The sequence below is a fragment of the Ascidiella aspersa genome, chromosome 1 (assembly GCF_963924565.1).
Source record: "Ascidiella aspersa chromosome 1, kaAscAspe10.2, whole genome shotgun sequence".
NCBI lineage: Eukaryota > Metazoa > Chordata > Ascidiacea > Phlebobranchia > Ascidiidae > Ascidiella > Ascidiella aspersa.
In genome coordinates this window covers 21695126-21767214 of record NC_139447.1, presented here as the reverse complement: position 1 = coordinate 21767214, position 72089 = coordinate 21695126, and the positions used below count along the sequence as shown (strand labels likewise).

Genomic DNA, 72089 nt, shown 5'->3' with positions numbered 1-72089 from the left:
AAGGTTTGTTCAACAGGAACAATGTCAAATCTTCTGATAAGCAGCGAGAGATCATCATTCCCATAAAGCTGGCGCTGAGGGGTATCAAGAGGAATCTCATTAGCATCAAAGATTCGAAAAGCAGAGAGTACCTCAGGCTCAGGGAAACGTTCTTCGAGATTGCAGAGCAGTGCCTCACAGTATGTTTCTGTGGTGAATCGCAGCAGTTTAAAATCATCTTTAAGAAGTGTATTTTGAGATCTTGGTAAAATTTTTGAAATCTTCTCCCAGTCAAGTTTTAGGCTGTTTATAACCTGATCTAAATTGGCAATGCTCCTAATCTCTGTTTTGCCTATTGAAAGTGCCGATTGCATGTGAGAAAAGTGAAAACTACCTTTTTGAAACAACAATGATAACTTGTTGAGATGGACCAAAGCAGCATTCAGCAAGTAAAGGGAGAAAAGAAAGCGTTTGGAGCAAATTAAATGCCAACTGCTGTGCACTCTTTCTTCTCGGTAGCAAAATATTGGAGCGTAGCGTGTACAGTAGTTCTGCTTTCGTTGCGATTACAGCCTGACCATGAGATAGCCAGCGAGTACGGCAGGCTTTAACTAAGTTTCGCGCAAAGTACGTCTGGACTAAGCCACGTTCGCAATCATGGATGTGTTGTAGCTCCTTTACCGTGTCCGTACATGCCAAGGCTAAGCGATGCGCATGGCAGTGCACTGTGTGGGTAATCGGATTTTGTGCAGTCAATTTCTGTGAGAGGGAATTTCGGCGGCCTATCATTGCAGCAGCTCCATCGCATGCAATAGCGACATGTTTACCCAGGTTGGCAGCAGATGCCCCGCGAGCGTCTATCCAACGGATATCCAAAAATGCAAGTTGCCTGGTGTCCCTTTTTATTGACGTACTGAACAAATGTAATATATTGCTGCAAGGTAGCAATATCGGTTGTCTCGTCGACCATGGTAGCCCAGCAGAAGCTTTGCTTGACATCAGCAACGATGCGATCAGTCAGATGGTCGGAGATGAGCAAAATAAACTCCGTCACTGCTGTTGAACTGGTATGTCGCAGGTCACGAATCCGGTCATTGTGACCAATGCGGTCAACCAGTGTTTGCAAGGAAGAACTTTTCGATTCGCTACTTCCTCTTTCAGTAACCAGTAAGTTAGGTGTACTCTCTCAGCCGCTGTTTTGGTTTTATTTAATACACGATCTTGATACTTTGTGTGAAATAGCGAGACACGTTGGTTCTGTTCCAGTTTAACTGCTTGCTGGTCTTGCTCCGAGCTCGACGAGAGGGGCGCTGAGGTCTGGCGGGTACGCTGGTGTAAACCGTGTAAACATCAGCAAACTTGCCTCGGCCAATGATAGTTATTGGATCCTTAGAGCAAAGCAAACATATTATGCCTCCGTCAGCATGGAGGGTGAACACGTTCATTCGTAGAGCATCATCAAAACCTTTCAGTTTAATCCACGATTGAAATATCTTGTCGGATGGTGCAGCTGGAACAGTCGTCGACGATGCAAGAGGAAGAGTCGACTGCTCTTGAACATTTTCAGCAGAATTGCGGTCATTTAGTAAGACACAATCAGAACTTGTGGTGCTGTTGGCAGATGCGGTTTCGGGGGTTAGAGCAGCAGTACGTGTTTTCGGTTTACCAGAAAAGAACTGCTTTATACTTCGAGTGGTTTATCAGAGGATAAGCGTTTACGCTGCCATTTTCACCTGAAATAACTCACAAAAACTTAAAATTTTTAAGTTAAAAAATAGAAAGAGTATTTAGGTAACAGCCTATTCTAAAGTTTATCATCGCAAAAACAATCTTTCTATCTCAAAAATGCTCAAGATAGCGACTGTCACGTCTTCCTTTTATTTTACCAGGAAAGAGATCGCTGATCAATTAACGACTGAATAGTTCTACTTCTGAGATCGCTGACCAAAATCTTCAGAGAACTGGCAAAATGGGCGATGTAATCAACAATAGCACTTGCAAATAACGCATTAAAACTTGATAGCAACTGTCAGCACTTCAACGTATTTCTTAATTTTCCTCTCTTTTACACTCAAAATATGCCGCCTTATATAATGCCAAAAATATTCTCCCACCTACGAGAAGCTTCGGTTGTGTTACGTCACAAACAAATGTTAAAACTAAACGTCAGGTTGAGTAAATACGTTTATGACATCATAAGCTTCATAATATTCAGTTTAAGTCAGAGAAGAGTCCAGAAGGAATAGAATTAACTCGAATCTAGGTTTCGCAAGAAAAGCAATTATTACGTTATTTCTGATTCAAAAGGTTATCTCTAAAGATGCGGTACAAACCTAGGCATTTAAACTACATACAATCAACGCAACATAAAATGTTATGTTTCCACACGTAAAAACTCATCATTATGCGCGATAAATCAGAAATAAACATTGCTGACGAGTATCGAAGGTGCACTTCTTTTGTGAATAACTCTTTGATTCTTCTTTTTTCCGGACGTGAACTATTGATCGTAGGCTATATTCGTATTATCGACAGACATAGCGAGAAACAAGCATTACTTTTCTACTGTAGTTGCAAGTCCACATTTTGGGAAACCGCTGGAGAAATTTGGGGGGCCGTTTCGGTCCCCCAAAACACCTTAAAAAAACACTGCATAGAGCAAACATCCATGGCAAGTACTTAACGAGTCGGTTATTTTCCGAAACTTTTCTGCTTCATCTTCAGCACTTCGATTGCATTTAGGTGGCCAGCCTTCCCTTGTGAATCGCACAACACGCGATAAGACAGAATCCTTTTGGGTTTCCTTCTGGCAGGGGTGGGCAAGTATTTTTAGCCGCGGGCCGGATGAGAATCCTAAAATGCTGTAGCGGGCCGGATCAAAAATATGATATAAAATACATGCAATACGCACTTTTGACGCGCAAAAAATATATAAATATTAGGCTAAGTTTATTAAACTTTCGTTGGAGAGAGTGCCACAGTGCAAAGGTCGCTATTTGTCTGTAAAATTGTCAAAAATCGTGTGAAACAAACGAGAAAAACAAAAAAGATCCGTGCCGTCTTGACTTAGCCTATGTATTTTAAGGAAAATAAGCCGCGGGCCGGATTAAACTGCTTGGCGGGCCGCCGGCCGTATGTTGATTAAACTGCTCCGGCCCGCGGGCCGTATGTTGCCCAGGTCTGTTCTGGAGGGTGGCGCTATCGGCGGGCTTCACTTGTAAGCTTAATGTAGTGATGGAGCAAACTGTCCACGTTACCTACACACTCCTCTCCGTCGAACTCCTCATCTTTACCTCCAGGTAAACGACGGAGGGCGTAAGCATTGCCGTGTTCTGACGTCTTTCTATACTCAATGTCATAATCAAATTGACTGAGAAAAAGTGCCCATCTTGCGAGTCGATATGCCGCAAGTGCCGGAGTAGGCTTGCTGGGCCCGAATAGTGTCAGTAACGGTTTGTGGTCGGTGACAAGAATAAATTTCCTCCCGAACAAGTACTGGTAAAACTTCTTTAGTGCAAAAATAATAGAAAGTGCTACCTTTTGTATTTGACTGTAGTTGCGCTGACTGATTGAAATGAAGCGTTAGAAATTGGCCTTTTAGTACCGTCAGGGTAACGGTGAAATAAAACAGCGCCAATTCCCACACTTGATGCATCACATGCAATTCCGATCGGAAGCGAGGAATCGAAGTGAGTTAAAAATATTATCTTCCGAAAGCCATGCTTTTAACTGATCGAAAGATTTTTGTTGAACCGCTCCCCATTTCCAAGAAATGTTAGACCGGGTAAGGGGATATAAAGGTTCTGCCACATCGGCAAAGTTGGTCGGCAGAAACTTTCCATAAAATTGAACGGACCCCAAGAATGAACGTAGAGTTGTTGCATCCTTCGGAGGTAACATATTCAATAGAGCATCAAGTTTGGAACCGTTTACAATTCCACTTTTAAACAATGTATGCCCCAAGTATTCCACTTTGGGTTGCGCGAACACACATTTCTACAATCGGCAGCGAAGTCCTTTGTCATGCAACCGTTGGAAAACTTGAAGATATTGAAGATGATCCTCTGCACACGAATCACTGACTAAAAGATCATCCAGGTAGACAGAAACTCCTGAAAGGTCTTTTGTAAGGTTATCCATTATTTCCTGAAAATACCCTGGAGCGAAGTGTATACCAAAAGGTAAAAGAATTTGCAGAAGGACTCCACGATGTGTGCTAAGAGCCAACCTCTTTCGGCTTTCTGGTCCGAGACGCATCTGATTGTACGCATCACCCAAGTCGATTTTCGTGAATCCATATCCACCTTGTAGCTTGCGTAACAAATCTTCTGGAAGCGGCAAAGGGTGGCGGTGCGTGGCCAGTTGCGGGTTTACCGTCACCGAATAGTCACCACACACGCGCAATCGACCTTTGGATTTCCCTGGAAGCGGAGTTTTCCGTATGGGTACTACAGGCGTACCCCAGTCGTTGAACTTCGCTGGAGTCCGGATTCCTTTAGCGATGCCAACATCATATGCTTGACCCACGTCCTGCTGAAAAGCAAACGGAACGGAGCGAGATTTACAAAACACAGGCTTCGTCGCGGATTTGAATTGTACCTCTAATTCAAAGCCCTTTAGACAACCTAACTCTTCTTTAAACAGGTCCGGAAATTGACTGCAAAGTTTCCGGCAATCCGTTTATAACTGACGAAATTCATATTATAATCATCACCGACTGTGCGAACATCTTACATCTTACATCTCACAAACTTTGTGGAACTCTAGCGTACACTTGGTTTCGTCACATGCTGCTTCTGCTTGAAAAATACCGATTAGTTGCACTGAATGTTCTGTCGCCGAATTAAAACGATAAGTAGGCGTCTCCAGCGTTGGACTGCCAATTCGCTTCCATGTATCAACAGAAAGGAAGTTTCCGGTAGTTGCAGTATCAAATTCCAAGCAACAAATCTTGTTTAAAACGTAAATATTGACGTCCAGTTTCGGTGTTGACCTCCCAATGCTTGAAATAGGCTTTACCGTATGAACCACGCTTAATGGCTTCGTTGACGCCAGTTTTCGACAAGCCACTTCCAAATGACCGATACGCCTGCAAAACTTGCAAATAGAACTTCGGTGACGACATGTGGAAGCAAAGTGTCCAGACTTGCCACAGCGATAGCAACACAGGTTCGTCGTGACTTTGCTGTCCCTCGTGGCGTTCTTTGAAACTTTGGTATACAAGGAGACGGACTTGGCTTCGCTGCTTCGCGTACCTTTTGAACAAAGCCTCGGTTTCCATATACAGTTTCCTTCGCAACTTTAGCAGCATCCTCCGTTTGAATTGGGACTTCGATGGCTCGCGCAAAACTTAGTTCATCAGCCTTAATTTCGAAAATTGCCTCGTCCAACGGGTCTCTGATTGCGCTTTGGGACAAACTGGTTCTTCATAAAACCCTCAATGTCGTCACTAGATAGATTATTAACACTTTTGGACGGGCTTGCCTAAAGTGCCAAGTTAGATAACAGCTTGTAAGTTGTAGGAGTTCGGTTTGTTAAAAAAACCTGAGCCTTTCGTTCGTTCGGGACCGCATGTGCTTTGATAAACGTGCTGAACCTCGACCAATAATCATTCCATAACTCAGACGTAGAATCAAATGGATTGAAACTTGGTACTGCTGCCGATGACGTAGCTGCTTGAGGTAACTCAGCCTTTTCAACCAGAGCCATCATTACATGCATTTGTTCTTCGTAGCGCCTGGACTGTTCTTCGTGACGTCTTGATTGTTCTTCGTGACGTCTTGATTGTTCATCCTGGCGTTGTGCTTGCTGTTGTAGTTGTGCTTGCATGAGCTTCAATATTTCTTCCATTGCGCAAACAAAAGTAGTTGGAATAGTCAACTGTGTAGATACCTCGTTCAGAAGACCTTGAATCCAATATCTTCGTCGCCAAAACTCTGTTGTGTTTCTAACCTTTGTTTGCCTTGCAAGAATAGTAAACAGAGTCCAAGTAAGTAACTGGTTTAATTCGAATGGGCTAATACAAAAAGGGCACAAGCATTTATAGGCGAGTAGTCGCGTAATTTACATTGCGATACAATTAACGTACAACACAATCAATGATTGCAAAACACGTGACTAGAGCACGCGGCTCATGGGCCGCGGGCAACCTCTCGCTGTAGAACCGCATGAACACTCCATGACAAAAATAACGCAATTAGAACAAAATACGCTGAGTATAGAAACATTTTTACGTGGTTGATTGTCTTACATCTATTGCCGGTGTTAGCGCCGGAATGTGCTTGCTAGCTAAGGCCGGATTTCGTTTAACTCAATAGTTATCCAATACTAAGGAAATATTGGACCGTCTATCAAAGGATGAACTGTCACAGCCTCTAAGAACACACAGTCCTGATGAAATGCAAGAACGGATTTTAGGAATACATACATTGGAACGTTTACACTTACGAGTTTAAGTTCAAGTTCACTCTACCGATGAAACCACCCACCCGCCGCGGAATTGCTCTCGACGATGAACTCACTGTTCCACCCACTCGAATTTGGTACTCCAGTTGTTTTGGAAAGCACGCTTGATTTACAGAAATCTGTGTCGGCAAGAAATCAAATGGGACGAGGAGATACCCACTAGGGATCTACAAAAATGGAAAAAGTGGTTAGTTGGTCTGATAAACTTACGTGACGTTTCCATTCCTCGTTCTTTTCACTCGCATGCTCACGACAACATACAGAGAACCGGCTTGACGTGTTCGCCGACGCATCAAACAAAGCATACGGCGCTGTGTGTTACTTGCGTTGAGTCAGTGAGGATAACCAAGTAACGTGCAGCCTGGTGATGAATATTTTTCAGACCAATTTATCTGTGATTTTACAAGGTATACAAAACGACAAGCGCAGATTTCCACCATTTGTTTCGCGCCTCCTCGCCTTAAATGGAAAATACACGTGTACTGTACACGCAATTGAAAGCATCCAAAAAACCTAAATCCCGCTGACTTGGCGTCGTGGGGCGCAACCGCCGACATAGTCGCTCATCCTGATTTGTGGTTCTCTGCTCCAGCATTTCTAAATGAAGGGCCCGATAAATAGCTAAAATTGTTTGAGACAGGCAATGCAAGCGTCAACGTAGTCGTATTTCAAAATAAACCAACTGAAGTATTTATTATCGTAGTTGACTCCCCAACAAATCTGCTGTTGGAAATATTTTCGTCCCTGTATAAGTTAAAGTGTGCAGTGTGGTGGATGCTACGTTACAAGTCGTATCTGTTGGCAAGGGTCCAAAAAATTGCTTACCACGCGCCTTGTTCGTCATTGAAGGTCGATGAGTTAAACAATACGGAAGCGGAGTTGGTGAAGTATGAGCAACAGAGTCGTTTCGCCCTATGGATGATTGAACTTTACGCAAGGATACCAAGGTCGTCACCAATGTTCCGACTGGATCAAATCATAGCTGATTGAGTTATCCGAGTTGGGGAACGCCAAGAGAAGGTGTCAATCGCATACGAAGCACGTCATCCGTCCATACTACCTCATAATTCGTTACTGACGAATATGATTATCGTTCACTTCCACGAGAGATCGAGTCACTCAAGATTGAATCACACAATCAACTTGCTTAATCAGCATATTTGGATTGTGAAGGACACCGTCGCGGTTCGACTTGCCTCCTGCTCGTCTATAGATGAATTTACACCCTCTGGCATACACTGGAGTGGACATATTTTGAACCGCTGCTTGTCAAAAGAGGACGCAGCAGAGTAAAAGGCACAGATGCTTGTTTACATGCCTAACCACGCGCGCTGTTAACTCAGCTCCTCCTATTTTATTCTCTCTGGATTGGCTAAACTACTTTATACCACACTTTCATCGCGCAAATTGCAGAACGTTCCACCTCTTGATGAAACTCATCATATAGGCTACCATGTGGTAATTAGCTCAGATGGTCCTTTACTACCAATTTCTCTTTTGCTAAAGAACTGCTGTATCAAACTTTTACTACAGGATCTGGTCTACAAACACATAGTTACAAATTAAGATATTGAGTACTGCAGTATGTATATGTGATGAGCAATACAAATAAACCTACTATAACACTTTTTGCGACATTTGATTTTCTTGCGACTCCTTACCAGTGTACTCGTTTCAGGCATAACGCTTCCATTCATTAGTTTTGTTTTTATTCACTACATTTACGACTACATTGAGTTTTATCTGGACTGTATAGTATTCTGGTTTGGTACTAATATTTGTATTTTTAATATGTAAAGCTCTTTTTTGTGTTTTGTTTAGAGTTGTTTGGCATGACCGATGATGCCGTTTTTGGCGTAAGTGCAATATTCTGTGTTTCAAATAAAATTTGTTTAGGTATTTTATTTTACCTCCGAGTTTCTTTTTGGATCTGAAAGGGAGTACTTCCGAAATAAACCGTAGACCTATATTCCGAACACCACCATCAGCTAAAATCCTATATCAAATCGCTGAAAGCCTGTGCAATATTCAAAAGAAACAGGAAACTGAAAACACAAACAAGTAAAAACAAACGATGTACAAAAATTGAAATATTGTGCACACGATGCACACCACAACAACGGAAGTTTATTTTGTTAATACTTTCGGTATGAACGGGCTATTTTTGCACCATCAACATCAAGTCTAGCTTCGCTTATCATAGGATTTGGAAACACAATGAATAATAATTAAATAAAAGTTTCATTTTCAAATATTTCAATGATTCTGCAGTTTTTTAAAGCTTCGATGAAATACGAGTTGCAATTCAACTCTTAAATTGCTCTGAACCGAAATCGGGACTGAGCCTAATTCCGAAAAAATCCTTGAACTCCAACGCGAACGGTTCGACTCCCTGTTTTTCTACGTAACTTTGTGACGCCACCCTCCCCCCCAAAAAAATGTCAATTCCCCCCAAATTACCAACAGGTTACTAAAGTGTGCACTGTGCAGTACACGCCTAATTGCGCTGAAGCTAAATGGATGTCTATTCTATTGGATTGCTTTTGGTACCGGTAGTTAAAACAACAAGTTTAGGTAATATATAAGGCTCTTATTCTGTGACTGGTTGGCCACCCCGGATATACAGTAAATATGATAATTCTATACGTACTCTTGTTTTGTGAACAATCTATTTGGAATGTGGCTAATAACTTTGTAAATAATTTCCCCTTGTGTGCAGTTGGCGTTCCGGAAATCAAGAAAAAGTCTCACAACGTCCGCTTGTAACTCCTCGCAGCCAATACGAGGGCCAAACAGACCACGTTGGGAAACCCTTAAAGTAGCCTTTTATAACCTGGGGTAAATTAACCACAGGCGTAAATTTCCTCGTTTGAGGGGGTAAATGAACTATCAAACATTATATCCACGTCAGGTGACGGGACAGAAAAAGTGTGCCAGCTGTAGGTAATGGTGGCCCACTATTCTAGTTCAGATTAACTGCTAATTCGAAGTTGGCCTACAGTATAGTAGCCTATTGATTCTTTCCTAGTATTGGAAACGTTATTTTTCGCTAATTGATACATCTTTTACTTAATTAGCACCATCCTTATCTCTATGTTACTTTATTGTTACGCCATAAATGGTGTAATTTGTTACTTTCATTTTTTAATAAATGAGCACAATTTTATATATGGGGGTAAATCGGATATCCATCTTTGTTAAAATGTTAAAACATACAAAAAAGGGTTAAGAACCACTGCAAAGCGAGTGCAGAGTTTAATATAATGTATAAAATCGTACGCGTAAACAACAAAATTGTTATTGGAAATTTGTTAAAATATTGCTGCGATGGTTTTGGCCGGCGCCTGTGAAGCGGTTTGTGACCCGTATAGGACATGTATTATATGTATCTCTCATATACCTGCTGAACGGCTGCGTTGTGTCGCAATAGATTGTTCAAGAGGTGCTTGATCGATTTGCTAGTAACTTATTAACATAGTCTCGTATCCACCCAAGGTAAACAAAATCCGCCTACGTGTGCGCCAAAGCAAACAGCTGGATATGTTTAAAAATGAACTAAAGCAAAATAATTTCTTGAATGTCACATCGTACAAGAGAAGGTGAATGTTTAACATGATTAGTTTTCATTTTAAAGCTATATGAAAAGGGTTAATTTAGATGAAAAGTATAGGACTTACTCTATTGTTTTACAGAGGGTAATATCTGAGGCTTTGTTTAAAAAAATACAGTAGCTTTTACGCACAACTGTTCTGTTAGGTTGCCCGATTTAACTTGGAGAGAGAACTTTATATTTCGATTTAGGATAAATCAGACAGTAATGTTGTCCGATTCAACTCAAATCGGAAAGAAAAGTTGTTCGATTTTTTGTCAGAGAGCATCAATGTGACATAACCCCAGAAATGTTTATAGGACAATTGCTGATAGTGATCAGCCTTAAATTAAGACCTAACCATTTTGTGTTCGGTTTCAGCTTTGGTCATTTTCGATTCCAATGTAAACAGGAAAAGTAATATAATATATTTTTATTTATCTTTAGATTATCCCCTTGTCCAAGAAAGGGCATTTTGTTATTCTTAGGGACTAAACGATTGTTTTTTTTGAAGATATCAATGTTGATTTTTTTTTGTCCAATCGGATATCATACTTTCGAATTTATATACTAAACAGTTCAAATATTAAACATTCATGTATATAAAGAGAAGGGGGAGAGAAGGGCTTTGTATAAACAAAAAAAATGTGAACAAATATTTTAACCACATTTTATCTAATTAAATTTTACAATAATTTATAATAACTTAAATAGAAAAATCCTTTAAACAGTAATCTTACTAAACACGTACATGATTTTCTGTGCTAAAAAACATGCATGTGTATAATTGCTAGAAATGTAAATCATTAAAATAACTTGTGGTCTAATTTTAACAGCATTATTCTGTTAAAACTTAGCTTATGCGTAACTTCAATTTGTTGATTGGGATTAGGGTGATTATTTTTTGACTTAACAAATGAGAATTTTTGACCTATAAAACTAAAATTTTAACCTAAAAATATTTTTTTTACCAATTTTTTACTAGAAAATGCATTAATATAAACACCACGTTGTCGTATAAAGTACTGCAGGGTCTTGATTTAAATGTTATCCGACCTAATTTGAATTGGGCAAAGCGACCGTGAGAGTTAAGTTAAAACTTACAAAAGAGTACGAAAAAGCTTTTTTTTCAACGGTGCCCATTAGGTTAGTGCAAACCAACCAATTAGATAAATATTAGAATATTGTCTGGGTTTAAAGCAGGGGTTCCCAGCCTGTGGTACGCGTACCACTAGTGGTACGCGAAGGTTTTTCAGGTGGTACGCGAGTAGCTTCCGTTTTTTTCACAAAACCCTGCATTCACAACTTTATATTTTCTTTACATAAAATAATTTTCCCCGAAGCCCATTCTTATTGTTACGTAACTATTCCTCTGGTTTCGAAACAATGCGATCTTTTAAAATACAGGCCATGTCAATTGACGACAAGGAGCATAGTTAGGCCTACCATATGTCCTCTTTTAGGAGGATTTGTCCTCTTTTTTCAAGAAAACTGAATGGTCCTCCGAGGACGCTCAAAAGTGTCCAAATGCCCTCTTTTTTGCATTTCGAGTTAGTTCCTTATACCTTTAACAAGACTTTTAGGCGATACGATGTATTTATTTCCGAAAATTACTGTAGCCATGAACAATGCTGAATTGCTGGTTTAAAACAGGTTTTCCAACAAATTGCCCTAATGTTTTTCAACAAGATGCCCCGCAAATTGTACTTTAGCGCCAATTCAACCTATTTTTTTCCGACAACAGACTTGACAATTTTTAAGTTGTCTTAGTGATATTTAATTGAAAATGCCGAATTGCTTTTCATGGGGTTTACGAAAACATCAGCAAATTTTTGGGGGTGCAAGGCATAGGAAAATTACCAAAAAGGGGCACGGCTGAAAAAAGGTAAAGAAACACTGGTCTATTTTATAGCATACAGGTGGTTCCCAGCAAATGCTTTCATTTTTCTTTATTATTCTCTAAATTTAGACAACCATAAAGCAAAATAAGCTATAAATTATAATGCTGAAGAGGAAAACTTTGTTTACTGATGAGCTACGTAAGAACTATCCTTGTTTCAGAAAAGGACGTAATAATTTCGAAGCTGAATGCTTTACTTGTGGATATGCCACGTTTTTCTCAAACGTAACAACTCTACTTTCGTTTTACTTGCAGGCAAAAAATGCCCTCGTTTTGGATGCTGAAAATATGGCAGCCCTAGGCATAGTTGCTTTGTAAAGCGTATTGTTTATGTCAAAATAATTGCTCTTGAGATAGATATCATCTACTGTTTTATAGCTTAAGCTACAAAAAGCGTTGAATAATGCTAGTTTTATGCTAAAAATAAATAAAATGTGATTCGAGCAAATTAGTTGTTCCGCGAGTGGTACGCGTGGCAGTACAGAGCGTCCAAGTGGTACGAGATCGTAAAAAGGTTGGGAATCCTGGTTTAAAGCATTCTGTTTGTTGTGTCGCAAACGTTTGTCATAATTTAATTAAAAAAAAAATTTACCCCATTATTTAGAAACTTTTATCAACGTTGGTATAGAAAATGTCTAATCTACCACCTGATTACCACATTCAACATGAAGAACCGCCAATATTTTATTGCTGGAAATATTGGTTGACTACAGGTGAAATGGATGAAGGCTGTACTTCCTTGAAGGTTGGGGGTGATAGCTTATTGGATCTAAATCAGTATGGTTGGGTTTACATTACAGTCCCAGTTTTGGGTCTTTTTCTCTTGGTATTTCTATTCTATTGTTTCTGTCGTGGAAAATCTGCTCCACCCTCTAAGCAGCCATTGATTTCCGAAGTTTCTGACTCGGAAGAAGAATATGATCAGCGTCGACCTCCACGGAAATCATATGCGGTACCGGTTAGAAAGTCAGACGCTAAGAATTATTATACCGTTGTACCAATTGAACACGGAAATCCAAGAAAAGTCCCACTACAAAGCGGAGTTGACCCAACAAATGTTTTTAACCAACAGCAGCAGAAGCAGCTCTATCCGCGTCTTTCAGTAATGCGACAGAATGGGGTTCTAAACGGAAAAGATGTCGGAAAGAAACCAGCAAAAATTAGTTCAAGAGAAGTTAATGAAAACGAATACCAGCCAGACCCTAGCTCAGTGGTTAACATCCGTGGGGCAAGCGCACCACCTCCTCATAATTACAAGCAACATGAAGATGACACCTCGTCAGAAGAAAGCGAAGAGGAACAATAAAAAGTGCCGAAGAACGTTTTGAATGATAAAAATATTTGAACAAAACTATATAATTCCTTTACACACACAATTATTTCTGAATTACTACTTATTTTTTGCTTTATGTGACAGTAGTCGTCCAACGCAATGAAGGTTACTTAGATAATTTAGAACAGTAGTCTTTGATCTTTTTAATCTCGCGACTATACCCTAAACCTAAACAAAAAATTATATCTTGTTGTGCACAAAAGACTTTCTATAAGTTTTGCAAAGTTTTTGTTACACATTGGTTACCGGTTTTAACCGGGTTTAAAACGCCGTTCATAGAAAACTTCGCTCAAACGTAACCAAATCCATCGACGTTTTCGTTACGCAAAACGTTGTTGTTGTTTTTTACGCAAAACGTTGTGTCAGCGTGAGTTTTTTTTAAAGAACTCCGATACGCGGCATGGTCAAAATCACTTTATTCTAGTGCGAAGTCTCCAATTTATGGTGTGTTTGGCGGTCAGCTTTTTCTTCCATAGCGACCACCCACGAACCGACCTTCAGTGCTTGCTGTAATATATTTTTTGTGTAGTACTTTGGCTTATATCTGGCAACGACATCGTGCGTAAGATTATAATTAAAAGACGAAATGTAAAAAATTTAGTTTTTACAAATGATCAAAAATGTATCTTCTACACACAAGTACCAAGTACACTAGTTGCTTTCAATGGGCTGTATTTTCGAAAAGCGTTGCTCCCAACAAAGTTTAACATTGTGACATACTTTTAGGCCTACCTATAACCATATCTCATCGAAAATCCGTTATAAAAAACATTGTATGTATGTGTATCCTGTACGGTTTATATTTTTAAATAAAAAAGTAATTTTATTGGTACGCCAGTTGCAACAATCACAGAGGTCTGTTGTATGTATAAGTATCACATTTAGAAAGATTAAGTCGGTTTGCTGGACTGAGATTTAAATTGCTATCATGATTTAATAAACAATGTTTTACACTTACAGAGCCTTACTTAAGCCAGCAAACGCAAGTAGGCCTATTACTGAACAATAAGCAGGCTTTTTAATGAACACGTATTAAACGGCCTAATCAGCCTAATGCAGGCGTGTCCAACATGAGGCATGCATGCCAAATGTGGCACGCGACCTAATAAAAAATGGCACGCAAGCCCCCAAAAAATACAGCCAATTGTCAAAAAAAGAAATATTTGTTATACCGCATATTGTCTTTGTTTATTCTCAATATAAAACAATCCTAGCAATTACGACAACAAACAATTACTTCTGATATTATAACACTATAGGGCGGCTAGGCCCTACTGTTTTTATTTTTTGCATAAAAGCGCTTTTAATATTAGAAAAAAAATAGTTGCCAAACTTGGCACGGGAAGAAGTTATAAGATAAAAACTGGCGCCAGCATGTTTGAGTTGGACACCCCCGACCTAATGTCAGTATTGTTTTACTTTGAATGAGATGTTTAGCTGATTTAGTAGGCCTAAGTGTATTTCTTTCAGTAAAACTCGTTTATTAACATGTTTTTTTTAATTTACGTTTACAAAAAGTATCATTGGGAAGTTGTCATAATTTAAATTTTAAAACAATGTTCTTATTGTGAACAATGTTCTCTTTTTAAAACGATGTTCTTAACGTCTCATTCCAATTAATCACAAAAAATGCAAAAGTCGAGGTTTAGAAGGTGTGATTTTGATGAAGTTCACAAATTTAACAATTTTCTTTAGGTGGCCATTTAAGCTGCCACAAACTCAAGGCCTCGCGGCGTGTCAGGTAATTATTGGTTTATTATAACCTGGAATAGCATGAAGTTCTATCAGTAGCCTACGTACGTCAACACAATTTTTCTTTACAAATATTTACTTAAAAAAATCGTTTAGAATTGCAACATAAAGTGCTTACAAAATAGCAATTATTTTTCAAAATTGTTATCCTCATTAATAAGTCATAGTTAGTCGCCATTAAGTGAGCCATTTTTACGGTCTCTCAGGCTAATGGCCTCACCCAGCAGTAAACTGCATTCGTTTTCAGGCATTTTTGCTACAATCGATTGATTTAACGATTCTCGTACAATAGGTAGTCCCGGTCAAGTCATAAATCCAAGTCCAAATTATCGGTTTGCCAAGTCCAATTTTAGTTAGAGCAAGTCACAAAAATAAAACTTTAAACTATTAAAACTGGTAAACTCCTCCGATTATGGGCAATAAATCAAGTGAAAACAACATAAAGGCAACATTTAGCAAGCAATATGTTTTATGTGCAAAGATTAAGATAAACAACCCAATTTTATAAATAATTGCTGAATGAAAACAATTCGTATTAACCGAAGTCCAGTTGACAAGTCAAGTCTAGTCATTTGCCCAAAAGTCAAGTCATAGAGAAAAGGCACTGTTGTGTATATATACTGGTGAGGCAGACGTCAGAAAGAAGCAAACAAGCAGATATACACCTCTAAACCGGGGGCAAGTCAAGTCATTCGAAAACAGTGACTTAAGTCAAGTCATTAACTCAAGTCATTACAACACTGGAAACACCTTTAAGTTTTCGGGTACCTAGCCGATTCCCAGACCATTCTCCCGTAGGTTTCGCTATAGTCAGATAAGAACGTCAAAAAGGACAAACCATAAGCATGAGCTTGTCTTCGCAAAAAAATAGGAAGATTCCAACGAACATTCGTTAAGTTCTCAAATCTGACGGGTAAAAATTGATGTGATTTGTTTGATAAGTAGCTGTAATTTTTATTAAACTCAAATTATGTCGAGTAATTTCGGATCGCGGAATAGAACATCACTACACCACTTCATTTATTCTACAGTTGATTCGAGTTTGAGATAATGGTAGCATCCTTTAGTCTTCTTTCTTCCAAATTTTCGTTTATTTAAATCAGTTTAAATCTTAATCTTTATATACCCGTGTAAACTTGGGTAACGATAAATTAAGTTCTGGAGAAGGTAGGCTTTTTGTTTTTTGTCACAAACAAATAGAGAGGGATTATAAAAAACACTGAGCGTCAATTCCGTTAAAAATATTTTGCTCAACACCGTAAATATTACTTTTTGCTTCAATTAACCTTTACGTAGGCTAATTGTTGATGCGAATAACTTTAATGGATCAGTTTTCGCACGCCGCCGCGACCTTTAGGGAACCGCCCAAGGACCTTAATTTTTTTAGAGAAGTTATTGTTATTTGATCAAAAGATAAACTAAAGCCCTGTCTATCCAAATATAATAATTGCTTTCTTTAACACATATATTTCATGTAGAAAAAGCGTGAAGTTACGTGTCAGAGAATGGAATACGCTTTTTTAAACTGAGTATTATAAGAGGAACAAGACAAATACAGATTTCGAAAATGAGAAGGCCGAAAATTGTAAATTAAAAATGCAAATTTTAGATCTTATAAGATCTAAACAAACTGATTTACGGTTTTCTAAGTTCTGCACTTAGTTTAATCTTTATCATTGATGTGCTACCAGAATCGTTTGTTTTCACCATTCGAATTCAGGCAGATTCTGTTATTCGAAAAAAAAAAAATTCTGATTATGTATTCTGAGTAAATGAATTATATGACACCTCTATATCAATGGATTGCTGAATATCCACCTTATTTTAGTTACGTATATGGGTGAATAAAAAACTGTTGAGTCGGAGCCGGACTCGGGGCTCCACGAAATTACACATTTGGCTGTAGTCGGAATTGGGACTCAGAGTCGGACTCTGGGTTATGTTTAACCGGGTCAGAGTGGCCATGCGTTATATTGCCATTTAAAAAAAATTGGAACACACAATAAGACCTACGAGAATGGCAACAATATCTGAAGCAATAATTTATGGTATCATAGTATTAGGACCAACGGCATTATAAAGCAGAATACGCAGCCATATCCACGACAGAGTAAGATCTAAAATCGTTCAAACAAAACCTGAACCTGACGGAATGAGTGGTAAATTCATCGAAAAAAGCCTAAATGGACAAAATAACGCCTGAAACTGTAGGGAAACGGTATGGGACGTTCGGGGGCAATCGGTCGAGACATTGGTCGTTTTGGTGTTGACGTTTAGGCGTCCTAGTTTGAACAGGCACCGCTATTTCAAACCCGGATTGTTTGCCCCTGTTCGCGGTTGGTGGTGGTTTACAGGGTAGTTAGAAATTGGGTTAGGATTGAAACTATTATGGGAGTTTGTGATAAGGTTGGGGTGGGTTTTGTGGTAAGGTAAAAGGTTGTATAGGCCTTATACTGACCAGTTAGGTCTTATTTCGACGGGTTTATGACTTATTCAGATTTAAAAGTTATGACGACTATTTGGTATTAGTCCTGTTTTGGTCTTATTCCGAACTGTGTTTTAATACGAAGTTGATTTTGTTCTAAATCACTCTTATGGCTGGAGTCTAAAAATATATATTCTTTAAATACGCCATTTTTATATATCAACAGTAGGTTTCTTAAACGTATAGGCAATCAATTAGGAATCAAGTCCAATTAAAAGAAGTTAGGCTGATATAAGTGCTCAAAGCGGAAAGAGCATAGCAAAGCTATTTTATTTATTTTTTTAATAATCACAAACTACAAAGTCGACTTATAAGGCACAATAAAGCAATTCGCACTAAATATAATTTCCGTTTAGGTCAACTAAATCATTTTTTTAAAAGCAACATGTCAAATGACTTACAAGAAATATTTAAATTTTATTTGTAGTGGTTATGCGAATTTTCAATTCTTGCTCTTGATTTTTGTACGGCTTGCTGTCTTTTTCTTCGCTGGGCAACATTTGTCCTAATGGTTTGTGTGAGCGCTGGTAGAGTAATGCCATCGGATGAATTCGTTTCAAAGCTAAAAACGGTGAAAATAACAATATTACAACTAAGCGTATAATGCCTTATATTTCATATGTGGCAAATATGAAAATAAAATTACGCTGTGATATTTAGCATAAATATTATTCTTACACACTTGATAAAATATTATTACGAATTTTACCCATCCACAATGCGTATATTGTGTTATTTGGTGAATGACATACAAAATCAGTTTTTATTTGACAAGCACCAATATTTTAGGCGTTCCACCAACGCTTAAATTTGCGTTCACATCCTTAAAGTACCATATGCAAACGATTTGGAAGTTATGAAGCGTAACATATTTCATCTATACAAAACAACATAGAAGTCTGTAGCACAGAGGGTTAAAGTTGTGGATAAAAGGAGACAAACTGTACGGAGTTCAAATAATATGAAAAGTTTTTACTAAGGTCATAAATTAAGCTATGCACTAGGAAAAAAAGTCAGTAACAGGCTTGATAAATTAAAATTTGTAATAGAGCTAAATGTACTTGATTAGAATGTTTTGTGTTATTATAATTTGAAATTCGTTATTTTACGTATTTGTTATTTATCATTTTACCTGGCGACTATAGTTCTTGAATTGGCAAAAAGGCTAAAATTTTGTCAAAAATTTCCCGTTAGGAAGTCAAAATCGATTATAAAATGCACAAAAATAATTTACAAAATTACATAAAACGTAGCAATCTTTTGTAAATTGTCGTTTAACACAGGGCTTTGGAGCCGGAGCCGGAGCGTGGAGCCAGAGCCCCGAAGCCGTGCATTTTTAACGGAGCCGGAGCTCTACGTGAAATTTAAATGGAGCCGGAGCAAGAGATGGAGCCAGTTGTTTAAAAAAAAGCTCCGGCTCCGAGGTATTTCATAAGATGCTATGCTACTAGCCTTCCACTAATAGCTGAATTCACATAATTTAACAGCAACCGTTCACAAAATTAAGAATTGTTGCCTCTTTGGCGCACCTTTTTTAACTAACCATTGTGTTGTTTCTATTGTGAATATTTTAAAACGCTAGATATTGCAAATTAAGCGTTCAGCCTTAAACTTCAGTTCTTGTCGTAATGGAGCCGGAGCTGGAGCAGGAGCAGTGGTATCAATAAGCTCCGGAGCTGGAGCTGGAGCTAACCTATGATAAAAGAGAGCTCCGGAGCTGGAGCCGGGGCCGTTTAACATTTACGCCTGCTCCAAAGCCCTGGACTATAACATTTTGTTAAAATTCATTTTTTAACCGCAATCAACAACATTTTAACTGTATTATACATCATAAGATCAATACATGGTTTCTGCACAGGTTAGGCAGAATTAACCACGCATCAGGACCTAGTTTAATGCGTTAGGTTCAACTCGAACTTCGTTTTTGCTGCATATAGATGCGTATCTCTGATTTAGACAAATGTATAGAACAGTATTAGATTTGTCTTTATTAGGTGTTGACATGTAACGTCATTTCCCATTACGATAATATGCTAGGCATTTTTCCTTGTATTTCAACTAAAGCTGCGGAGTCGGTTGAAAACAACCAGGGTCCGACTCCAGCCAAAAAAATAACCAGAGTTCGACTCTACGGTCCTGAGTATAACGTCAACTAAACAGCTTTGTTTAACCCATTTACGCAACTAAAATAAGGTGTTAACTAAAGATAATACAAGCTCGTATCGAAACGTTTTAATATAGGTGATGTCGATCTACTCGACCTTTTTGGCTTTGCAATTTATAATCAAGCTACATAATAGATTCGTACATAGTATACCCAAAAATAAGGTGATTATTCGACAACCTACTCATAAGGGTATTCATCCCCCCAATATTCCCATGATTGTGTGAATATTCTACAACATACTATTCCACCTTTATGATTTTACAGTATTATCGGCAAAATCCATCTCGAATTTCGTTATCAGTTTATGAAATTCGCACGTCGGATTTGGGACTCGGGTAGTATTACGTAGTCTTACTTGAGTCCCGAGTCCAAATCCAGCAAAACAAACCGACTCCGTCGAGTCTTGAGTACTAATGCAGTAATTTAAACAATACGTTGTTCAAACTCAATGTATTTTTCCATAAGGTTAAAATTTGTCAAAATTTTAATTTTATAAGTCAACAAATAATCGTACTGCTGAGACAAATTACTTTATTTTGCACGATACCCATGCTATATATCTTCCCAAAACTACTTTTGGTAAAATGAGACGGCAGAGTATTTCCAAATATTGTTTATCACAAACTATTTCAGTTAGTGCAATTTAATACAGTGTTTGCCAACTAATGATTTGCGAAAATGTATAATGTCATTGAAATATGGCCATTTAATATTGTGTCGTAAGTAACGACTTCTTAAAATTAAAACCCTAACAAAATAAATGCATTGTTCATTGTTGCGCAACCGGCAACTGGTTTTGTTGTTTCTTTAGAGCCAGACACTCAGACAGCTCTTGTGCCAATGGCAGACCCAACTTGAAATGTTTTGGCGACGACACCTAAAGTTTGGGATGCGTAATTTTTTTTTTAACTGTATGGTCTCCCTAAAATAAAGTTGCCCCAATTTTGCAATCGATTAAATTGTATTTGTTCTTTGCGATCTAGTTTCATTAAAAAAACGAGTAGATTTATAAATATACTAGTTAGTTACCTGGCTGAATGACTCTTTGGAAACTTATCCACAACTTCCACTTTGGGTAGTTTCATAACCTGTTCCAACCTTTAAAAAGAGTTTCAACTTTAGATGTCAAAAGGTTTCAATTTTAGAAAAATATCTGCTTCATATGTTTGTGAATGTGCACAGTAGACACCAACAACGAAAGTCGATTGTTGGGTAAAATAATTTACCAAAAATACCAAAAACATAAGAGCAACGCACCCCACATTACGTTATGTCGTAGTCAATAATATAATTGGACTAGTTGCATGTTGGCATTTTTTGTGCAAGCACAACTCAAATTAGATCATTTTGATTTTAAAAAGCTTGAAGTTTGGCGCAAAAACACATTTGTAAAATAGACATTAAACAGTTAACGAAGTAGAGGAGAGACCTATAGCATCCTGAACAAGTTAACTTTTTTGTTGGTACAATAAAGTTGATCGGCCCAAATATTTTAGTAACAATATAAAGTGCCATTTGTATACGCGTTTAGCTTTAAACATTCTATATATTGTGAACCCGAATGTCATTAAGCATACCATTACATTAATATACGCTGCTCGGTTAAACCCATATAGTTATTGTTAATATACAAGAACAATACCGTAAGAACGCCTCACGTAAATTATATCTTTGGTATATAAATCACGATGGGAGGCTGTATTTTGAGGTCTTGGTATAAGGTATTTTAAACACATAGTATAAGTAATAATATAAAAACCGAGGCGCCATGGAACGTTGCAATGTTCAAACACAAACAATTCTAAAATTAACACTTGTGTTATTTACCATTTTTTTGTTTTTCTTTCGCCTTAGCTCGATCTTACCAAAGTTATTTAAAGGTAAAGCAACTATTAGGTCTACAATATACAAACTTGCAAGTATTGTATAAGAAATGCCAGTCTAACTAAAAAATTAGAGCTCGCTTTGCTCGCAAGATCGGCCGCCAGGTTTTTATAGATATACAGGTGCGTCGTGAAGTACGAAAGATTAGGAAACCATGCTTTATGTTTTGTGTATTTAAGATCCTTTTTTGGAACCCTTTGTCGAACCCTGTAAAAAGTATTACCCACCACATATTCATATCACCACTTCTTGCGATTTTTTATTGCATATAAATATGAACAATATAGTAATGATATTTACTTTGGTTCGCTGTTGTAGGATTTGGTGGAATGTCTTCCAGTAGGTTGTTTGAACAACAAAAGGTCCTTGAGATCTGCGCGTAAGTTTGAATTCTCTTCATTCCGCCTGACGCTGAGCTGAATAATATTTCGCATAATAACCATTTTATATAGCAGTACTCCAACTTTTTATCACTTGCATATACTAGCAGAGCAAAATACACAGGTCAACCAAAAATATTTTTTCTTTAATGCATAAACTAAAAAAAAAAAAAATTAACTTTATTGACTTTTGTGGGCCCTACTAATGACCAATAATCTATATTCCCACTACAGTAGAAGCCTTTACTCTGGTAGGACGTTATAAATTGATTATAATAAGACTACCCAATGATAGACCCCGATAAACCCCAAAAGTTGTGTGCGGTTAAAACGCAGTGAGGGAAGGGGCGGAGTAATCACTCCAGTACCTCAAAGACGCAACATCGCCAATTACATCCAGTGTGTGTGACCATCTTGGGGACCAGGACGAAAACGGGGCGCCTCAAAAAATTTGCACAACCTGAGTTAAAACGCTCTATTTGCTCTCAAAACAAAACACTACCAAGCTCAAGTTCGGTGGCCCAACGATTTGTAAAGAACCAAAAATCAGATAGATGACTACTGCTTTTACCTTGTTTATTTCAAATTTAACAAGGAGTACAAACATTCCCCAATAACCGAGCATACTTTTGGCTAACCGACCCATTCATCCCATACCAGTGTTTTTGATGCAGAAGGTTTACTTCGTTCATAGGTTTATCTACTGGTGCTTAAGAAGAAACTTGTACACCGGGCGCACATGTACACCGGGCGCTGAATCTTTGTCAATCTTCTTCGTATAGTCAAACTGTGAATAATCTTGTCTGTTACTTAAATTTGCCTAAACAGACTGCTAAATTGTTGGTTCCCAGACTGCAAGAGAAAAATCTTCTGCGACGTGATACAAGTGTCTCGTTCCTGTGGGTCACTCAGTAATCACGAATGGTTGATTTGTGTAGAATGTGGACCGACAAATATTTTGGACCAAAAAGGAGACTTTCCAATTTGATACACAGGGACAAGAATGTAATTAACGAACCACTGGTTGGCCACAAAAACATCACTTCCCCACTAGCCCCACGATTGCACATCAAACTCGGATTGATGAAGGATGTAGTTAAATCTCTAGAATTCAGACTGTTTTGCTTACATTTGTTTCCTGGGATTGGCGACGAGCAGAAGAGAGTTAGGATATTCGATCGACCGCAGATTTACATTGCTTAGAGACCTCAATTTTGTTACAACGATACCAATCTTGAAGTTTGGCCTTGGGACGCATTCGCTAAAGAGGTCAACTACTTTTTGGGAACAATAAGTCTCGCAACTACCAAGGGATGATAGAGGAATCCTCTTCAGCTTGCAATACTTGATGTGCAACAGGAGCAGTAAGTCCTGCACAGCAACCCCAACGTGCTCCCCCACAATCTTGGCGACGTTAGTAAGAAGAAAGTTGAACTACTGAGCTTTTTACTGTTTTTTTACAAAACTTTGACGGCTCCCATACGATAGCGGATAGAGAAGGGGGGCTTTTAATATCATTCGGAAAATGACAAATGTGCTTTAAATGACAAATGAGCAATACCCACCTTGATGTACAATTTGTGTTAATTAATATGTACCCTTTAAAAGCTCAAGTAAAATACGTCCGTCGTCCTGCGAATACCGCGACACACCTAGCATGATCTAGCGGCACATCGGTTGTAAAGCATTGTCCTTGACGTTTTGAGTAGAGGCTCAAACACGCCCGTAAAAACACTTTGTTCGGTCCGTGAAGAACTTTGAATAATTAAATAATTAATTCTCTGTTTAGTGCCATGTGTTTCAATTTTCCCAGCGCAACGACAAATTTTCAGTTTTTAAATTGAGGTGTTATCGTTATTGTGATTCCTTGCTTTTTGACCTTTAAAATTTTAGGTATCTAGTGATGGATGGTCAAAATCCTGGCCCGCAGGTCATATTTGGTCGGCAACGACCTGTTTGACCAGAGGTGTCGACTCAGACTTTAGAGTGGCGACTTTGGCTGCCAACAAAATGAAATTTCTGGGTCTATCAGTTATGCAACTTTGTGGTTCCTAATAAAAGTTGTTTCCAAAATTATCGTGAAAAACATCGTTTAAACCAGGAGTCGGCAACCTACGGCCCGCGGGCCCGGCAATGTAATTCATCCGGCCCGCCGCCTCTTAGACAAACGAGTCCATTTCAACTATTTTAAGTGCAAAAAATTTTCGCGCTTCGCGCGAATGAACTTTGCACGTCCGGTTTGTTTACGTTTCGATACTGTCTGTTGAACTGGATCCGCGCTTCTTTACCGTTGCGCCGTGGAAGACTGCCAAGTACGTCGCGGACAAACGGAAAACGTATTAAAAACTATTGCACATACATTTTTAACATTTTTTTACTTTTTGTTTTCGCCAAACAACTTGCAAGAAATTTAAAAGAAATGTCGGTATACCAAAAAAAAAACGCGCATGCTTCGCTCGCCGCTTACGCCCGAACTTAAAAAGGTTAACAAACACTAAATTAACTATTAAGGTTATCGCGTTTCTTCAAAGTAGTTTCATTACATTTTCGGTATGGATGACGACGTGTGGAGTGGCTTTTTTTTCGCGCTTTGCGCCAACACTTTAATTACTGCTTCCTTAAATGTAATTAAACACGTTTTTAAATGCCAAAAAAGATCCTAGACCTGCCTAATTGACAGTTGTTCTAACATTTTAATAACACAACTCTTAAATAACATTTTATGCGGCCCGCAGAAACCTTTCTGAGTTTGGTTTTGGTCCGCGACTAGAAAAAGGTTGCCGACCCCTGGTTTAAGCCAAATGAATGCATACTCTTTAGAGAACCCTTCGTCTTTCTTCTGGACGTTTTTTGTCTCCAGTTTCATATGTCTGGGCAGTTTTCAACCAGCCAGCGTTTAGTATCGCAGTCCAGAATAATCGGACCGTTTATCCTGTTGGGAGGTCGATAAATAGAGCATTCCGAAATAATGTGGATTGCGGTCTGTTCCTTCGCGCCACACTCGCACGCCACAGAAGAAACAAGGCCCCATTTATGCATAGATGACCCCAGATGGCAGTCTGTTCAGGCGAACCCATGCTAGCCGCTTAAGTCCAAAGTCAAGCGGCTTTGTGGAAGGATTGGGAATGTATGGATGGAGAGGGGTGGTTCTGCTTTCCCACTCCTCTTCCCACTTTTCGGCGTAGCTCTGCGGGTTGGATGCCTAATAGTAGCGGAGGTTGTTCTATTGGGGTGGGGCGCAGGCTTCCAGAGATGATGCGCATGGCGTCATTGAGGCACTTGTCAATAAGATGGGTATTGGCGCTTCTGCCCCAACAGGAGCGCAATATTCGGCGGGGGCATATACAAGGGCTAGAGATGAGTTGCGCAGGACGTTTACGCTAGCTCCCCATCCAGTGCCGGCAGCTTTCTGACAGGCGCAACGCGCGATGTCAGCTTTTTACGCGTTGTTTCTAGGTGTTGGCGGTACGTGAGTGATCTGTCCAGCTGTACGTCGAGGTATTTAGGGACGGTGTGACAGTCCAGTGTTCTTCCATTAATGTGGACACTCAGCTGGCGATGGGCCTCCGAGTTGTTGAGGTGAAAGGACGCCGACACAGTTTTCCCTTCGCTAAGCTTAAGTCTCTAAGTTTGGAGGTAGTCGGACAGAAGCGACAGGTTTCGGCCGTAGAGCACCCTGATCTAGTTATTGCGGCCAGCGGGTTAATCTATATCAGTGCCTTTCAACCCGTGGGATGGTACGCACTTGTGCGGATGAAAAAATTGTAATGCGGATGACAAACGTTGTGCGAATGAATGTGTGAATGAAAATGATGCATATTATTATTTTTTATTATGTGTAATACAGTAATCAAAAAAGCTGGTGCGTCCACTTGCGTTACAGGTACAGTAATATAGTCTCGTATAGTGGTTCATTGCAGCTTAAGCTATGTATTTTTCATCAGTCAAGGCTTAGCCACACGTTTTTAATACACAAACCTTTCAATGTTATTTCACAGATAAAACTATAAGGTTGCAAACTTACTGTGCTTGTTTCGTGCGGATGGAAATTTTCCGAATTAAAAAAGTTCGGATGGAAATTTTAAAGGTGGAAAAGCACTGATCTATATGGTTTCATTTGAAAAAAAGTGGTGCGCTTCCAGGGTTTATGTTCAGGGGGCAATCGACGTCTTACGTCATAACAAACGTGTGACGTCACAAAAACGTTATACCGTGTCATCAATTTACACACGAATGTTATATGTTCAAAGGGTTTTAGTTGCCATATTTAGCCACTCCTAAGTAACTGCGCTAAATTGCCAATGTTATGTCTTTTGTTGAGTTTTATGATTAATTGCTTCTTGCTGTTTGTTTCATCCAGGGCTGCAGAGAACTCCCGAGTCCGACAACGGCCAAAAAAATAAACCATAGTCCGACTCCCGAGTCCAGAGCCCAGAGTCCTGAGTCCGAATGTGCGATTTTGTCGAGTCCCGAGTCCGGCCCGGACTCTACGGCCTGTATTTCACCAATTTACGTAACTAAAATAACGTTGATATTCAGCAATCCACTTATAGGGGTGTCGTATAATTCATTCACTCACAATACATGGTTGGAAAATATTCCACCATATAATATTCCACCTTTACAATTTCCATTTGGCAGCCATATTAGTTTTTAATTAGGTACTGCGCATGCGCACGTCGGACTCGGGACTCGGGTAGTTTTACAAGGTCTTACTCGAGTCCATAGTCCCGAGTCCGACTCCAGCAAAAACAAACCAACTCCTCGACTCCCGAGTCCTGAGTCCGACTCCGATTCGTTGGACTCAGTATGGTACCGGGATTACGTATTTGAGCAATTGCTGCTACGACTAAAGTTTTTACGTTTGTAAATGAATTCCCATCGATATATCACGGGATTCCGGTAAGTAAAGTATGTGTGGCGTGCTTCGCCAAGGTTGTGTGTTTAGTCGTGCCATTTAAACAAAACACGACATTGTAATTTGGTTTGATGTAAAATACCCTATTATTTTTTTAAATCATCGGCTACAACATGCGGCTGCAGCAAGTTAACACAAGGCTGGTACCATACTATGCTTGTTTCTAAGATTCTGCTTATATTTGAGTTGTATGCAGCATAATCATAGAACTATAAAACATTACCGCATATGGTTAACAGAATTTACCTTATGAAGGTACTTAATAATCACTTCGCATTCCGGCAAGGTTGGAGAATGGGGAGTGTTCTCAGGTTTTTCTTGAACCTAGGAACAAAATATATTACTTTAACATAAACAACCAACACCTATGAAGTATGTAGTTTAACTTGGTGGTTTAGCTGCCAACAGAATTAATGATGAGGTTTTGTCAACAGTAACCAGCTGGTGAAGCGGTGCTTAATCTTTTACCATAGTAGAGCCTTTTTTTAACTTTGAAATAAGAGCCTACCTTAGCAATTTAAAAAATAGGTTAATTTAACAAATTGTAGTAAAATAATTACTCCAAAATACAAAAAGATAATTACTCCAAAAATAATCAGTACTAACCACAAGCTAAACTGAAGCTTTTTTCTTATAACGGACTAACAGAGCTAATAAATTGGGGGTACATAAACGAAAATTATGTCATCATTAGGGCAATTATTTTTTTTTTTTTCAAAAAAGTCAAAATTTTGTCAAAATTATTTCGAATTGAAATCGATAAAAACTACATATAAATCGCTTACAAAATTTAAAAATATATATATTCAGCTTTTAGAAATTGTTTATCAGAAAAATATTAGTTTGAATTAAATTCAATGACATTTTAAGTATATTAAATCTTCATTGCAGTAATATATACACGAGCTAGCAGAATTAGCCACGCAGGCCTTATTTATAGCATTATTTCAGCTCGAACATCGAATTTGCTTTATACAGTTGTGCATCTCTAAATTCAACCAATGTATTGAAAAATATATGCTGTATTTTTTCTTTGTGATATCAATTATCCCATTTCCTATTTCAATAGTATACTAGGTCTTTGTTATTAATTATTTTTACGTTGTATTTCAAATCTCTTTGATATTAACTATTAACACAGAATTTTTTTTAAATAGCCAGCGTCTTGTTTTTCTTAGCTTTTTGTCTCTTTTAAATGACAAAAATATTAAGAAGTATTTTCATGAGTTTTGCATAAACTGTGGGGTTAACGACACCAAGACACTTATTTTTTCGTCTATAATAATAAAAACGAAAATACAAAAAATTACATTGCTATTGTATTGATTTAAGTGTTGATAGTCTCCCTTTCTCTATGCCATAATGATTGAACAACCATGTTGTGAATTTTAGACAATCTAATCATCCCTTTACTTGAGTTTGGTAAAAAACTATAAACTATTTTGAAATATACTGTGCCAATGATGATACCATATACTGTAGGTTTAAAAAAGTATATTAAGAAAGTTCAAAAAGATAATTGCATATGGTCAATTTTCCTGCCTTGGTATACATTTTTCAGAATCACATTTCTGATCTGAACCTTTTTAAATTCAATGATTTCATTTTCAACAGCAGGTTAAGATGATAAAATAACCAAAGGTTTCAAATTTTATAAAAACTTGAAAATTAAATACATTGCATTTTTAATTTACATTAATTTGCCACCAGGTGGCGACATACATTTCGTTTTTTGCAACTTTCAACCATATTTATTGAATTTCTACAATTTTATGATCAAAGTAAAGACAAGTCCTAAATAGTTAAGTATACCATTCACTGGATTACAAATTACATTTTATTTACAACAAAGTAAACAAAATTTATTTTTTTAACTTTAAGGGTTCATAACACAAAAGTATTGTCTTAGATAAAGGTTTTTTGGGCATAATAGATAAAGGTTTTTTATCATAATAAATACATGACACCAAAATTTCAAATGGCAATAAAAGCTTAACATTTAAGAAGAAAACGCATAAATCATAATCAGAGAATGTGAGCAGTAATACCCGTTTAATTTCTAGTGTTAAAAAAATGGATTCTGGCCAGTTGGGAAAGTGCACGGCATGAAACTAATGGTGCAAAATGATTTGAAAGGAAAAAAAGAGCGAAATAACCAGTTCACAGCATGGTATCTGTAATTGCAAGTACATTCTTGTGCTAAAATGCTAATTGCTTTACATGCTATATAAGCCTCACTTGTCAGATTTCATGCATTTCATTAATTGTCCTTATACAACAAATTTATGCAGAAGCAAGCTGTGTTGTAATGACCTAAGTCAAGGACTTGATTCAAGTGCAATTAATTCACTGTTTACAAATGACTTACATTACAATTTTTTGTTTTCAAGCAATTTTTTTAGCAAAATTGGGTTATTTATTTAAATGTTTGCACAGAAAACATTTTGCACATTAATTTATGTAATTTTTAGTTGAGTTATTGCTCATAAATCGGATAAGTTTACCATTTTTTAGAGTTAACCTTTAATTTCTTTGAAAATAAGTTTACAAGTTGACTGGAATTTGACTTGGGCAACTGATGACTTGAACTGGGATTTTAAAAAAACTTAAAAAATTAACTCTGTAAGCTACTGCTATAATTAAAACAGTTAGACCTTGGTGCAGCCTCAAAAACAAGACAAACATTTAAAACCATCCAGAAATGGCTGACATATTTAAAAAAAAACTCTAACAAAGTCTGTTGATTTTGGGCAAAATCCAATATGGCCATTCTTCATAGGTTGGGTGATTTTGAATCACTCAGTTAATGAACTTTGCAGAATCCAACAGCACACCATGTTTGCAGAGCAATGCCATAGGATGAATAAACTTTACAAACTAACAAAGGTCAATGGCTTTACATTTGAATTATTACATTTTTTTTATTTTGTGATGATGAAATAAGGCACTCAAGTTATAGCTTAATGATTTGGCTAAATTGACTGGACTTGTTTTTTTACATTGCTTAGTTTTTTGTTTCTATAATATAATAAATAATGTGAAAAACACGTAAGACACTTATGGATGTCTTATAACACCATTAAGAGTATTTTACTTTAAAATTGGTATTAAATATGAATATTCTAATCGCAACACAACATTTACCATGAAAGGATCAAATGTAGCTATGAAGGGCATATCTGAATGGTCTAAATCTAGATAAGCAGATTCTGAAGTAAAACTCTTGCAACTTGATGTTGAACTTTCATTGCTTTCATTAATGGAACCATGATTGTCACCATCATCACTAGTAAATCGGGATGAGGGAAACCTGTGAAAATCAAACCTAAATTACTTATTTCTACAAATATACATGAACAATTTTTATAAATGTCAATTAGACGAAATAATGTTGCATGATATAATATTCATGTCATACCATCTTAATTATAAGATAAACCGTTTTTTAAATAGTGTTTATCATACAACTCTCTTTGTTTGAACATTGAAGATATCTCTTTATTTCACCCTTTGATCTTATTAACATTGCTCAGTTAATTTACCTTAAGATCCAAAAAACACTTCACTTTATGATTTTTTATTCGGATACAGCTAAGGGCAAAAATAAATGCAAAAAAGATTCAATGAATCACTTTTAAACAGGGCAATTTTTTATCTTAAATGACAAGTTTTTCTATAAAAAAAGTGGTTTGCCATGGGTAACCATATACGATACTAATTAACTGTGTGAAGACTAGGGTTGGATTATCCGGATAACGGTTAACCGATTAACCGCAGTTTTTTTTCTATCTGATATCCGGATATAATTCTGCCGGTTAACCGGCTAAAAGAGTATCGTTGCTAATGCGTTTTACACTTTTTAGTAAGTTTGAACATTCTTTGTTACGTAGAGGCTGACTCCCGCTGAGCGCAATTAAACCTTTGTTCACACTTCTATTGTCTTATACTTTCAACTACAGTACTCGTAAAATGCATAAGTGAAATTGACTATCACGTCACAAAGAAAGCATAATGAATGATTCTTTTAATAGAAGACTGCATTCTCATGGCAAGGTAAAGTCTGTGAAGTGTCAGTTGAAAAGCTTTGACTACAACCTAGTTTGAAGTGACTTAATTTAAGAGATGGAATTTAAACGTTTCAAAAGTCTGGGGCTACTTTCTATGATCAAGAAATGGTGAGAGGGCAAAATGTGAAACCTGTGAAAACACGATTTCTTGTAAAGGTGGATCTACAGGAGCAATGAGAAACCATCTTGGTTTAAAACATAAGATTGTTCTTGACACAAAGAAAGCAAAACAGCAAGTTTCTTTTGGAAAACCAGCTGTGGACAGAATTTTTTTTTCAACACCATAGCTGCTAGTAAGCAACTGAGACAAGCATTTTTAGCAAGAGGATACAAGCTACCATAAACGGTGCAAAATGTCAGAAGTATTATCACAACATTTTTCCAAACACTGAAAAGCGATACAAAGGAAATGATTGAAATAAAAAAGAGACTGGAAAATTCTGTTCTGTTACTCTTAATAAATATCCAAGCACAAGAAGCAGAAGATAAATGAACTTAAACCTGCACTATGATTCAGACCCCGTTAATTTAGGAATGGTAAGAATCAAAGGTTCTCTTCTAGCTGAAAGAGTAGCGAATTTGGTGGAAGAAAGATTGCAGGAGTTTGGCCTCAAGATGGAAGACATTGTTGCAGCTACGACAGATGGAGCTAGTGTGATGAAGAGGAAGAATGATTTGTTGTGTCCACCAGCTCTGTTTTTGCGCATGGTTATCATTTAGCAGTAACTGACTGTTTCGCAAAAGTCCTCTTAAGAACAAAATTCTGCAAAAGCATATCCAAGCACAACTGAATACAGAGCTGAAGTTAGTTCTAGATTCAAAGACCAGATGGAACAGTCTTTTAGAGATGATTAAAACATTTTAAGAGCAGAAAAATGTATCAGAATGGCTCTTGTTGAGATTAGAACTTCACCATTACGGACGCAGAAATTAAAATTCTCCATGATCTGATTGATACCAGTTAAACATGCTGTAGATGGATTTTGCAGAAGGGACGCTGCACTTCTAACCGCCGAGCGGATTCACAAATTTGTGCTTAAAACTCTTTCTAATTCTAATTCTGCGTACTCGGCATCTCTTAAGTCTCATCTTGAGGTAAGAATCAACGAAAGGAGAAATGCATGTCTTGTTAATCTAGTTGAATATTTGCATGATCCCAATTTTTTGATGGAGAACAAGCTTGATACATTTGGCGAATACGGAAACAGAAACAAGATGTATGCTCTTGCAGCAACCCTAATGCAAAAATTGATTGCAGTAGCAAAGCCTGGTCCTGGAGAAGACAGCCAGTTGATATCACTCGTTTCTACTTCGGTATGTAGAGGATCATCACATGAATCTCTTCAAGGAGGAATTAGAGCGAGCTATCATGTCGGCATCAATTCCAGTATCAGCTACTCGTCCTTCCAGTACTCCAAACCTAAACAGAAGAAAGGTCCAAAAGGAATATGAAGTCTTTGAAGCTTCTGGGAAACGACCTGCCAACCTTCAGACTCTCTATGAAGCGCTGCTTACTATTCAGCCCACTTCTGTGGAAGCAGAAAGAGCATTCAGTGCATGTGGACTCTTTGTTACAAAACTCCGGTCCCGTCTACAGGACTCCACAATTGATGCATTGAGCTGTATAAGGAGGGCGTTGCAGAAGAAGTGAACATTAAATTTACGTGATTTTTCTCGTATTCACTCGTACTGCGCGTGTACGTAGATCGACAAAAAAGCTGTGTAATGATTTTACAATCCATTTTTCATGCAAACCTCGTGAAATTGATTGTCTCACTTAGCAGTTATTATCCGGTTAACCGGTTAGATAAATTCCAAATATACGGATATAACTGTTATCCGGATAGTAAAAATTATTGATATCCGAACTAACCCTAGTGAAGACTGGCAAATAATTAGCGTATTGCAAAAATTGGGTTGTAACGCCCTGGGGTTTTTTAAGGTTTGGTTTGGGTGACCGCTAAGTAGTTTTAAGAGACCGCAAGTGTTTCATTTAAATACCGAAAAATTGCCATATTAGTTGCAAGTCCAAATTTTGGAAAACCGCTGGAGAAATTTGGGGGACCGTTTTGGTCCCCCAAAACACCTTAAAAAAAACACTGGTGACGCCACTGGTGAATCGCTATCAATTGGTTGCCAATGGGCGATACTACCAGTCATGCGTGTGTTCGATTGATGTTGCTACTTGACTAATTGCTGATAAGAAAGTTTCATTTTAGATTCAAGATATATTAATAGTGCTAATGTGCACTGAATATAAAAGGCAGCTAAGACAGGTGTGCCATTCCATAGATTCCCAAAAAATGATAAACTGGCCAAAACTCGGCCTATAAAAGTAAAAAAAAGATCTTGAACGAGGCTGCAAGCCAGAGTTGTACAGGCATCTGTGAAAATTTGTTAAAACCTGATCTGTTCCCAGTGTGTTTGCTTTTGAAAATGACAAATCTATAGTCCTGTGGTAGCAATAACGAAACAACCAAATTCAATTTCAAGGCAACAAGCAAAAACGCAAGTTTTTTTTTTAATATCAACAGGTAACAACCCTTCTATTATTTGTTTTTAGTCCCTTCAGGAGAGTATCAGTACATATATGTGAGATTAAAACAAGGTAATGGCTCTTGGTCAGCAAAATAGTTTTTGATAGAAAATCTCACAAATATGCATTCAAGTGGATAAGGTAGTTGAAATGCAAAAAAAACAACAACACATTTTACAATATTTGTTGTTGTTTTTTACCCTGATGAAGGGGCAAAAAAAACAATGCCGGGGAAAAAAACGAGTGTACATTAGGACCATTTATAATAATTTATAGGAGCAGATTAGACTTTATTTACATCTATAGACCAAAGATACTCTTTCAAAGCCACAACAACACACAATTTTCATAAATACCTAATTTTTAAAGAGGATTTGAGTGTCTTACGATTACAATATGGTACTGCGAATTTGCACCTGTTTAAAAACTTTTTAGCAACTAATTCCCAGTGGTAAATTAAAACTGTTCCTTTCCACAGTTAGCACTGGTTAACATGGTATTTCTAGTACCCAAAAGAAGTAAGTTACTTTAACATTGTGGGCAAATCCCACGACAACCTGGACTTATTTGCTTTTTCTTCTTTTTTATGAATAAAATTGTTAAGTTGCCTTTATTTCATCCCCATTATCACAAAACATCTTCAAAACTTTCCCCTATGTTATAGGACAAGTCTAAAATACTTGCCCAAGTCTACTTGTGCGATCTGCACTTGTTTAGGTTCTGGGACACTTGTTATATTTTCTAAAAATATATTTTCTAGTTTTTCTAGTAAGGTAAATTTATAGAAGTTTAACATCCTAAGGTAACAACTTTCTTAAGGTTAAGGCGAGTTTTGATCAATTAACCTGAAAAGAATAATCCTAGAAGTTAAAATTTAATTTATTTTGCCTGGTTGAGCCTAGTAATACCTTCAATTGGTGTTAAATCGAATATATTGTGTTGAAAATATCTGGTATCGGTATGGGAATAAAATGTCAAGTCCCTATTTGTGACCGAATAATTTTTTCAAATGTTTCAATTTCTACTGGCACTAATGTTACCTGGTATTTTATTCCTTTTGGTGCATAGCTTTAAATTTCCTGAATAAAACTAACAAGTTTGGGTATTTTACCTAAAGTACATGCCTATTAGTTGTCTACGTTAGTATTTTTTAGTTCATGGTCTACAAACGAGCCTCAATGTAAAGCTTTGGTAATGCTACATATTAGCTAGGCATATTTAGTACTTTATAAACCTAAAAGTTACAATGGGGTAATAAAAACCACTGTATTTTTACCCCAATCCCATAGGACAAATAATAATTAGTTTGGAACTTCCGTTTTTATTAGCACTTAAATGTAGGCCAACAAAATTTTTTTTTTTCAAAAGGCATGATATATTAGATCGATTTAGGAGTATATGAGGGGCTCTGAGTCCGAAAATGCCATTACTTTTGCTGAGTTGGCTCTAGTTTTTTTTAGATATGGCTTTTTCCTATATACCATGAAAAATGTATGCTAGTGAGCAACGAGTTAATAAAAGCTGAAGCCATGTGAAGCAGCTATTTATTTTTGCCTTAATGTTGAGATGTCTGGTACAAATGTCTCGCTTGGGAGGTAAAAAACAGGCCTTAGATTACTTTCTCTCTTCCATAAAGCAGTAACATACGTGAGCCTAAGAATCACCATGATGATTGATATTTTTGCATGAATGACGTGTCAGGTTGGAACCGAACAAGAAGAAGTCATGCCACTACCCCAACATTGACTCTGCTTTACGGCCAGTTGCGCACTGCCCTGAAATTCCTGTTCCCGTTTTTATGTCCCTGCCAAATTTGATTTCGGATAAAGCTGCGATGTTCGATGTAATGGAAGACGAAGATGGCAATACTAGCAACTGCAGTGACACCGACTCTTCAACATCTTCACAAATGCAAAGTAAACCGAAGCCTTTTACTCAAGATCAGCTAAACAACCTAGTTCGTGATTTAGGTTTATCTAAAGAAACGTCCGAAGTCCTGTCTTCTCTCCTCGTAACATTCTTGATTCGGCAACAAACTTAACGTTTTACCGGGTCAGAGGAGAAATGTTAATGCAGTTTTTATCCTAAGAAGATTTGTTCTGTATTGTAATAAAATCGAAGGACTTCGTTTATCTATGGGTCTGCTTGAATATAAACCAGAAGAATGAAGGTTATTCATTGATAGCTCCAAAAAAGTTTGAAATGTGTGCTACTTCACAACGGAAATAAGTTTGCCTGTGTTTCAATTGGCCAAGTAATCGTTTTAAAGGAGCACTAGCAATCTACCAAAGTCCTGAAGAATTTCTTATAGTGAGCATAACTGGAAGATATGTGTGGATTTGACAATGGTCAACTTTCTCTTAGGACATCAAGGTGGCTACACCAAGTATCCCTGATTTATTTGTTACTGGGATAGTTGGGTCGCTGTTCAACACTGGATTAAAAAGGAATGGCCTATATATGTGAATAGCTTGTGCATGGAGAACTGTTTGTTTTTCACAAATTGTCGTCTTTCTTGTGTAGGCTTAGGCATACTGGTGGTATAGGAAGATTTAGTCTCACAAATTGCAATATGTTAGGAGAGTCTGATGAAAATACGAATAATGGAGCAGTTTTTGTGTTCAATATGTGGAAAAGAATAGATATATGTATCACTTCTTCATCTAGGTAATCACATTGTGTCTTTATCTTTCGCTCATTCTTGTCCCCCCCCCCCCCCCAATTATTTAAAGATACGAAAATACCTAAATTCGATCATATCTTAAAATCTAGAGCCAATTGGCAAAAACTAATGGCATAATGGCATTTTCGAGCCCTGATATACTCTTAAAATCGGTCTTACCTTCCATGCCAAAATTTTTTTGTTGGCCAGTGATAGAATCTGTAATTATTTTAGGCTTGCTTTGTCCATCGGACGGATGTTTTCGTTGCAATGGAGAGGAGCAATCTGCTCGGCAAAGCACAAGACGACAGGCATCGCAATATTCTTAATTAATTTTTCCCCACACATCAAAATTATACTCTTTATTTGCAGTATTGCACTCGATTGAGACGCGATTTCGCTTGGTAGTTTGTGTGGCGGACTTGGTCAAGGTAATTATCGCGCGTAGTACAGCGGTTTTAGCAGTAAGCATTTTTTAATTTTAAACGGGTTGCACATTTTCTTACGTTGATAACTTTAATTAAAAAAATTTCGCCTTCTCGACTTTCCTGTTTATATTGACATAAATTCAAGCTACTCCTTTAGTTAACACAACATGCAACTTTGCTTTTTGGGGGTATAATATAATTTGCATTGTACACTGTTTTACCAAAACAATAAACCTAAAATTTTTATTTTCGAAAACTCCTAACCTTTTAAGCATCAAAAAACAGCATGAAAACTTATTTTTTGCAAATAAAAGCATATCGCAGATAATTGTAATAATTTTGTTTGAAAAAGTTTAAAACTATTACACTGCGAGTTTTTTTATATGAAGCAAGTACATATAACACAAAACATACAGTGCTAAACATAGATACCTTGAGCTAAAATATATCTCCAAATTAGGACAAAAGAAAGTTGTAAACGAAAGATTCACCCGTATCGCAAAAAATTCTAGTTACTAAAAACCATGGCCTGGTGTCTAACATCTATGCACAACTTAGATCCCTGTCAACTGTACTACCCTGTTCGGACAAACTAAGCGCAAATCCATCATAAAAGATTTAAATATGAGTTAAATGAGCCTATAGACACCGAGAACTAATCAACATTAGTAGTTCAAAAACTTGCCAATCATAAAATCACGAGCTAAATTATGGCAGTTACTAAACTACCATCCTAACCGTCAGAAATTAGTGCAGTTCTAAGCAAAAGGTCTATGACAATTAGGGCAACCAAAGGATGGAAAGTTTGACTTTTAGACTTTTAAGTCTTGGACAATGCACTAATTTGACTTAACAAAACTGCTTAAGGAGATTAAATTTAATAATACTTGCTTTTCCCAAATAATTATTAAATCAACCCACATTAATTGAGTTAGGGTGCTGGTTAGCATTTGGGTTCGGTTGGTTCAAGTAATATTAAAACTATCTCATAGTTTTTTTGTGAGTTTTCAGCCAATATTTACTATTTATCTCTGACTGGAGTTTACCTAAAGGTCTAATTAGTGCATTGCCGCCACCTCAAGGACTAAAAGTCAGACTCTCCTGCCCTTGGATGCACTAATTGTCGTAGACATGTTTGCTTATAACTGCACTAATTTCTGACGGATCGTGTGAAGTCCACATGCGTGTAATTTCAAAGTAAAGACACCGAATATAGGCAGAAATCATACCAGGCGTAACATGTAACCATGAAAATTACTGCACAAAATATGAAATATTTATAGCAGTTCTTGCAACGCACTAAAAATTTGCCGGCGCTCTATTCAAGGGGAAGCGCTTCCCCTAGTTAAGGACCACTTCGCACATATACCTCAAAGCAAACTAATTGGGACACTTTTTTGGCCGTATGTAGCTCAAATAAAACTAATTTGGGCACTTTTTTGGCCGTATGTAGCTCAAATAAAACTAATTTGGGCACTTTTTTGTCCGTACGTAGCTCAAACTAAACTAATTTGGGCATTTTATTGGTCATATGTAGCTCGGATTATACTAATTGGGGCACTTTTTTGGATGTTCGTAGCTCAAATAAAACTAATTTGGGCACTTTTTGTTCCGTACGTAGCTCGAATAAAACTAATTTGGAACTTTTTGTTCCATACGTAGCTCGAATAAAACTAATTTGGGCACATTTTTGTTCGTACGTAGTGCAAATAAAAGAAACTTATGCACTTTTTTTTCCGTACGTATCTCGAATAAAACTAATTTAGGCACTTATTTGGTTGTACGTAGCTCAAATAAAGAAATTTGGGCACTTTTTGTTCCGTACATAGCTCGAATAAAACTAATTTGGGCACTTTTTTAGTCTTACGTAGCTCAAATAAAACCAATTCGGACACTTTTTTGTTACGTACGTAGCTCAAATAAAACTCATTTGGGCACTTTTTTGCCCGTACGCAGCTTGGATAAAACTAATTTGTGCACTTTTTAAGTTGTACGTAGCTCAAATAAAACTAATTTGGGCACTTTTTGTTTAGTGCGTAACTCGGATAAATCTAGTTTGGAGACTTTTTAGGTCGTACGTAGCTCAAACTAAACTAATTTGGGCATTTTATTGGTCATATGTAGCTCGGATTATACTAATTGGGGCACTTTTTTCGTCATACGTAGCTCGAATAAAACTAATTTTGGCACTTTTTTGTCCGTACGTAGCTCGAATAAAACTAATTTGGGCACTTCTTTGGTCGAACGTTTCTCAAATAAACTAATTTGGGCACTTTTTGTTCCATACGTAGCTTAAATAATACTGATTTAGGCACTTTTTGTTTTGTACGTAGCTCGACTAAAACTAATTTGGGCACTTTTTAAAAATTTTGTGAAGTAAAAATAAGGTATCTAAGGTATTACATGTAATAATGTGTGCAAAATAGTGTTAAAGTAAGCTTCAGATGATGACTGGAGGTTGAATTTAAGTGAAAAAACAACTTTTAATTTTTTTTGGCTTGCGCACTTCCGTGAAAGTGCCCAAAAAAAGTGTGCAAGTGCCTCAAATTTACACTGGTTATGACACAACACAGAATAAAGGCCATTACCATAAACTTGGTTGTATAAGAATTCCACTAAAATTTCTAATGGTCTTCCAAGACTTTTTAAGATACAAATTAAACAACGGATTTTTAAACCAGCATAATTTTACTCAGAAAAAAATGAAGATGGTTGATGGCTCATTGGTTAGTCTAAGAATGTATTTTTTTAAAAGAAATTACTTTAGGTGTGATAGCATTGTTCTATAATTTCTTTCTAACACAAAGCTCATTGTTCACTTTAACAATAAATAACACTTTGTGAATACGTTATATAAATTTTGTTCAGTAAAATTGTTCTACGCATTTTTGTATTGTTTTTTAACCTACTTTTGTAATGTTATCTCTGAGATAAATCATAAAAACGCACACTGCACATCACATCCATATACTGTGAAATTTTGACAATATTCCTTTTTGTGATATTTTTGGGAGAAATTAACAGTGTTTCGAGTCTTTAAGGGAGGAATACGAAAAAAAAACTTTGAGAATCGCTGGACTAAACGCATTAGGCACATAACAGAGATCATCATGCTGCTTGTAATATCAGAGTTTATAGTTTAATAGGAATTCCAACATTCCATAGTGCATTTAAGCCAATTAGAGCTTTGCTTAGCACAAACAAAACATAGTAAAACTGGATTAAAAGTCGTGCAAAGGTTGACAATTTTTTTTTATGCCATGGTTAAAATAGACAAAAATGTGATTTAGTGGAAAGAGTATGGCTTGGTGCTCCCTTGATCCGCCATTGACATACTTATCTTTTGTCAATTTAACTGGAATTGCAACTAGCGCTCTTCGCTATTGATTTTTTTAAGTTAAATAGGAATATCTAGGCTTTTCCAGTCAAAGTGAAACATGCAACATACTCCTATCAATTTTAAGAAGTTTTTAAAATGAATAACAATTTATATACCTAGCACTGCCTTTTTTACCCACTAAAAACAATGTGGTTTTCAATTACTAAAGTTTTTTCAGATCCGCAAAACAAAATTAATTCCCTGCTAATTCTTTGTCCAATTGGCAACTGCTGAGAAGCGATGCATCAATGATGTTACAGCTCAATTTACAAATCATGCTTTTTTCTCTAAATGCTGTTTTCAATTGCCAGCCTTCACCCAGTAAATTAGTATCCAATTACACACAGAAAACATTTTGGAAAACTATTTATTTAAAAGTTGGGTGAAGTCCAATAAAACTTGGGTTTCCAGTTTGCAACACATAGAAAAAACTTATACAAGATATGTTGCATACCTTTTTTTGTGAGTCCTTAGTACCTGTTGCAAAAGAGAATTTCTACCCTGGGCATGTTTAAGAGCAAGTTGCAGGTCTTTTACTTCTTCTTGAAGTAGAATGCTTTGAAAGTTTTCACTGGCTTTAAAAAAAACAATGTACTGACATAGTTTTAAAAAAATCAGTACACGAGAGAATTTATTGTTAAGATAACAGTAAAGGATACATAAATAAATAAACAAAAAATGAAGAAAACAATTGGTTAATTGATAGATGACTTAAATCACACATTTTTGATTGTTTAAGCAACAATATAATAATTAAAAAAACAAAAATCTTCAAAAAGATTCTGATAGTGTAGGCCCTAGAAATCTAAGGCATTGCTCTTTAACCAGTTTGCGACTGTACCACTAGGTTAGACCAAAATATGGATGGAGTGCACCAGTTTGAAAGGCTATAAAATATTTTGTTGGCCATGAACCATTAGTTTGCTCATTTTAAAGTTTGGCCCAGAGTTTGCTGATTTTAAAGTGTGGTGCAACTGGCACATGTCATAAGCAGCAGACAATAATCAAGAATCAAATGAGTGTTGCAGCTCAGGGGTGTATAAACTTTATTACTGACAAGCCTATTTGGATGGGCGAGATGACAAAGATGTAATATATTCCTGCAAACAAAAATATATATGATATATTCAGGCAATAACTAGAATAATTTGGCAGAAATGCATTCTGTAGAGCAGGGGTCTCCAACCTGTGGGTCGCGACCCCAAGGGGGGTCGCCAGATTTTTTGTGGGGTGGCCATAACTCACCATATTGTAACAAATTATGTTTAATTTCAAAGCCTGAAGACCAATAATTTTGCCCTTCACAATATTTTGCGCAACTACAACTAGAAAATGACTAAACGCATTGCTTGTGGTAAAAACTGCTGCGCATTCAATATTTCGATGCACAATCCAAACAGTCTGTGTAGTAGGCAATAGTTAGTCTAATGACCATTTGACAGGTTTAATAATATTTCTCGGCAGAGATTTTGTGATGTGGAAATCACATAACAAAAGCTCATTAATATTATGGTTTATAAAGACCGACTAAATTGGATAAAAACCTACAAGCCAAGATCACTTTATCTTTACTATGGATTACTTATTGTTAGTATGGTCACTATCTTTAAAGGCTTACTGCATGCAGGGGACAATTATTATTTTTTTAGCAAATTACCTAATGACTAAAAAGGATGATTTAATTGCCATCCCTTTTTAAGAGTGATTATGGCATTACGGCAGCACTATTACTCGAACTGTAATAGAAAAACCGAATCTTTATTTTTTTATTTTTTAGTAGTGACCATAAATCTAGGAGTCGGTTTCCAGGATTAAGCAATAGTTCAAATTATCGCTAATTTAGTCAACTTGTTTACTTGTGGCCAGAGGGTGTAAATATTTCCAATATAAACATTGTAAGTATTGAGCACAAAACTGCATTCTATTTGTCCATCCAAGCATGTAATTAAACACGCTTATAAGTCAGTTAAAAAATTGTGTATCACACTTAAATATTAAGGCACATTAGATTATCATAGAACAATTTGATAGGACGGAAATTCGCAGAGGACATGCCAGTATTTTTGGTGAGTGTAATTTCTTCGGGGCGAGTGCTGCTTGGTAAAAGATACTCGCCCGAATGGCAGTACAAATTTTAATCCAAGGCCAACCCTGTATTGATTTACCAATACAGTAAACAGGGGTCAATAAGTCACCAGAAAGCCTTTATGGGGGCTAACCAAAATCAGTTGATCAGTCAAGGATTTTTGTGCAAGCAAAGCCAGGCTAAATCAACTGTTTGTATGCACAACTTGAAAAGAAAAGGATCTACAGTACCGTAGAACAGGATCCACAATACCAAAAGAATATTGAAAAAGGCACAAAAATCAGAGTACACCTGAAGTTCTTAAAGGGGATAACCTAGATCAGTTGACCAATTAGGAATGACTTGAAGGCAAGCATCACAGTTTTATGCAAAACTTTAACTAACTAAAAAAACAACTTTTTTCATATTAGTGGGGGCGATATCTGCACTGGCATGCATACGATAGGTAGACGTGAGATTTTTTGCACAGATGTTTATTTTGATTTTTGCCCGGACCCAACTTTATTTCTGTGTACTTCCCCCCATATAACCCCCTAAACCTCTAAATTTTGGATTAAGCAAAATTGGATGTGGTTGGTCTCAAACAAAACAGAATGAAAAATTATTTTTAAAAACATATTTATTTTTTTTAATTTTATGATGTGTAACTTTAAAGTTATTGCTATTTAACGTTTTGATGACGTCATCGTTAAAAATCGTAAATCTGTTAAATTTGTTTCTTAACCTCCATTTTATGATAACTTTTTAATTGATTTAAAATAGCATTTTTGTTTTTCAGAATTAGAAAAATATTCCACTCAAGCTATGACATGATTTTCGTATTTAGGAAAAAATGAGATTCATTACAGTGTAGAAATCCTAATATAGAATGTAAAAAGCAATAAAACGCAGTATAATTACTTTTATGACGTAACAAATTAATGAATTACTAAACAACCAAAAATGCATTTGACAGTCAAGCTTAAGCTTAAATTGCAAAAAAAGAGGTGTCTTTTAGAAAAGTATTAGTACAGGTAAAGTTGTTATTAATAACAGGTTAAAGTGAGACTATATTTTTACCATTAGACAAGGTCAACTTACTTTTAAGTCAGCAACAAAGACGATCTACAAATCTTAAACCACGTCTTACCGGATTATTACGAGATTTGTAGCACCAAATAGCGTTTTGAATTGCTGGCAATCTCTTAAAGAGAATGGAACCAAAACAATATTTAGAGTTTGTACATAACGTTTTAATTGAACAAACAACGTCACTTTGGGGAAAATATCCTAACAACAAGCTAATTCTTTTTAGAACCATGTAAAAAGCTCCGATCAAAAATTAAAACAACAATCTACCGCGAACATTCGCAGAAATCACAGTTTGTTTTTGGAATGCCTCGTAAATATTCAAGCTAGAGCAGTGTTTGTTAACCTTTTTTCAGCCGCTCCCCCCTTTGGTAATTTTCCTATGCCTCGCGCCCCCCCTGAATAAAACAATTCGGATTTTTCAATTAAACATCACTGAGATAACTTGAAAATAGTGAAGTTTGTTGTAGGAAAAAAATTGAGCTTTACCTGGTTGAAATGGCGCTAACCTGTAAATTCAGGAGGCTTTTCGCATTGGGCATACAACAAATTGCTCGTGCTCGACACATTGATTTTTACCAAGCTGATATAGACAAACGTGTTGTGGGGACATTTACTCCACAGTTGTAAGGCTGTGATGTCGAGCGCAAATATTAAACATTGCATTATCGTGTTTCAAAAGATGTGACGGCACACAATACAATGGCAATATTGCAAAAACATTATAGATTCTTAAGATTCCCTGTTGCTAGTCTGTTATCATATATAAAATATTGAGAAAAAATAGATGTATCGTTTATCTATAAGTTGACAAAGCTGTAATTGAATAGGCCAGTTAAAGCTGTGATGATATGAAAACATGAAATGGCGCCCCCCGGTTAACAACCGCTGAACTAGAGGATTAGATTACGGCCCTTTCTTTTCTCATGAAATTGCATACTTCCCCCCTTTGTCCATTGAAGGTCAAATAAGATTTGGGACAAAGTCTGATTTAAAATGTATTATGATAGAATGTCTAGGAAATCAAAGTTTTTCCAATCCACATTCTCCTTCTGTCATTTTTGATGGTGCCGTTTTAGTACAATCACTGTGCATCCCCTTGTCCGTCAAGACGTTTTGCGAGAACCACAATCATTTCTGGAAACACATTTTTTTTAAATCAGACGGTTTTGAAAGAATAGATGTAGTATTTGATCGCTATTTAACTACCAACATAAAGTCTTTTGCCAGGTTTGAACGTGTTGAGTCTGTTTGTTCTTACTGTGTGATCAACATAAAAGAAAATACCCCTATCCCGAAGAACTGGCGTGGCTTTTTAGCGGTTTACAAAAAGTAACAAATCTAATTTAGAACTCCTTGGACCTTCGAACCATAAAGTAGCTGACACAAGGATTTTTTTGCATTGCGCACATTGTGTAAAATCTGGTTTTAGGAATATGCTTATTCGAACAGTGGATACCGATGTTGTTGATCTGGCTACTTTCTATGTAAAAAAACTTCAAATCAAAGAGCTGTGGATAGAATTTGGTGTTGGAAAAGAAAACCTTTTTTCCATGCATTTACAGGGTGTGACACCATGTTGGCTTTTCTAGGGCATGGAAAAAAACAAGCGTGGAATTGCTGGCTTTCTTTCAACGAAATAGACACTGTTTTCCAATCACATGATCATTTGTGGCTGAATCAAGGGCTGCTCAATGAATGGCTTGTGTAGAAAGCAAAATTAAGTTGTTCACCTTTGTGCAAATGTAAAAAGTCTTGTTTAACCTGAAGACCAGTACAATAATTACACATTTTTTTTATGAACTAAAATGTTGTTTATTCGATAAATAACATATCGTTTTTAGCGCAATTTCTTGTTTTACTAATTTTCTAATTTTATTTAGTGACTTCAACACAAATGTATTGTTCTTTATTTACCAATATGCATATATCGTTACAATTGTATTTTTCCCGGCATGCTGTTGATTTATCGCTAATTGATATCTTATTTGCACAGTTTTTTCACCTTTTGATTATTGAATTATACGAAATTGAGAGACCTTGATGTATCATATTGTTGCTTTACTTACAGCCTACATGCGACTAACTTCCAGGGTGATTTTTAAATATTATAGTCTGCATTTAATGAACATATATTTTGTCTATGTTTAAACCATAAGACAAAAACTTTAACGTCTGCTTTGAAGTAATTTTGAAAATATGTGCAATTTCGACAACCGATGACGTCACTATGACGTCATAATTCGACTGGAGATGTAAAAAGAATTCCAGAAAACCAAAACAGCGACATCAAATCTATAAAGGGGATAAGAATGAGGGGATATCTTGATTAATAAGATTAAATTCCTATTCTAGCGATGACGTCATCCAAACGTAAAATAAAATAGCAATAACTTTAAAATTATATATACGTCATAAAATTAAAAAAATATATTTTTAGAAATTTTTTTTTATGCTAATTTGTTTGAGACCTATCGCAGCTAATTTTGATGAAGCTAAAATTTAAGGGTTTAGAACTTTAGGGGGTCATATACGGGGGGGGGGGAGAGAACTACACCAAAATCAAATTGGATTCGGGCAAAAATCAAGATATAACTTAAAAATGAACACCTGTGCCAAAAATATCACATCTACCTATCTTTGGCATGCATGAAGGTTTTTTGACACATAGCTCCCCCACTATGGTGCAGTAGACCCCCTTCTGTATGAAGTTGTGCTTTTTTGGTAATCACCTGCTATACAAAGTTTTAATAATTGTTTGAATGCTATGGTAGAATTCTATACCAGCGCCACAACATCTTTCATACAGAAAGGGATGACACAAACAAGCCAGCATAACCAAGTGCAGTTTTAACTAGGGAGATTTAGCCCCAGGCTTTGTCTGGCCTCCACAAAAATTTATATTAAGGCACGTAGCGTGGCCGTTTCAAAGGGGGTGTCACATAATTAGCAACCCAAATCATTTAAGGCATGGGTTACCAACCTGTGGTACGCGAAGGTTTTTCAGGTGGTACGCGAGTAGCTTTCGTTTTTTTCAATAAAACCTGGATTCATAACTTTATATTTTGTTTATCTGGTTTGTGTACAAAACAAATCCTGAAGCCTATTTCTATTATTACCTAACATTGCGATCTTCAAAATACAGGTCGTGTCGATTGTCAACAAGGAGCACAGTTGCTTTGAAAAGCCGTACAACGCTATGGGACAGTGGGCGTTAGTTATACTAAACGATTGCTCCTAATTAATATAATAATAGTGTTTTATAGCTTAAGCTACAAAAAGCGTTGAATATTGCTAGTTGTAAATGGCAGTACAGAGCGTCCAAGTGGTATGAGATCGTAAAAAGGTTGGGAACCCCTGAAATAAGGGGTCTCGGGGTTTGAGTTAAACAGTTCTAGCGGGTTCGGCTGAAGCCCAAAATATTTTTATGTTTTTTTTTATTAGTATCTTTTAGATGCTGAAAACAGCCATTATAAAAACGCAACACCTCGTTGATGCATTCAAGTCATATGATTTCCATTGCATGCGGAACGCTATGGAATTACGGTGTCAGAACAGCCTCTGTGAGATATCAATCAAAACTGATGCACTTCATTGCCACTGTAGGGATGTTCAAAGTAGAATGCCCAGGGATTTTAGAACTTTAGGTTTTAAGTCTAGAATAAGGAATCCAGAACATAGAATCCTAGTATATATTTTTTTGTAATAATTAAACTCAATTTTGTTTGGGGGAGGGATTAATCTCAAATTACTCTACAGGGCCCACAGTCACAGAAATAAATCGCAATACAATTTGCTAACATGTGTAAATTGTAATAAAACAATAATCTCTCAAATGTTTAGCATTCTTAACAACTGTCATTTGAATCAGTTGTTTAAACTGTGAGACATGGGCAGGTTGGTGCCAGAACTTATTTTTTTGCCAATATAGTTGAGTACAATGCAATAATACACAATGAACTCTATTCAGCTCTTCGGCAATTCGGTACTGTATGTTGGCATTACTAATACTGGAAAATTAATGGTGCATAACTGCATAATCTCGCTGAATATTGGCCTAAAGTTGACCTTAAGTAACCTTGTAGCGCATTTTGTAAGGCCCGCACGTTTTATGAGGGAATGTTACTTTTGCAACTTAACGCATTTAGGGAAATAGCAGATTCCACACCTGACATTAAACGTTAGTCGCATGCATAGGCGCCAAACTTTCAAAAATCAAGGGCGTTTTTTTTTAAATCAGTACAAAATGTTTAGTTTTTTCAGCAAATGCGCACTCTAATATGATGAAATGTAAAATATAGTGGCGATCTACTCATTTCACAACATAGAAATGACTTACACGCTGATCTCTGTCGGTGAACAATATAATTTGTCCTCGATTATTTATTTGCACTATTGAATGTAAACGTACTAAAATAAGAAAAAGACGTTCAACTCTATTTACAAGTGCGATTTGGTCAAATTCCAAGGCGTTTTGATGCCCTGCCAGAAATCCAGGGCATCTAAAAACGCTCTGCACACCCACGTTCGGCGCCTATGGTCGCATGGTTACTGCAAGACAGAAAGTAAATGGTCGCCCAAAAACACGTTGACAACTGCAATACCAGGTTACCTTTAAAGCAAGAACTATAAATGTGTTGCCACAGCGACAGACTTTATCTAAACTTGCCACTCACATATGTACAATTAGGCACAACCATGGCGGTAAAACTTTCAATTATAACAGTTTCAATTACCTGAAATAAACGGCAGAATTGAATACAAATCTCATTTGGATTCGATTTCAAGGATTTGAACATCCCTAGGTCAGCAAAATTAATGATGCTTATCAAAAAATTGATGATATTTGTAGTTTGATTGCCTGTTACAACTGCGAAGGCCAGCGCTCCTTTCCAAGATTGAGGCTAATAAAAGCGTTCAATAGAGCGACCTACAGCAAAAAGCGCCTGACCGGCTTAACGCTAACTAAAGTACAGTCGGGATATTACGTACCCCGTGGATGATATCATAAATGAATTCATATAAAAAAATCTAGGATAAATTAAATTTGTTTAAAATGCACATTGCTGTAGCTTACACGCCTGTTTTCTCTCTGTCGTTGAGAAGTCTGTTCGTTTCACCAACAAATAACAAGAAACAACAATAACAAGCGGTGACCAAGCGGTGGCCGCGCTAAGCACCGGCGTGTTTTTAAAGCCAGGTGCAATGTTTCCGATGTATAATCACAGCCAATCACGGTTTTAATTTTGTGATCATTATTGTTTTAGTGTTGCAACCCCTTTGTTTTAGTGTTGCGTACGCTACGCCACTGTGAATACATTTACAATAAGTTCAATGAAATTAGCAAAAAATGATTCAATTGATTTAGGTTTTTTTTTATTATGGATTCCATAGATTTTATAACCTTGTAATCTACAATTTTATACATTATTTTATCAGCAATTAAACAATATACATTTATTTAATATACATTATTTTATCAACATTAAACAATTATAACAATAAAGTAAACGCTACCTTGAACATTTGAGTCTTTTCTCATAACAAATTTATATTGCAAATCTGTAAAAAAATACATATTTATAACAATACCTAATAACTGTATCCAACTTTGGTTGAGGCAGTTTAAAACTCAAACCTCCTAACTTTGAATGACAAATTTAAATTGTATATATTTACTTTATTTGAATAGAATATATGTTTAAACATCATTTTAGACAGACCGACATGTAGTTTCTAGGATATATTCTAATGCCTTTATTTGCACTGTATTTTTATAGAACTACATTATTTAGTTTCAACAGAAGAAATTACCAAATTCCAAAAAAGATTCAACCGTTTAAGTCAAGTTAACACCCAACTCAACCTCTGCAAGCTCATATTTTTTGTTTGATTTGTAACAGTGACGCATCCAGGGAGTTTGGGGGTTCTGATCCCCCTTTTTTGTAAGTGATATAATCATTGTTGGTTCGTTTTTCAGAGGGTTCAACTCACTGACTGAAGCAGCAACATTTTTAATGTAATTGGGTCATGCGTTGTGATCTTATGCAAACCCGAAATTAAACATAAAACTTTATCTTTCGTTTTTTGTTTGCACCTGGGTTATAAATGCAGGATATTTTTTCTCTTTAGTCTGCCTTTATTCATTCAAGCTGGCTTATCGTCAAGTTTGTATTTGACAATTGACAACAGTGTTGTACTGACTTAAGGTAATGACTGTTTTAAAATGACTTGATTTAAATAACTTGGGTTGAAATGAAGTGTTTTTCAGAAGTAATTTTTTTTATAAAATTGAGCTATTTATCCAAATTTTTAATCATAAAACAATTTGCTTGGTAAATGTTGGTTTTGCTTATTTTTTAGTAATGGTTACTGGTTTAAAACGTCTAATAGTTTACTGTTTTATTTTTATGACAAGTCCATTTGACTTGAAGTTGACTTGCTCTAATTATGACTTGACTTGTTATTTATGAAAAAAGACTTAACTTGGACTTAAGTAATTACAAATGACTTGTTTACAACCCTTGATTTACAACATTAAATCAAGAAAATGAATGAAAGACACACACAAACATATGTGTTTAATAACATCTGTGATCTAGCCCCTCGGAAGTTGCTTTATGACCAACGATTACGGCTTCCGTATCAATAGTACACCGAAAAGCCATCGCAGACTCGCCGAATCTGTCGATCTATGATGCAAGCAGAGCAAGCCAGAAAAACAACTGGCCTGCAGTGAGGTTCGAACTCACGACCTCCGGTCAAGCCGGGACCGTCGCTCTACCAACTGAGCTATGCAGGCTCAGAGAGGAGCGAGTCGAGAAACAACCATGCGCCAATACTTGCACATTTTGTTAGTACAAGCAACTTCACACTGGGGGATCATCAGTCCGTATCAATCAATGAAAGACACACACAAACATATGTGTTTAATAACATCTGTGATCTAGCCCCTCGGAAGTTGCTTTATGACCAACGATTACGGCTTCCGTATCAATAGTTAAATCAAGAAGTCACTTTTTTCTCGCTTAAAACTTTTAGTTAGGCCCAGGCGCAGCTTATGTTGCTGGCTGTTTGCCATCAGTGCTATCTGGCATAGGTGTAACAATGACATTTTTAACCCACGCAAATTCTTTTAATAAAAGGTCAAAATTGTGACTGACATTTGTGATTCAAAGAATCCATTTTTATGTAATGATACTTACCGCAAAGTTATTCTCCATAAGCACATTTTAGTACCACTTTATTAGTCTACAGTTGACGCAATTTATTTTTTTTCAACCTTGGCTTGTATTTTAGCTGACTTGAAACACAGCTCAGTGCACATGGCAGGATAACACCCAGAACAACATATATATTTTGTGTTTCAGGTGGCGAAGACGTGCTTGTAACTTTAATAATCTAATTGTGAATGTACCAAAATCAATCAAAAATATTTAACGGTCTTGGTTTAGCTATCAAACTAAAGTTAACAATTCCCCACTAAGCAGTTTGGAGGTGACGCCTAGCAGGAGTGTTGATGACGCACATGTTCGATTCGCATCTAAAGGTTTGCTTTCGCAGGATGTTAATTGGCTTTTTCTGATTAGGTTTTTACCTATTTATGAAGTCATTACCATCACTTTTTATGACGTTATTCCCATCACTATTTTTAAAGTCATTAATCATTAATGTCAGACTAAAAATGTGCCAATTCCCCAAGTTAAAAAATTCCAGACTCCCCGCCATACCCCATACCCTCCCTCCGCCCCATTTTTCGATACAACCTGTTATATCAGAAGTGGGCAACTTTTGCTAGTCGTGGGCCAAAACAAAACTCAGAAAGGTCACTGTGGGCCGTTAAATGTTAACTGTGTAGACTTTACACATCTTATTATAACCGCAACAACAGTTAATCAGGGATAAAACTACTTAGGTATTTTGCTTTTAACACTTGTTGGAGGAACAATATTTACGCATAGTGCAAAAAATGCTTGCTTTTTCGTAAAGTTCAAATACCAAAAATAAATGAGTAATGGCCCAATTTGTGAAATAGGTCGCGGGATGAATGAATTGCGTTGGTGGGCAGGATCTGGCCTGCGGACCGTAAGTTGCCCACCCCTTCGTTATATTGTAGGCTGCTAATTTTATATTTTATTTTTGCCCAGTAATAAAATCGCTTTCACAATAGATGAAGTGAAGCATAAGTGTTTCCCTAACCCTTTAAACTCTTCTTAGTTTCATAATTTCTGCACAACATAATAGAGGTTTAACAAGCTACAAAACTTATTTAATGATGATACATATAATTTACCTTTGTTTTCCTTTTTTAATCTATCAATCTCTTCATGTAGCTTTTTTAGTGTTTCTCCATGTTGTTGTTGTAAAAATTTAATACTTTTGTTGTAGTACAGTAAGCGCTGCTGCTCAGCCGCTGTTATATTATCAAATATTAAGTCGGTAGACAACATATTTCCATCACTGAGCCTATCAGTGTTTGAAATCGAACCTCCAGATGGGGGTAGAGCTTGTAAGCGATCTCGTAAAAATGGTTTTGGATAGCGAGAACGATCCAGAGTTGATATACGGGACCATGATGGAAGATTGCCCAACGGTGGAAGTGCACTTGACGACATAGAGTTAACTGTCACACCAGAATCTTGAATGAGCAAACTCCAAACATATGATCACTTAAATTTACCTAATTTGAATGGTAACATACTATAATAAATGGAACCATATTTTGTTGAAGATTATCACAAAACCTAAAATGATCTAAAAAAGACTCTACAGATAAAAAAATTATAGGTGTAAGCTTAAACCATACTTCTAACTACTTGATTTAGTTACTGTATTTGAATAAAATATAAACGGAATTATATTTCAGTGCATTTTAAATAGTTTTGGGAAGGTCGCTCTATATTGTTTGTAACTGGACTACAAAATACATTAGACGTTTAACCATAACTAAGCGTTTTTCTTTGTTTTAATTCAATGAATGTTTTAACAAAGACTCAAACTGTCTTCTCTTTGCTTGCCTAGGTATGTTAACCAAATGTTAATTGGAAAGCCACTAATGGGTTGTATGATTAAAAGGTGAACAACAAAAATACAGAAAAACAATTTAACAATTTAAAAGAAAGCACGATCAGTCAAGCAAATTAAGTGATCTTATTCTTGGTAGTTATGCCAACAAAAAACTTGTCAAGTTTGACACGGCCATAAAAAGTATTCGTAATGTCACAAAAATGCATTTTAATTAGGACTGCACTTAAAAAAAATTAAACGAACAAGGATCAAAGAAATATAGTCACAATTTTTTATGCCAATGAAAACTAACTAAGCACACTAAAATAAATAGAATGTTATTAGTAGGGTTAGTTTTTTATGACCTTAAAAATTAAAAAAAAATATCACTTTATTTTTGAAATAAAAGACAATATTATGACTTTATTTTTAAGTATCAAATTTATGCTAATTTCTTTAATTGACAACTTGCATGCAAGTTTTTACATTTTTTTTTTAAGAGCCATTGTTTCAATTCAAAATTACAGCAATTTAAATGTTATATCTCATCATAAAGTATTTTCAAGTACACTTTCATGTGTTATTTATTATAATGTTTATCTGCAAAATTTCCGTTTGGGAAAAGCATTGATTTTAAAGCGGAAAATGATCACTCCACAGATGCTTAAGTAGGCTGGTATCTTAACATTTTTTTGCAAACTGCTGGAGAGGAATACATAAATAAATGTATCAATCTTTGGGCCCAAAAAGTACAATTTGCTCAAAAAATTTTAGCAACAAAGAAAGTAGAACTGTGATCCTAATGGCTGCATGGGCTGACAAGGTTGTTCCTAAGCAAAAATTTACACTCGCCAGCCGGGCGAGCGACTATTAATCAGCACTCGCCCGGTCGAAATAACAAAAAATGTGGGCACTCGCCAAAAATGTGGGCATGTCGTCTTCAAATTTACGTCCTAGCGCGGTCATTTTGTGGGTTATCGTTTACCTGTCTTGTAGTTTCGATACGTAAACGTTAGTAAATCTTTACATGATATGTCAGTATCCTGATGAAGACGTTGTGTATAGCACGTCCAAACGTCGATCAATTTTATTATACTGCTGGATGAACAACACTTTGCTATATATTTGCATTTAAACTTATTGTTACCAAAAACTGCAGCAATTGCTCTTAATTTCCTAATACAAACAATTAAATAAATACAAAAAAGTAGAATTCTTATCCTGGGTACATCGCAAGTCCAATAAAGTTTCCAAAGGCATCAACAACTAGGTTAAACATTTAAAAATAAACAACGTTTAAGTTAAACGATAAACCTTATAACTATTTGCCACTGCTACAATGACGTCTTTGATTGTTTGCAGTTAAACGTTTTTTTTTTTAAAACGGGACAAAGAGTCTTTATATCGTTGGAAACTTCAGATATTGCACAGGGGATATGTTTATGCAGCTTAAATATGCGCAAAATTTTGGCTAAAATTTACGCAGCTGGAATAGAGTTATTTCTCAAATTTACCTTCTTAAAATCAATTACCACACTAAAAATTGTTATCACGGCCGAAGCTTTACACATTTAGGTAACTTTTCATAGGTGAGCATATTTAACGGTGATTGGCGTAGCTACAACCGCAGCTGAGATGGCAATGCATGCTTAACTTTCCAACAAGGCACAAGGGTTAATATGAAAAAAGCGCAATTAGGCTAGTTGCTTCTAATGCTTTGTGGAATTCAGCATGATAACTTTCACTGATACAAGTTATCAAATTTACATTTTGACAGGATCTGCTTGAACTACGTCTATGAAATTCATAAGGGTTCAATCTAGGGTTCCTCTTTTCACCGGATTTTTTCACTCACTGGAATCGGGATTAAAAAGCAAAAATTCCCGGGAATCCCTATGAAAAATTATACCTTAATTACATCATTATGTTTAAAATTATTTTAAATTAGCTCCAAACATTTAATTAGGCTTAATTATGTTTTGCAGTATTCCACCTGTAACTCTCACAAGACCTTCTTGTATTAAAGGCTGCACTCGTATTGCTCATGCAGGGCGCATTTATATTGGTAGAATAAATTTAATTAGGTTTTCCACTGGTAAGCGCAAATAAAGCAACTCAGGCAACGACTTAAATAGGTTCAGTGGTAATATTTTTTCTTTATATCTGTCAAAAAACGACAATAACCGGGACTATAAAAAAATTTCTCGAGATCTCGGGAATTTCCCGTTGAAACATTCCCAGAGAGGAACCCCAGTTCAATCTTCACATTTTAAAGAAAAAACAAAAAGTCCTATTTTATGACCTTAAACTGAAAGCATACCTGCCGAAAACAACAACTTTTAGCACAATAAAAATATGACTAATGACTTTTACAATTAATTGGCTATTAAGTTAAACAGTCATACAAAAGTCATAATAGTATTTACCAAAAATGTAAAGTGGATTAATAATTTGTCGGCGCTGGTCTAGAATCCTACCACAACGTTGAAATGATTATTAAGCAATGCATAATATGTGGGTTAGGGTGTCGTTTAGTGTTTGGGTGTGGGTAGGTCAAGTAATATTGTTTAACACTATTACTGGACTCACCCAAACCCAAACGCTAACCGGCACCCTAACCCAAATAATGTTCGTTGTGGTAGGATTCTAGACGAGCGCCAATTTGTCTTATATAACCAGATTTTTTTTTTTTTAACTTTGTTGTTTGAAACGGCTCGCCCTTTAGGGCACGGGTTGGGAACCTTTAACATTAAAAGATCCGTTTGGCTTGGATTCCTTAAAGATAAAACTTACTCTTGGCCCAGTCTGCATTCTGTGACAGGTGCACACATTTATTGATTATTGCACACTTGAATTAAAAAAAAATTGCGAACTGTGCAAAAATATAAACATAATTGCACACCTCAAAATTTGGTTCTGCATACCTGAGATCTCAGCATATATGAAGTGCCATGAAATGCAGACTGACTATGGGCCACAACCACGGGCGAAAAAAATATTTTAAATTGGGGAGCTTTTATGCTGTTCACTAACGACCTAGTGTACAAAAGCGGGCGCTGGTCTAGAATTATACCACTTTTTCGTCCGGAGGTTTATATTGATAACATTCTTTACGTTATAAAGCTGGAGCCCGGAAGTAGCCATGGAAATAGACGCGCTAGACAAAATGGACCATAGTGAAGATAAGTGTTTTTTAATTTAAAAAGGGAAAGACTATATAACAGCATCTATTGACAATTTGGTAGTACTGGTACGTTTTTCACCTTTTAATGTTGTTTGTTTAAAAACCTTCTTTTCAACCTGTTCGAAGCAAGCATATTTCGCCAGAAACTACGCTAGGGTGACGGTGTAATCATAGACCACTACTACTAGTGCTCTAGTCTATGGTGTAATCCAGTGATTCTCAACCTTTTTCAGAGCAAGAGCCGCATTTCAAACCTAAGGTTTGCAAGGAGCCGCATAAAAAACAACAGTAGGCATATAATTAAAAAACATTAAGAAAGCAACTAGAAAACATCAAATATACATTACGCTAGCCTAGGCTAACTAATTAACAGTGTTTGCCATAGCTTGTCGATCAGGACTAAATATATTGTGACGTAACAAACCACAAAATTATTTTAAAGAGCCGGATGGAAGTACCCGGTAACATTAGTACTTCGTACTCGGGATCCTTGCTGATACAATTCATTAATTCTTGATTTCTCTTACTTACTTTGTAACTAATTTTTCACTCGGTTAGAGAGCCGCAAAATGTTCAGTTGAGAGCCGCGGTTGAGAATCACTGGTGTAATCCAAAGTCTATAGTTTCTATGGACTTTGGTGTAATCAGTATTAGTGCTCTATGGTGTAATCGTTTTTTACAAACTCGTTTCTTGTGTTTTCTAAGTCTGGGGTGACGATTGCTAACTCTAGCGTTTAGCAGCGATTCAGCGCATTGTTCTAAAGACAAGGTTCGTTTCGGGTCAAGGTTTCGGGGGTTTTCATGCATCGCCCGTCAATCAAAATATGAACTCACTCACCCGATCCGTCAGAAATCAGTGCAGTTCTAAGCAAAAAGGTCTACGACAATCAGTGCATTCAAAGGATCAAAAAGTCCGACTTTTAGACTTTGAGGTCTTGGACAATGCACTAATTTGCATTAACAAATGTGCATAAGAAGATTAAGTTTAACAATACTTGACCCAATCAAACCCAAACGCTAACCAGCGCCCTAACCCAAATAATGTGCGATAATTTAATAATTATAACGCTTCAGGCCCCAATACCTCAATTTGTGACGTAATAATGTTAAATACAATGGACGAGAAACCATCCGAGTTTGGGCTTTTTTCCCCGGCATTTAAAGAATTATTAAAATAACGCACATTATTTGGGTTAGGATTCGGGTTAGCGTTAAGGTTTAGGTGGGTCAAGTGTTATTAATCCTATCTCACATTTTTTGTTATCTTTTCTGAACTTTTAATGAATATTTTTAATTTATCTTCGCCGGGAGTTTACCTAAAGGTCCAAATCAGTGCATTGCCAGGACCTCAAGGTCTAAAAGTCTAGACTTTTCTGCCATTGGATGCCCTGATTGTGGTAGACCTTTTTGCTTAGAAATGCACTGATTTCTAACGGATCGGGTGACTCACTTATGTGGAACACAGTTACTGTAATTTCACAATCGTTTTGCTTTCCGGACAATTAACTCACATTTGAAATAAAACAAAGTAAAATACTCATTAATAATATATAAAATGCGGCAAGACTTTGTGAGCCAGTAAAAGCCATCATAGTATTTTTGGCTGGTACAAAAATAATTCGTGAGGTTGTTAAAAGTGAAAAAATACGTGTTTTTTGGCTAAAGTTATAACACAACCTGGGGTCCTGTAGGAAAATTTAATAAGGTCCGTTAAGAAAAAGCTCAGTTACTGATGCTCGTTATCGATGTTAAAAATAAAATGGTAAATACGCTTCTATATCAACACTTATGCATATACCGGTATACGGCCTTATAGTGGTTTCCCTTTTTGCGTTAGCTTTTTTTGCGTTAGCTTTATCTGCCAAAACCAAATCAGGGTTTGCCATTTTATATTTTCAAAAAAAAATACAAATGAATTTGACTTTTTTAGGCTTTTTATGTTTTCAAACTAACGCAAATTAAGAAAAATTCCTATAAAAATATCACAAAAACAAAAAAATTGCCAAGAAAAATTTGCGAGAAAACAATAAAGAATTGAGAAAATTTTCCACAAAAAGAGAAATTCAATGTATCAACACGACCATTTATTGCATTTTTTTTATCTTTTCAGGAAAACATAGACTTTTAGTGTTGGTAACTTAGATTTGTCTTTTTGGGGCTTTTTTTTAGGTAAGTGTGTCTTTTTTTTATTTTGGCCATCTGGCAACCCTGAACCAAAGTTCTGTTGTACTATATAGTATTAACTTCTGTGCACGCTTATAATTTGTCCTTACCCTCTATAATCTAGATACTGCCTTATTCTTTTGGCCAGGCCAGAACATTCTTTTCTGGTCTTCTTCCTTACCATCTACCCTGCGGCGTTCTGTGATGGATTAAAGTAAAACTTAATGAGCTAACAGTACCAACAGTTGCAAGCAAAGCCCTAGTGCCCTATATTGTTGACCATGACGTGATCTGACCACGCAGAACGTAAATGGTTAACATCAATGGAAGCCCATTGTAAAGAAACCGTGTTAAAAACTTGTTTTCATTAGAGTCAAGATTACAAAGAAAAACTTCGTACAATTATAATTATTTGACGAAAGCTCTGATGATCCTTAAAGAAAACATCTATTCCGAAAGATAAATTTGGAACTTATTCCTACATCTGAACAAAAAAGCATGATCCAATGTTAATGATGTGTATGTTTAACTCTACTATTGAATGTCCTATACACCTTTTTTAACTTTACTTTCTGTCCGACAAATATATATCATTTTATCGAAACATCATAAAAACGAAAACCGGCGAATTCAAAATGTTTTGTAATACCTGACGTTCCCAGGGGACAGCGAAACAGCGTAAGGTTTCTCGAGTCAGCTGTATCCTGGTTAGATTCAGTTTAAAATAAAATTGTACTGTAGGCTACAGTAAATCAAACGTTAAATTCAAATTCCATAAAGGCTACATGAGGCTACCTGAAAAGAGGTTGAACTCTGCAACAGGTCAGTCGATACAGTCTAAAAAAGTCTTAAAGGTAAAAAATATGAAATTATACAAGAGTTTCGTTCGTTGTTGGAATATTTAACATACATGCAAAAGTTTTTACAAAGTCATATACCGGTATCTTAAAAAAATAATGTCATATTTTCAGATTTGTTAGGTCATAAAAGCTCTCCCTGTAATGAATAGAGTGGCATGGGCGCCCGCCTAAATTTTTTTTTCAAGTTTTTAGGCAACGAAATAGACACGATTTAAGAAAACGTTGGATGTGAAACGACGATTATGATTGCACCAAAGACGACCAAAATATTTTCCATGTGTTTTGCTTTTAAAAAAATAAATTAGCGTAAAGAAGAAGCAAACTTTTTGTTGAGATATTTATATTTGCATTAGTCAAATAAAACGCATTCGAAAGACTCGGAAACTTATAGCGTGGATGACCATTGCTGCTTTATCGCACTAAATATATACTACTGTACTTGTTGTTAAGACTTAGCCTTTTTTTTAGAAAATCGTTAACAAATGCCTTTTTTCATAATTGGTCAATCACTCCAAGAGTCTTCGGGGGATACCCAAAATAAACAATAGTTAATGCAATCTTGTGCAAGCCAGTCAAGAAAAACTACTAGCGACCGTAAAATAGAGAACACTTAATTAATTGAGAATGTTCGTTCGATAGTTAACGCCTGTTTCTCGTTGCAAATTGTTTCTATCATCAACGTCAAGACGGCACAACAGAGACCTGGCACATGCGCGCCAACAAAGCAGACAGTTGAAGCAGTGAATTTACACCTTGGACTATTCTCAGGTGGGTTTGAGCAATTAGTTTAACGTACTCGAGCTTTACATGCTCTGGCATATCGTGGGTTTTGACCACACGAAATATGTTGGTAATGATGTCATCAGGTGAATAACCCATAGTCCAAAGATGTTGAACAACCGTGTATGCCTAAAATTACAAAAAGTGGTCATTAGTACTTTTCTCCTCAAACAGCAACCGTACAACATGCAGCTATAGCGTAGAATTTACTCTAACGAAGCATGCACGAAAACAGCTTATAGACATCAGCTAGACATTCAAAATGATGCTAATGAAATACCGCCTACAAAGCAGTAAAAAAGCTTGTGGGATTGGGACATAAAGTGGTTTGAATGACATATCTACCGTAAACACTACCCCCAACAAATCGTCGGCTATTTACTATCTCAATAAGAATTGGTTACAGAAAAAAATATTTTTTATTCAATAAAGTGTTAATGAGCATTTTGCTATATTTCCAAATATACCATATGTTGGTCTATATTTTATCTCAGTGAAATATTTTTATTTTTCCTTAGATTGGTCTTATCTTGAACGCAGAACGTTTAACCTGTTTCATACTTTCAAACTATATTTGAGTGTTATTATTTTTAATGGGGTTATACTTAGTTAAAACAGGGTTTTTCAAACTTGGTTGACCGCTATGAACTTTAAGAGATCGCAGCAACATACTTTCGTGAGCTTAATTGCTATTTCTCAGCTGTAGTTACACAAGTAGGCGATATTTTAAACAGCAATTTTTTTACTGGCGCGGTTTTTAAGGTTACTAAGTAGCTAACTATAAAACCTATCCAGTTCCACTAGATTCTAGAACAACGTTTTATTTTGACGAGCCTGCGTATTGCTTTGTAACGTTACTCGCCATAACTATACAATGACTGTCGTAAATTTCAGTTTCTACTGCCGGACATGGGCTAATGGGTCTAAATGTCTTTTGACTTAAGTTGATACAGGAGACAAAAGTTTTTGACTTAAGTTGATAGTAAGTTGATACATTGTTAGGGCTTCCAGCACTAAAAACACATGCTTGGCACTTTCCTTCATTATTTTTAAGGGGTATTCCATACATTCAGATGAATCGAAAGGGTACCCCTGTTAAAAAAAGTTTGAGAAAGCTCGAATTAAAATCACGAAGTATGCCTGATGTATAGTTGTTTTACCTCGTCTAAATTTGCTTTAAGGCAGTGATCAAACATGTTTTTGATGAGAAGTGGGTGTGGTTCATCACAAACTTTGAACACATTGACACCATTAACAAAATCAAACCCTTGATATGTGGACTGGAGATTGTTCAGTGCCTAAACAAGAAAGGAAAGAAATACTAGTTGAGAGTTATTAGTCAAATTTGATTATGAAATCAACACAGTTCAAATAAGTGCAGTAGTTCTAAAACTATAAAATTAACGTGATTGTTAAGTATTTAAACAATTTGCTGTCAAAAATCCAACGTTTCTAGTTCCTACTGCAACTATTGTGTTACTATTGCTGGGTATGATGTGCGAACCTCGTTGAATATTGTCTAAAGATTGACATTACTTGAGTTTGTCTTTGCATCAAAACAGTACGTTTCAGGCGATTTTAATGGCCGATATAAACCAATCGGGAATCGCTAACAAACGTAAAAAACGACATGGCCGTGTGGTAGCAGCAAATGTTCGACGTAATATCAACGGGAAAATCAATGATAGGTCCAGTGGTATTTTAGGCATTGTTTTTAAGCTCATATTAATTACTAGTGCAAAATTTACTGAGGTTTTTGTTAGCTGTTTCTATGATTTTCTATGATAATCCAAGGAGGTTGAGGCTCCACAGAGAGCACACAATAAGACCTAAAAAGCAACAATACCTAAAGCAGAAAAATCTACAAAACCATATAGTATTAAGACCAACGACATAATACAGCCAAATACGCATCCAGTACAGCATAAGATCAAAATCGTCTGAATAAGACCGTAAATCTTTGTCGGAATAAGGCCTAAATTTATCAGAATAAGGCCTAAATTCATCGAAATAAGGCCTAAATTAATCGGAATAAGTCCTAAAGTCATCGGATGGCCTAAATGGCCAAAATAACGCCCGAACCTGTGGGTAGAGGGTATGGGGCGATCGGGGGCCATCGGTCTGGCATCGGCTGTTTTGGTGACTACGTTTGGACGCCCTAGTCTAACCGGCGTCTTAAGGGCGCCGCTGTTTTGGCACCGGATTATTGGTCCTGTTTGGGGTTATTGGTGGGTAATGGGTGGGGTTAGAAAATGGGTTATTGTTGAAATTATTAGGGGAGTTAGTGATGTACTTAGGTGTGGGGTTTGGGGTTAGTTAAAGTGCTGCTTAAGCCCGATTCTGACCTTTTAGGTCTTATTCCGACGGATTTAGGACTTAAGCCGATTTAGATGGTACTAATACGATTAGGTATTAGTCCTATTTTGGCCTTCCGAATTGTGTTTTATTCTGACGTTGGTGTTGTTCTTATCTCGGTATTATGGCTGGATACCGCTCCAAAGACGACCACGAACTAATATTTCTGCTTTATTAAACTATGCAATAGCAACACTTTTTTGCTGCCTTTACGTTACCGTTATCTAAAATATTTAGCCTAGAGGCCAGAGTTGTTGGTATATTAATGATGTATATAACATCCTTGTTCAAATCACAATTTTTAACAGCCCCCAAGTAGTATACAATACAACAGTTTTACCACACCAAACAAACAATTAATAAAAACTCGACATTGGGTAGCCATGAGGTTTTAATACTCAAGATAAAACAATTAATCTACTACCACAATGTTTTCTTGATCACAATACAAGTGTTAAACAACTGCGAGGAGCATTGCGTGAGGCGACGAACAATTGAGCAAATTTTATTCCGACGTTTCGACGTCCTATACACGTCGGAATAAAACTTAGATTTGCCAGAAGAGCTCTACAAACCTGATATTATGCCTGGCAGCAATAGCTTATAAATTGAGCAAATGTTAGACATGAATTCCACTAATGAGAACTAGATGTAGTACTACTACTGTTATTTTATGTTGAAAACTAATTCTAACTTTTAGTTTCGGCATCCAAAGCAAGTAAGCAATACTGCAAAATGGTAAAATTAGAAAATGTAGAAATTGAAGAAACTTCAAATTTAAAGATAAGATAAAAGGGTTGTATATTAATATTTTGTTAGGGTTTTATGGTTCTGCTCCCCAAATGAACAGTTTTTGTGGTGGTGAGGAGTATATGCCGTGGTTAAATATAAGAATAAAGAAACATGGCCATTCAACCGAGTTCTGATGGTAGAATGCAGTAAAACAGGGGCGGGCAACATACGGCCCGCGACGGGATTTTGAACGGCCCGCAGACAGTTTCCCGTTTTACATAATAATGTGGGCCGCGGCAACAGTCTGCCACAATCCCCCACTACTTGCTTACTACGTCAAATAATAGTGATCGTTAGCTATTCTTTAGATCTTTGTCTTGGGTTAAAATTATAGGACTCCAGCCATAATATCGAAATAAGAACAACATTAACTTTGGAATAACACACAGTTCGAAATAAGAACAAAATAGGACTAATACCGGAATAAGTCATAAACCCGTCGGAAAAAGACCTAAATGGCCACAATTAGGCCTATAAAACATTTTAGCTAATCCTTAACCCCACCGTAAGTAAATCACAAACTTCGCTAATAATTTCAACCCTAACCCATTTTCTAACTCGACCCATTACACACCAATAACCCTATAGAGGGCCAGAAAATCAGGTGCCAAAACAGCGGCGCCATAACGGCGTCCTTTAAAGTAAGGCGCACAAAATTCGACACCAAAACGGACAATGCCATTATACCTATGGCCCCCGATAGTCCCATACCCTCTCCCTACAGTTTCGGGCGTTGTTTGGAGCATTTAGGCCTTATTCCTAAGAATTTAGGACTTCCGACAGATTTATGTCTTATTTAGACGATGCAGTTCTTAATCTGTCGTAGATATTACTACTGCGTGTTTGGCTTTATTATGTCGTTGGTGTTAATACTATGGTTTTATTAATTGTTCTGCTTCAGGTCTTGGTCCTTTTTAGGTTTTTCCGTGTGTTTCCCAAATTAGATTTAGACCAAGAAACGTAGAGTTGAAAATTTAACAAGGATTGAATGCCAAAGTACTTTTTCACTCAAATTGGCAAGCAAGCAGTATGTTTGCTGTGCAATGAAAGTGTTGCCGTTTTTAAAGAGTACAGCATTAGCCGCCAGTATGCGGCAAAACATATAAGCTATGGCAGTACAATTAATTTATCGATTAGGAATCCGGCCCGCCAAGTACTTTATTTTCCCATATCAGGCCCGTTGACTGGAAAAGTTGCCCGCCCCTGCAGTAAAACATACTAAGAATGTGATAAGCCTAATGTATGGCATTCCAGAACCTTGTCCAATAAAAGGGAATTAAGATTTAAATTTTTGCAACTTTTGCATGTATAGTGCGAAAGTTGAGTCTCTTTTGGCTTTTAGACGAGACGGCCGTGATTATGCTCAGTGTCTGCACTGCTCGGTGGTAATGTCAAATGCGTCATTACCACCTTTAAACCTAAAAAAAAAGATTGTGATAAAAAGCGTCCCTCCAAATAAAAGGCGCCGATGTTAGTTCTGCCAAAAAAATACGATTCGACCAGGAAACGACGTTACCTGATTTGGATTTGTGACACTAATATAACCATTATTTATTCAAATCGTGTTTTTTTAAGGGAGCTTACTGGATCTCTGAGTAACCATAGCACACAGACAGAAGAGTTGCATGCAGGTTGCCGACTAATGACCTAAACCAGAGGTTCTCAAACACGTGAAATTTTATATTTTCTAAAGGGGAAATCTTCATTTGTGTAATAAATTGTATTTTTGTGATTTATTAGTGCAAAAACAATCAAATGTTTTTTTTTTCAACAGGTTATGTCACCTATTAAATCAGTAAATCGAAAATGTGCCAAAATCATACAAAGTAACGGGAAAATGCTTTTTGCTTGTGGTTCCCTGAGGTAGTATAATTAATGTTAAAAACAACAAGGTATAGGGCAGGCATAACTAGATTATATACAATAATACCAATTTAAACCAATACTTTGGGATTCTACTTTAACATCCGTAGTTGCCATATGCCACATTAAAGCAAATTTGTGATGTTTACACCCACAAGAGATATTGACTCATTATGTTGGCAGGCCGTATTTTGCCAGCGAACAGACAGAAGCTCAAGTGAATAGAATAACAAACATTAAAAAAATGTCTTGGATGTATAAAATTTTAAGCTAATCGTCTTTTTTTTCTATAACAGGGTTTAAGTTTTATACACTAAGATCATTAAAACCAAGCATAGTTCAAAAATGAGTAAGGGTGAGGGATTCAAAATACCTTCACCAAATTCTATTACTAAATTTCTTATTTTTTACTAAAAGAGAGCAGTTATGTTCCCTTTAACCAGAGCTCAGAGTCAGATACATACAGCCGTGAAGAAGCAACTCTAGCAATTCACCTGTCTCATATCACCTTGAGCTGTAAAAATAATTGCTTCAAGACCATCATCGGTGTATGCCACATTTTCTTTCTTAATTACTTCCATTACTCGGTTTAAAATCTATAAACAATGTTCAGGTATTTTTATTGAAAGGTCAGTTATTAAATAATCTAATTAAACAACTAAAATATTAACCTGTTCATCACTTAATTTGCTGTAACGCAAAACAGCACACCTTGACTGAATAGGTTCAATAATTTTATCAGATTGATTGCAAGCCAAAGCAAACCTTGTTGTTTTACTGTAGATTTCCATTGTTCTGTTATAAAATACAGTGCAAAAACAGTATTAGTTAAAACTATACATTATAACTATTTTGCAAGGATTATTAAATATAATATCTTATGTACCCTATATATATGTTTACTTCACCTAAGTGCCCAAATGACTATTATCCAAGTTATGTATATTACCAAAAGTGTCCACATGAGTTTTATTCAAGCTAAATGTGATAAAATGTGCCCAAATTAGTTTTATTAGAGCTATGTACAACTACAAAAATTCCCCAATGAGTTTTGATCGATCTTTGTATGGACACAAAGTGCTCAAATTACTTTTCTTTAAGCTACATGCAAAAAATACCCACTGTAGCATATTTACAACATCTTTTAACGCTACATAGCAAAATAAATATCAGTTAAAATACTGTTTATTTCTCGTTCCATTTAACTGTCGTAAAGCGCTGTGCGCCAGTCAAATATAGTTAACACCTTCTAATCTCTGCCAGCCACATTGCAATAAGTTTTGCGATTCTGTGAATGACATGGCCCAAAGGCAAATCGCACTTTAGAAAAGCTTGGCAACTGTACTGTACTACACATTACATTACTTCAAAGATACTATACTGTAACGCACTGTTATGTTGTTTATAATTTTATTTGTTAACTCTTTGTTAGAAATATCTGGCGTTGTTGCCCAGGTTAAATAGAGTACTTACCAGTTTAATTTTATCTGATAATGTACTATTCTTAATTGAATATATCCATGCAAATTTGCTACCTTTGCGTGTTAGAAAAATAATTAGAAAAAACATGAATGTGGAAAATAGTTAGTAACCAAAAAGTAACATTACAAAAAACATCTTCGTCATATGGCTAAATATTTCAATTTTTTCAAATGGCATAACATTTTTTATTTATGCCAAAGCTTTGCACTATGTGGCCCTACACGGTAAAGAGAAAAATCAGTCTACAAAGCAAAATAAATACATAACCAAAAAGCAATGTTGTGCGTAGTGTCCTAAATGTGCAGTCTAAATTTATGTCAATTTTAACAGGGAGCGTGTCCGCGGTCTAATTTTAATCAAAAAGGCTTTTGCCTCTTAATCACTCACAGGAGTCATACCAACCCTGCATAAGTTTGCTTAATCCATGTGGTATAGCCCATGATTGCAACATTGATTGTGGCAATATAACACGTAACCTAAAAGCAAAGTTATGTATTGCTTATGAATTGGATTGACTAAAAAATTATTGTCGTTGACAATAATTTTTGCGGCTGTGCACGTGTTTAGGAAAATAGAAGTGTTGGCGCCCGTACGTTGATACAAGCTTGTGCTAGCTAATGCACAAATCGCAATTTTAAAACAGGTTTAAAATGATGCATGGTTTTTATGTTTTAAGTATGGCAGACATCAGTCTCAAATTGCTGGTCATCCAATTAGCTAAGAGCATTGCGACTTTGAGCAGGAGCAGATTGAAAGGGTCACCTGACCATGTTCCTCCCCTTGCTAATTTGTATATTGTAGTCATTTAGTAGGTTAGGTAAACCTTTAAGACATTCTCAATTACCTAATTACATTTTTTTATGTTTTTTTTAATATGGGTCAGTAATTAAAAAAGGGTTCAGTTTGTGGTTATGTACATGTGCATTCATACGTAACGACAACTTTAAACCTTGAAGAGCACACTAGCAAGAAAGTTGAGTAAAGGCTAATGAAAGCTCTTGCTGAGTACCTTTGTTCTAATTGTATGCTTGTTTTTTGTATTTGTTTGAGGGTAATAATAAAACACAGATTCATTTTTCAAATACTTTTGTGATACTGTTTCTATTATCAATACTTAATGTAACCTAATTTGTAATTAAAAGTTGTAAGAAGCAAAAGTGTAGTTTTGGTGTCTTATTGGAACTTGAATGCCACAAAAATACACACCAAACACAAAAACAAGGTATTTATTAATTTACACGATAGATGAGGAAGAGTGCTTTTAAGTGACATATATTCCTTGCCATTATCTCCAAAGGAAAAATCACTCCCAGAAAATATATTCAAAAAGGGTAAATGCTTCTAAAATAATAAAAATACCAGAAATAATAAAAAATACCAGAATAATGCAACGACTGAAAGACAGCACTTTTGCTAGCATCAAGAAAAATCAATATGAACAAAAAATGTTGCTTCTGTGCACAGTAAATGAGCTCTATATTATATCATTTAAAGAACAAAACAAAAAAACAAAAATGGGATTTTCTCAATTTTGTATGCTTTAACTTTTTTTTCAACTTAAAATAAAGTGAGTATCTTTATGGAATTCAAAACCATTGGCAGTAGGTTACTGCTTGTGGATCACTGTTCCGCTGAAGCATATATAAACCAGGGGTCCGCAAATACGGGGTCGCGACCCCAAATTGAGATACAGGTGTCCAAAGTGGCGGTATACAACACTGACTTGATTTAACAGCTTTTGTCACAGTTCTACAGTATAAAAGACTGACACAAGCTGGTAAATCAAGTCAGTGTTGTATACTGCCTGAATTGTTCCTGCGGCCTTTCTTACATCGGCCAGACACGACTAACCTTTGAATCCGTATGCAGGAACACCAGCGTTTGGCGTCCTTTGAAGTCTGCAAACATTTGCAGAACAATCCTAACCACCAAGTGGACTTTACTACCCCAGAGATTTTGGGCTCGGCATAAGATCGCTACCACCTCCTTCTTCTGGAGTCGCTGCTCATACATCACCACAAGCCGGCTCTCAATTTTGACACAGTCAATTGTTCAATACTTAAATGATATTCACGCGCATTTCTATCATCAAGTTTTTATTTTATTTTTATTGTTTATTCCTGTTGGCGCGCGTCTTTTGCTTACCATCAACCTCATTGTTTTATCTTTGCCCTACTTTCGCCTTGCAAATGTACTTTTCTGATGTTGTCCTTATCATCATCACTTCTCCTTTTCCTCCTTTTTTCTGTTTTTAACCTTTTTAAAATGTCTGAGCGTCTATATAATGATTCACATTTATCTCAACCTCATTTTACCGCACTGAAGATGGCATGAGCACTTGCCGAAATGTATGCAAACAAAAGAATGAATCTTTTATCATTTATTTTGGGCCACCCCTTTTTTCTACTAATACAATTTTTGAAGTTTTGCCATTTTTCTGGTCTGTTTGACATAGAATGACCATTATGTAAATACAATTTTTCTTTTACAAACTTTTCTCTGTGTTTATGATGTTTTAGTCCATTTGAAGTTAATTCAATCATATCAAGGTGCTATGAATATTATGGCCGCTTCGCGCGATTCGACTATATTTAAGTTGCATATTTCACAGAAGATCGTTAGTGAACAACATTTCTTTTTTAGAATAATTGTTTTGTGATGCCACAACTTAACTTTCTGACGTCATCGCTAAAAAAATGCTACTGGCGGACGAGGGAAAAATTAAGACTGTCCAATTTGGATTTAAATCTAAGGATTCAATACTCTACGTTGAATATCCCTACTCATAATGTTGAAAGAAAGACAAGATGCTATGTTAATTGACGTCAGAAGTATAAGAACAAAAAAGTTCTTCCGTTTTTGGTCACCTGCAAACGTTGTAAAAATTATAAGCAACACTGAATTACCTTCTCAAAGCTTGTTGTGCACCACTTGTCATGCTATCAGCTTCATCTAATATGATTATTTTATGTTTTCCTTTGGGCAAAGTGACTTTTTTCTGAGCAAACATTTTAATTTTGTTTCGAACAACATCAATACCTCTAAAAAAACATTAAGATCAAAATAAAAAAGCTGGAACAATATAAACAAATATGTAAAGCTTAAAACAATACAACCACGTTAAGCAATTAATGACTTCAATATATATATATAAATTTATATAACTAATGTGTGCACTTGTAAAAAAACATAGTAACGAAACAGTTCTACTTATAATTTTTGTTATTTTTTTAGACCTACCTATCATTGGATGCATTTAGCTCCAAAACTGCATCTTTGTACGATGAACCAAGCATGGTTCTGGCAAGACACAAAATACTTGTGGTTTTACCAGCGCCAGGTGGTCCAGCAATAATTATGTTGGGGACATTCCCCTCCCTTGAAAAAACTTCTAATCGACTGACTGTTGTTTCATTTCCAACTACTTCAGTTAGCTTGGTAGGTCGGTATTTTTCTACCCTACAAAACATTAGGGTCCCTTACTAGGCTAGAAACATAAATATTTAAAATGTAACCTATTAAAATAAAAATACATTTAAATGGCTGCAACCTTGTTTTCATTGAAATTTTTTTTTTTATGAATATATATAAGATTGCTATTATATATTTTTCTTTTGACTGATAATATCAGAAGATATACCATTCCTACCGTTAAGGAAGTTGGACTGGCATTTTTACTGATAATATACAATGAAAAATTTACACAATTCTTTAAAAACTAATGAAACAATTTTCCTAATTTTTTAACTTTCAAATTCATCATTTGCTTTTATTTTTTGGAGTGAATCTGGCAAGTTAATATGCAAAATAAAAGTTGCATAAAAAAATAGGTAGTTAAACTGAATGTAGTTTACATAATATGTTGTTTACACACTACCTGATTCAGCAACAATCTTATGCTTTAAATAGCCCATTAAACAGTTTTCGCGTTTAAGAATTAGTGTTATAAGTTTTGGAGCATAATGGTGGAGGTTCTTGTTAGACGTAGTAAGAATATCAAAGCCCATATAGAAGTTTTTAAACGTTTTGAATAAATTAAAAAAAAAGTTTCTAAGGATATTGGAAACTTTCAAAATACTATCTATTATGTTAAGGGTTTGAAAAAAGCAGCAATAAAATGTCCCTTGCCAAAAAGGATTGTCATATCATAAATGATTCAGCTACTCATGAGACGAAACTTTTTAAAAATTTTGCTTTGTTTTTTTAATTTACAATCCATTGCTTGTGTAGTACACTTGGTTGGTATACCTAAATCCTTGAATAATTTTAATTTAGAGTTCAAATATAATAACTTGCTTAGTTAGGGGTCGCAATAAATGCTTTAAAATAAAATTGTCCATTGCTGATGATAATTGTCATGTTTCGCCAATGGATAAAATACATGACTATTTAACAAATACCTAAAGATCAACTTTGCTCAACATTTTCAAAAGCTAATGAAATATAGCTTTTCTCTGAGGAAAAGAAGGACAAATTACAGTACAAACTTGGTAGAAATGATCAAACAATAAAAAATTCCAAGTGTTTTTTTAGCTTGTGCAGTAAAAGATTTCTGGCTGAGAGTGGTATCTTTATACCCACAAAAACAGCATCCTAAAAATTATTATCGGCTCTTTGTACGCTTGAAAAGCTATCAACACTTTAAAAGTGACATCTATGTAGCATAGTGCTTCTTGACCTTCTTTCTCTTACAGCCCTGTTAGAAAACAAGGGAGCAGGGCTCTGGGAAAATGCTCACAGATGCCAGGTTAAAAAATTTTTTGCTATACTATTTTATTTATAATCGCACAAATTTTAGAAATTACAATATATGAGCCGTGCAACTTTTAGCATTTACTTTGTAACAGCAGCACAATTTGAAGCTTTATAAACATTCCTGCCATACAATATCCAAAGTTTGCAATCTGGGATACTTTTCACAGTGAATTGTTCAATTATTCTTAAAGTCTGATATGGTCTTCTTTCTCTTTACATTTCCTTATATGTTCTTTGGCGCTGGTCTAGAATCTTACCACAACACACATTATTTGGGTTAGCGTTTGGGGGTTAGGGTGGGTTATGCAATATTATTCAAATAATGAATATAATAATACTTGCCCCACCCACACTCAAACACTAACTCACACCCTAACTCAAATATTGTGCGTTGATTTAATAACTGTGGTAGGATTCTGAACCAGTGCCTTTATTATTTTTATGAATTTAGCGTTTCCGGAGTAAGAGATTGTTACTATAAAAGCATTTTAAATTCTAGTACTATTACTTGTATTAAAAACACATTAAAAAACTTACCAAGGGAGATTGTAACCTTTTTTTTGTAGTTCTAATAAATCATTTTCTTCATGGCTCTCTTTAACTTCCATGTTGACAATAAATTACAGTGCCTATAAAAGAAAGGAAGATATTTCCCCAGCGACTTAGTGGAAAGTATGGCAAGTGCACCTGCGAGTTATTTTAACCTTTTGAAAGTGCACCCCAAATATGAAAAACGCTTGTGCATCATACGTTTACAGTGCAATGTATGCAATACAGAGTGGCGAGTGCATCGGAAAATCATAAAGTGTACCCAAAAAATTAAAAGTGCACTTGGGGTGCACTTTTTTTGACCTTTGTTGCACCCGGATTTTGTTCAGCCATGCACCCGCGAGATATCGTCGAGATCGGCCATACATTCCAACCTGGCTTACAACCTTAGGCTGGTCCACACCAAGTGTATAGCAATATCAAGTTCTGCAGATAACTCACTTTTCGTTATAACTAGGGAGATTATTATTTGACTTGTCAAAAAAAGTCAAAATTTGTTAAAATCGATTAAAACTGCACCTAAATCGTTAACAAAATAAAAAAAAATATAGTTATCTCGTTATCTTTTTGAAATTGTCTTTACCACTATCGCTGCGATCCTGAACTTTCGTTATTTTTTTGTGGTATACGATTACCTTTAACTTTCTGTACCGCTAGCTGCCGCCAGAGCTTTCCCGCCAAATTTCGTCGACATGTTTTCTTCGCTTTCGACATACCCAGTCTGGCGCTTGAGGAGTGCGGAGCGAAAAATCGCAAGCAGAGCAAGTTACGCTCAGGCAGTGAATAAAAATGCGGCCAGCTTTAAGAGGCCGAATTGCCTTACTATGAGGACAGTTTTAATAATTTGAAAAGAGACGAAATTCTGAATCTTGTAAAAAGCATGGATTATCCGCTGAAGAAATTGGTTGGGATTGCAGAAATGCGAGGCCAAAACGTCAATTTTTTTTTATTATTTTGGCACATATACGCCAGGAGGCACCGATACAACCAACAGGTTTACCAGTCAAGGTGCCCCCTTTCACAATATATATTAGCAAACACAAGAATTATTTAAACATATTAATGCTATTTATTTAAATTATTATAAGTTTTTAAATTTTTTATTAGTATGACTCTGAAAAGATCATCCCAACACCAATAAATGAAGCAGTCAAAAAAAACAAATGCATATATACCAGGAAGTAAACTATATCAAATAATAATGCTAAAGAAAAAACAAATA

At 36.2% G+C, this 72089-nt stretch overlaps 2 protein-coding genes and 1 pseudogene across 2 annotated transcripts; 1 reads left to right on the top strand and 2 right to left on the bottom strand.

The window, feature by feature from the left end:
- Positions 1-17752: 17752 nt before the first annotated feature.
- Positions 17753-51835, bottom strand: LOC146168265 (uncharacterized). The gene is made up of 8 exons (XM_083383108.1): positions 51372-51835; positions 48596-48640; positions 40379-40499; positions 29997-30162; positions 27099-27176; positions 21855-21970; positions 20700-20768; positions 17753-18065 (listed from the first exon to the last, which is right to left on the bottom strand). Exons 1-8 carry the CDS (start codon positions 51691-51693, stop codon positions 17921-17923), a joined length of 1062 nt encoding a protein of 353 aa, XP_083239234.1. The 5' UTR covers positions 51694-51835; the 3' UTR covers positions 17753-17920.
- On the top strand, positions 30864-32570 carry LOC146168266 (uncharacterized; annotated as a pseudogene).
- Positions 51836-57916: 6081 nt separating the features above from the next.
- On the bottom strand, positions 57917-71268 carry LOC146168264 (replication factor C subunit 2-like). Its single transcript, XM_083397971.1, has 7 exons — positions 70856-71268; positions 68804-69022; positions 68470-68604; positions 64753-64876; positions 64576-64677; positions 60232-60369; positions 57917-59200 (listed from the first exon to the last, which is right to left on the bottom strand). Exons 1-7 carry the CDS (start codon positions 70924-70926, stop codon positions 58973-58975), a joined length of 1017 nt encoding a protein of 338 aa, XP_083254097.1. The 5' UTR covers positions 70927-71268; the 3' UTR covers positions 57917-58972.
- Between the last annotated feature and the right edge of the window lie 821 nt (positions 71269-72089).

Coding starts and splice junctions, on each gene's coding strand:
- LOC146168265 (XM_083383108.1), bottom strand. CDS start 51,693: ATGTCGTCAAGTGCACTTCCACCGTTGGGCAATCTTCCATCATGGTCC. Junction 48,641..51,371: donor ATTAAAAAAGGAAAACAAAG/GTAAATTATATG, acceptor ATTTTTTTACAG/ATTTGCAATATAAATTTGTT. Junction 18,066..20,699: donor CCAAAGAGTCATTCAGCCAG/GTAACTAACTAG, acceptor CACCGTTTTTAG/CTTTGAAACGAATTCATCCG.
- LOC146168264 (XM_083397971.1), bottom strand. CDS start 70,926: ATGGAAGTTAAAGAGAGCCATGAAGAAAATGATTTATTAGAACTACAA. Junction 69,023..70,855: donor AAAGGTTACAATCTCCCTTG/GTAAGTTTTTTA, acceptor AATGTTTTGTAG/GGTAGAAAAATACCGACCTA. Junction 68,605..68,803: donor CTAAATGCATCCAATGATAG/GTAGGTCTAAAA, acceptor ATGTTTTTTTAG/AGGTATTGATGTTGTTCGAA.